At 40.3% G+C, this 68,145-nt stretch overlaps 3 protein-coding genes, 1 long non-coding RNA gene and 1 pseudogene across 6 annotated transcripts; 1 reads left to right on the top strand and 4 right to left on the bottom strand.

Annotated features, from left to right (window-relative positions):
• Window positions 1-10,436: 10,436 nt before the first annotated feature.
• LOC126606243 (beta-amylase 1, chloroplastic-like) lies at window positions 10,437-14,153 on the bottom strand. Its single transcript, XM_050273604.1, has 4 exons — window positions 13,350-14,153; window positions 12,157-12,367; window positions 11,773-11,883; window positions 10,437-11,691 (listed from the first exon to the last, which is right to left on the bottom strand). The coding sequence occupies exons 1-4, from the start codon at window positions 13,937-13,939 to the stop codon at window positions 10,888-10,890; spliced, it is 1,716 nt and encodes a 571-aa protein (XP_050129561.1). The 5' UTR covers window positions 13,940-14,153; the 3' UTR covers window positions 10,437-10,887.
• A 23,480-nt stretch (window positions 14,154-37,633) lies between these two features.
• LOC126606248 (uncharacterized) lies at window positions 37,634-39,034 on the bottom strand. Its single transcript, XR_007617165.1, has 2 exons — window positions 38,601-39,034; window positions 37,634-37,786 (listed from the first exon to the last, which is right to left on the bottom strand). It is a non-coding gene; the product is annotated as an uncharacterized LOC126606248 (long non-coding RNA).
• A 1,762-nt stretch (window positions 39,035-40,796) lies between these two features.
• LOC126606242 (uncharacterized) lies at window positions 40,797-51,329 on the top strand. Of its 3 annotated transcripts, XR_007617161.1 has the most exons (16): window positions 40,797-41,301; window positions 41,695-41,853; window positions 42,002-42,118; window positions 42,274-42,358; window positions 42,785-42,893; window positions 42,999-43,066; window positions 43,146-43,271; window positions 43,371-44,314; window positions 44,647-44,850; window positions 44,959-45,019; window positions 46,227-46,340; window positions 46,802-46,915; window positions 47,008-47,094; window positions 47,277-47,352; window positions 47,428-47,594; window positions 47,709-48,117. XR_007617161.1 is itself a non-coding variant. In XM_050273603.1 (15 exons), the coding sequence occupies exons 1-14, from the start codon at window positions 41,219-41,221 to the stop codon at window positions 47,301-47,303; spliced, it is 2,298 nt and encodes a 765-aa protein (XP_050129560.1). In that variant the 5' UTR covers window positions 40,797-41,218; the 3' UTR covers window positions 47,304-47,352; window positions 50,810-51,329. The 3 variants fall into 3 exon arrangements, 2 of the variants coding, with proteins under 2 accessions (XP_050129560.1, XP_050129558.1); XM_050273603.1 differs by lacking the exons at window positions 47,428-47,594; window positions 47,709-48,117 and adding an exon at window positions 50,810-51,329; XM_050273601.1 differs by lacking the exon at window positions 47,428-47,594 and having other exon boundaries at window positions 40,798-41,301.
• Window positions 51,330-58,005: 6,676 nt separating this feature from the next.
• Window positions 58,006-60,066, bottom strand: LOC126606245 (7-deoxyloganetin glucosyltransferase-like; annotated as a pseudogene).
• Window positions 60,067-64,310: 4,244 nt separating this feature from the next.
• On the bottom strand, window positions 64,311-66,296 carry LOC126606244 (7-deoxyloganetin glucosyltransferase-like). The gene is made up of 2 exons (XM_050273605.1): window positions 65,719-66,296; window positions 64,311-65,437 (listed from the first exon to the last, which is right to left on the bottom strand). Exons 1-2 carry the CDS (start codon window positions 66,269-66,271, stop codon window positions 64,512-64,514), a joined length of 1,479 nt encoding a protein of 492 aa, XP_050129562.1. The 5' UTR covers window positions 66,272-66,296; the 3' UTR covers window positions 64,311-64,511.
• Window positions 66,297-68,145: the final 1,849 nt, after the last annotated feature.

The following is a 68,145-nucleotide window of genomic DNA, read 5'->3' as shown; positions in this document are numbered from 1 at the left end:
AATGATATTAGAGTACGGGTTGTACATTTCATCACCTGGTTGGTGAGAATAAGGGCAAGGTGTCGAGGCACATTGTAGCAAGTGTCGAATGACATAAAGTATGTTGAACCCTTTTGAAGCACAGTTGGCTTATGTATGAATGTGTTGGAATGTATGATTGAACGAATATACTATGAAGTTGTTCATTTATTTGTATAGTCTTATTAATATATACTTAGACTTTGTTTCATGTTGGAAGCATTCATGTTGAAGTTTTGAACCCGAGTGTTTCATTACTAGGAACGTAAGAGGATTAGGATCGAGTTGTCTAAATCACCTCTTTATTGAATTCATGCCAAATAGTCTTCGTTACATAGGATGCCGAACGGCTGAAGCTTAACACTTGTACAATGTGAGTTTACTTGTAATAGTACTTCAAGTGATCAGCGTTCCATGGATGGCTAAGGGTTTTGCCATCGGAGCTTCTAAGCTTGTAGGAGCCATGGCGACTGATGCCAACAACTTCAAATGGTCCATCCTAATTTGGACTAAGTGTTCCTTCACTCGAGACTTTGTCGCAGAGTAATTTTTTCTTCAATACCCAGTCCCCCACTTTGAAAGAACGAGGTTTGACCCTTGAGTCATAGTATTTGGAGATGCGCTGTTTGTAGGCGACATTCCTTAAGTGAGCCTGGTTTCTGTGTTCCTCGACTAGATCTAAGTTGAGGGTAAGTTGTTTGGCATTTTCGCTTTGCACGTAGTTTTGGACTTGGAACGTTGCTTGCTCAAGCTCAACTGGGACAATTGCCTCTATACCAAAGGCAAGTGAGAATGGGGTTTCTCCTGTTGATGTCCAATACGAAGTGCGATATGACCAAAGAACTTGGGGTACAAATTCTGGCCAACAACCTTTAGCCTTGTCCAAGCTGGTTTTCAAAGTTCGCTTGATTATTTTGTTGATGGCTTCGACTTGTCCATTAGACTAGGGATGAGCTGGGGAGGCAAAACATAAATTGATGTTGAACTTAGAGCAAAACATCCTGAACTTATTGTTGTCGAACTGTAGCCCGTTGTCAGTGACTATCGCATTGGGAATGCCGAATCTACAAATGATGTTATTCCATACGAAGTCTTCTATTTTTGCCTCAGTACTGGTTGCCAAGGGTTCTACTTCAGCCCACTTTGTGAATTAGTCAACTACAACGATTGCATAACAGACCATGCTCTTCCCTACAGGCATTGGGCCGATCAAATCAAGTCCCCATTAGGCGAAGGGCCAAGGGCTGATCATAGAAGTGAGCGGCTCGGGAGGGGAGTGAGGAATAGTTGCGTAGCGTTGACACTTATCACATAAGCGAGATATTTTGATGGCATCTTGGTGGAGTGTTGGCCAGTAATATCCTTAGTGAAAAGCCTTATGTGTTAGAGATTGAGATCCAGCATGATCTTTGTAGACTCCTTCATGTATTTCCCAAAGGACAATTTCCGCCTCCGCGGGCGTAAGGCATCTTAGGTATGGTAGGTTAAAACCCCGTTTGTAGAGTTGGTCATTAATGATCAAGTAACGGGTAGCCTTGTATCGAATCTGCTTAGCTTGGACTTTATCGTTTGGGAGGGTACCATGCACAAGGAATTTATAAATCGGGGTAATCCAATTATCCCCCTGTTATAAGTTGCACACTTTTGCGGCCATGGTTCTTGGTGCTGCAACAATTCGACCTGAATTTTTCTCCCAATTTTGTCTTCCACTGCTGAGGCGAGGCAAGCCAAAGCGTTTGCATGACTGTTTACCGCTCGAGGAATTTGGGTGATCTGGTAGTGGAAGTGCTCGAGTAACAATTGTGTTTGTGCCAGATATGCTGCCATGGAGCTATCCTTAGCGTCAAAGTTGTTGGTGACCTGGTTAACCACCAATTAGGAGTCACTAAAGATATCAATTCGTTTAACCCTAAGGTGTTTGGCCAAACGTAAGCCTGCTAGAAGGGCTTTATATTCGGCCTCATTATTCGATGCCTTAAATTTGAAACGAAAAGCATACTCCATTGCCACTTTGTCAAGGGTCATAATGACTAGTCCTACTCTATAACCTTGACGAGCCATCAACATATAGACTCCATGTTGGGGCTGTTGGTTCTATTTTCTGAGTTTTCGAGGGTAATGAAACCACTTTTTTAGGCATAGAAACAATGTCAACAAGATATGTGAAGTTGGCGATGAAGTCTGCCACTGTTTGGCCCTTCTCAGCTAGCTTTGATTGGTAGGAGATGTCAAACTCACCCAATGCTATTGCCCATTTGATCATTCTCCTCAAAGTGTCAGGACTTTGAAGTATCTGTCGAAGATGATGATTGGTAAGCACGATGATAGAGTGTGCTTGGAAGTAAAGGTGAAGTTTTCGAGCAGACATAACCAATGCTAGAGCCAATTTCTCAATGTTAGAGTATCGTGTCTTATAAGGCCTTGCGAGCGTAGTAGATAGGTCGTTCGACATTACCATCATTTCAAATGAGAACCGAACTTATTGGTGAAGCCGATACCGATAGATAGATAATGAGAGTGTCACCAACCTCAGGTTTGGAGAGCAGAGGGGCTTTACTCATGTAGTCCTTGAGGTTCTTGAATGCCTCGGCACATTCATCAGTCCATATAATGTACTTTTTACTTCCCTTAAGTGCTTTGAAGAAATGAGCACATCTATTTGTGGCCTTAGGGATGAACCTAGTTAAGGCTGTCACCTTGCCAGTAAGGCTCTGGATGTCTTTTGAAGTTACCGGTTCCTTCATGTCGATGATTGCTTTGATCTTCTCGGGATTAGCCTCAATGCCTCGTTGGCTTATCATGAAGCCTATGAATTTGCCAGAGCCTACGCCGAAGGCACATTTGTTGGGGTTCAACCTCTTTCGATACCTCTTCAGAATGGTGAAAGTTTCAGATAGGTTAGTGATGTATTGGTCAGCATGTTTACTCTTGACTAGCATATCATCCACGTAAACTTCCATGCTCTTCCCAATTTGTTCGGCGAACATTGAATTGACATATGATATCGGGAGATATGCCTAACATGTCCTCATATGACCAAGCGAAGACCTCAGTGTTCTCTTGCAAAAAAGAGATCAATGTCAACCGAATGGGTGGTGACAAGGTGGTGATAATCTTCACCATGCTATTTGGATAATCTTTTGAGATAGAAACCTTCTTCAACTTTTCAGCGGGTTGTGCTTGCTGGGTGAAAGAGTCATCTCTAGGATCGTCGGGTTGACTATTGCCACCATAAAGATCCAAGTTGGCTTCGTTTGGGCGGGTCTTTATGACTTGGTCATGTATAGAAAGGGTTTCCTTGGGCACATGCAGGTGATGTTGCTTGACCAAAATGTTGTAACATGATCATGCACTAAGTTGATCTCATCGGATGTAACCATTGCTATAGGGGGTTTGAAATTTCATCAACAACGTATGTGTGGATACCATGGCCTTGAGATCATTGATGCATGTGCATCCGAAGATGACATTGTATGTCGTTGGGCAATCAACCACCAGGAAGTTAGTGGTAATGGTAGCTGTGTAAGAGCATGTACCAATGGTGAAAGGTAAGTATATGCTCCCTCAAGGTTGCACGATATCACCGGAGAAGCTTATCAAAGGAGAAATCGAGCGATCGAGCAAGTGTTCAGCTACATTAAGTGCCCTGAAAGCTTCAGCAAACATGATATTGACCGAAACCCCTGTGTCTACCAGGATTCGTCGTACTTCAAAGTTAGCTATGTGAGCTTCCACGATCAGTGGATCGTTGTGAAGGTAGATGATACCTCTTTCTTCCTCAAGGTAGAAACATATTGGATCCCAGTTAGGCTTTTGATATTTACCTCCCCTGATGTCTTCCACGTGAAACACTAGGTGGCCAGGGCTTAAAGCTCATTCGTTGTTTTTCATAGCCTTGTTGGAAAATTTAGATATGGGTGTGCCGCCACTTATGGAATATAGCATATTCACCTGGCGTTGGTTACGGTTACCCCTTGGATGGTGAAGGAGGAATTGATCAATTTTTCTTTCACGTGTCAAAGCTTCAATATGATCACAAAGGGTGATGCACTTCTCGCTGTCATGACCGTTATGTTCGTGGTAGCAGCAAAATGTGCCCGTGTTCTTCGTGGGCTTGTAATCTGGCTGCCTCGGCTTTGGCTTCGGTATCAGGTATGCTATGCTGGGGTAAATGGTCACGCATGTGGCATTTAAAGGTGTGTATACCTCATACCTCGGGGTAGGGCCTGTCCTGACACATGCTTGACCCACTGTGTTGACTGCTTGGGGTCGGGGATTATCGTGGCGATACGCTTGGTTATCGCGGTAGTGTCGCTTACTCCTTTTACTAAAGTGAGACTAGTGAGGATGGAAATATTTCCTTTTACCCTAAGATTGATATGTCTGTTGACTTGGCAAAGTATTAAGTATGGCAGGGGGAGACACCGCTGCCATTTGGAAGGTTGAGGTCTTCTCATTTTGGTGGGCCTGGCTTCTATTTCCTACTTGCTGATAGGGGATGGTTGTTGGGGGTTTCTCTTGGTATGTTCTTACCTCGGCGGAGGCATGGTTATAAGCATGCGCCATCACCTCAGAGTAAGTCTTCCAAGTGTTGGCATTGATCATGCACTTAAAGAAACAGTCACGTAGGCCTGCCGTGAAGGCTTTAAGGGTAGTCTTGTCGTCTGCCTCGGCACAACGGGAATACTCATGGCTGAAGTGACCAGCATACATACGTAATGACTCGTCTGGCTTTTGGCGAATAGTGTACAAGTCATCCGCATAGTGAAAGCGATCGATCTGGAAAATGGGTTGAGAAACAAACAGTTTCCTCAATTCCTCAAATGAGTCTACCGTCTTAGGTGGAAGACTGCAATACTAGTTTAGAGCTCTGCCAGAGAGGGTGGAAGGGAAGAGAAGACATCGTTCTTCGTCGGTGTGCATTCGATATGCCATAGTGGACTCAAAGAGGTTAAAGTGTTCAATCGGGTCCTCCTTTCCAGTATAGAGTTGCAAGCCAAGCTTCTGCTTTATCTTTGCTTGGAGGGGGGTGTCAAGGATCCTCCTTGTAAGAGGGCCAGGCCTAGGTTGGTTCCAAACAGGTATCTCAGCTTGTTGTTCGGCCTTCAACTTGTTTACTTCCTTAAGGAGCTGTAGGACAAGAGGGTCCTGAGTGGAGTCATGTACTACTGGAGCTTTCTTTAGTAAATCTCCATCTCCTCTTGGAAGTAGAAAGGTTTGATCAAGAGCATGTGATTTTTCCCTGGACTCGCCGTACTGACTTCTAAGGTATGTCTGTCGGAACATCTCTGAGTCCCCTATACCTTCGTGTTTCTCTAGGACTTGTTGCCCTTTCCCCAAATTGGTAGCCAGCCTAGGACATGGGAGAGGACCGAGTCTTTCAGAAACCCTTGGATCATTGATCTTCGAGCTTACTTGGATGGGATTGTCTCGACGTTGCTTTAGGAAGTCTCGACAGTTGCGAAAGACGGCTTTCGATCCTTCCACTCCTTCTGTAAGGAGGTGCCTTCATCCACTCCTCCTGCTTCTAGTCGAAGTAGCTGGGTTGAGAGAAGTCTCATGTTGGTCACCATTTCGATGAGTAGCTTGCTCCTCAACAGGAATACCCATGTCGAGGGCAAACGACCCTCCGTGTTGGAGGGCACCCAGTTGATGGTTGACTTCCATAGGGGTGATAAGCTCATGTGTTTTTGTATATCTAGCCTTGTGGAGCATCTCGAAGACCTTCTCATACTGCTCTTGGAGGATTTCATTCTTCATCGCTATCTTGTTGTTATGAGCCTTCAGCTCATCGACTTAAGCCCGAAGAGCAAACTTCTTTTGTTCTTTCTTTTGTTACTTCGCACCAAGTGCAAGAGGGGTGTCATTCTGTGTGTTGTGGCTTCCTTCACTCCTCATGTTGGAAAAGGATGCCTGGTCAAAAGAGAGTGTAAGAATGGTGGAAACCAGCTTAACAAAGCTGAAGAGAATGGGAATAAGTGTCGTTCCCATAGACGGTGCCAAATGTTGATGCACAAAATCAATGAGGACTTTGGTATAACAGAAAGTGTTAAGTTTGTGACTTTCGCTAGATTGCTCCAGTCACTAATGTGGATAAGTATGTAAATGGATAAGGATAGGGAAGCAAACACAAGATGTACATGGTTCACCCAGATTGGCTACGTCCACGGAGTAGAGAAGTTCTCATTAATTGTGAAGGGTTTACACAAGTACATAGGTTTAAGCTCTTCTTTAGTGAGTACTAGTGAATGATTTAGTACAAATGACATTAGGCAATATTGTGGGAGAATGATCTCCTTTTATAGAAGAGAGTTTCTAGCTTTGTTCTGACATTGACACGTGTTGTGTTGTGATTGGCTTCTGATGTTGACACGTGTCGCGCTATGATTGGCTTCTGATGTCAACACGTGTCGCACTGTGATTGGTCTCCTGGTTGGAGGGAAACTCTTCTGGGTCCTTGACGGTATAACGTTGATCGATGCTCAGTAGTTTTGGGATTGGTCAAGTATGGTACAAATATCTTTAATAAATAACATGTCAACCTCTACATGTTTAGTTTTATCATGTTGCACTGGATTATGAGCAATATCGCGAGCAAACCTTATTATCACAAAACAACTTTATCTGTTGACTATGTTTGACACCCAAATCTTGTAGTAGTTGTTTAAGCCATAAAATCTCACAAATACCAAGGGCCATACTTTTGTATTTCGTTTCTGCAATCGACCTTGCTACTACTCATTGCTTCTTGCTTCTCCAAGGAACCAGATTTCCATCAACCCAGGTGAAGTAACTTGATGTTGAGCGCCTATCATCACTCGAACCGGCCCAATCAACATTTGTATAACCTTCAATACTAAAATGACCATTCTTCTTACTTTGTACTTCACCGTATAAACCCATTTGCATCCCACAGGTTTCTTGCCAGCTGGCAAGTCTGTGATCTCCCAGGTAGCATTCTTCTTCAAAGATTTCAACTCTTCATTCATTGCTGCTTGCCAACGTGGATCAGCTAAAGCCTCCTCCACACTGTTAGGAATAGATACAGTAGATAATTGATGTACAAATGACTTATTTGATTCTGACAGGTGATTGGTAGACATATAATTACTTAACGGGTATAATACATTAAACTCAGGGTTGGGCTTACTCACCGGATACCTAGTTTTGCATTTAGGGTCGACCTCATAAGTAAGTTTAAGAATATCTTGGTTGACGCGATTAGGGAGACGACGTGGTGGTGGTGCATCCGGGATTGAAGACGATTGATTATGGTTATTAGGACTCAAGATCGACTGTGAGGTAGTTGGCGACACAAGACTGTCCGGTGGTGAGGAAATTGGCAGTGAGTTATCTGGCGATGTCAACTAGTCATTTTCAAGGTTTTTAACATTGTTTCCATGTGAATGATCAACACTTGTCTCCAAGTTGTCTCCAAGACATTACCACTTAGTTCTAATTCATTTACATCATTGTTTTCGTGTGAATGATCACCACTTATTTCCAAGGCATCACCACTTAAATCCAAATCATTCACACTATTTATATATGGAGTAGTATAATCAAGAGTTTGAACTTTTATCTCATTCTCCCCCTAAAGTGAAGACTCGAGATTGACAAAGTACATATGATTTTCATGAAACACAACATCCACAGTGACAAAAAGAATTTTGTCGGAGGCTGATAACAACGATACCCCTTTTGATTTAAGGCATACCCCACAAACACACATCGTAAGGCCCGAGGTTCAAGCTTACTTCTCTGCTGTTTATGAAGATGAACGACAGCCACATAGCCAAACACGTGAGGTGGAAGATTAGGAATTGTATGAGCATCAACATATGAAGAGAGAGTCTGGAGCGGTGTTTGAAAGTCGACTAATCGGGATGGAATACGATTCACGAGATATGCAGCTGAGTTGAGAGCTTCTCCCCAAACGGGAGATGCGCCTCGAGCAAATAAGCACGAACAACCTCTAGAAGTTGACGATTCTTGCGTTCTGCAACACCATTTTGTTATGGAATATATGGACATGTAGTTTGATGAACAATACCATGATGATCAGCAAAGGCACAAAGTTCAAAGTTTACATATTTGCCGCCATTGTCACTCATAAGAACCTGTATTTGTGACTTATATTGTACTTATGCCATTTTGTAAAACTGCTGAAACAAAGAAGTAACTTCACTTTTGGACTTCGTCAAACAAACTCAAGTCATACCTATGCAGTCATCAATATATGTAACAAACCAATGAGCACCACCAAGTGTAGCAGTTTTAGATGGTCCCCAAACATCAGAATGAATTATCATAAACGAGATTGAATTTTTATTCAAACTAGGCGGAAACGAAGTACGATGACTTTTAACCATTTCACAAACACCACATTTAAAGTTAGAAATATCATGCTTAACAAATAGGCTAGGAAACAACCTCCACAGATAGCTGAACGAAGCATGTCCAAGTCGATGATGCTACAACCAAATCTTCAAAGCTTTATTCCTATCCCCTTAATCTCCTTCCACTGCAAGAGCTTGAGTCAAAATTCAGGAATTGTTTGATGTCAGCTCCAAGTAGTAGAGCTTCCCCTTCCTAATACCATAGCCAATCGTCTTGCAAGTTCGAATGTCCTTAAAAACACAAAAAGAAGACCAAAAAATCACAAGACAATGTAGGGCGACAATTATTTGAGTAACAAATAATAAATTATAGTCAAGGGAAGGAACATCAAGTACAGAATCAAGATTCAAGGTATCAGAAAGTGAGACATTGCCTTCTCCGATAATGGGGACAACATCACCATTGGCAACACTCACGACAATTTTGGGGGATGGTTTTAGAGTTTGTACTTGTCTAAAATCACAAGTCATATGTTCAGTAGCATCAAAATTAATTATCCATATATTATTCATAACAGATGCAGAAACCTTTAAAGTCTTACCATCATTACATGTATCATTAAGAAAGGCCGACATTTTCTCGGCTATATGTTCAGAATCTACCTTCACTTCTACCAATCACGATTGATCCTACTCTCCTACCTGATTCGATCATATCGATTTGGAGCGGTACAACCCCAGACTGCCATATTCCCAAGCAACTTCAATTAGTACTTTAATTGGTGATGGATAAAGCCCAAATTTTGCCCAAGCAGCTTCAATTAGCAAGAAAGAAGCCCAACAACCACAAACAACCAATTAACAAATAATAAAAAACTGAAAAACCAATCAATTTGTTCTTGCCCATGTGGGCCAATGCCAAAAAACCAATTTCTTTTTCTTTTTTTCCTTTTTCCTCTTTTGTTTTTGTTTTTCTCTCTTTTTTCTTTTATTCTGTCTTCTATTCTTGGGTTATCTCCAGAACGCACAAAGTGCGAACTTAGCAGCGACAAAGGTGTGCCGGCCGGTGCAGTTGTTGCAGGTTCGTCAAGAAGGAATCTGTGTGGGTCGTGATGGACACACGAATCTGGGCTAGGACTTCAAATTGGCAAGACGCAATTGATGCGATGTGTTGTAGAATTATGGGGTTTGTCAGGTAGTAGCAGCAGGTACGGTTTGATACGGGCTCTGGGTTCGTGTGCACGTGATGCAGCAGCGGATCTTGGTGGGTGGATGATGGGATCGTTGGTGAATTCGGGTCAGCAACGACGGCGTCGCTCGCTGTTCGGAGACGGAACTGCATAACTGGTTGCGCGGTTGGTGATTCTCGATGGATCCTGAGTCAGCAACAATAGTGTCGCTCGCTGGTCCGACGGTGCGGGGCACAACTGGCTGTGCAGTTGCAGGTTCCGGATTCTGCGCACAGCGTGGTTTTTTTTTTTTTCTAACCTAGGCTCTGAAGATAATGCTTTGAATGATATGTTTATTCTCTTCATATCATGAAGAGGTATAATATACAAATCTTAATCCTAACCAAGAAGGGAAGAATAATTACAGAAGATTACAAAGAAATTTCTCCCATATTACACGGGATCTATCCTAAACTAGGAAATCCTAAATTATAGGAAACTATACAAGTCAACTGTAGGTTTATGGGGTCAATAGTTGAGAGAAGAGCAAGATCACTGTTGGGATTTATGGCCGATACAGATTTGAAAGGTGAAATCGGAGAACTGTAAATTCGAGAATGCAAATTTGAAGAATTGGAATTTGGTGGGATGGGGTTCCAAGAATGAGGTCGAGAGAGGGGATTCGATGATGGGGTTCGAAGGTGCCAAAATCAGTGTGCGAGTGAGAGAGTTGTCTAGGAGAGGGTCTGAATAGAGACCACAAATGTCGATAGATTGTCATACAAGTTATTTTCATGACAGTGACACACCACACATGACAATATGGAAGACCATATTGAGTTGAGAAGTATCTGCTCGAGACCAATACACGTGATTTGTCACGTGATATAGCAGATTTGCAAGGTGAGCATTCTAGAATTTGAATTATAAATTAAAGCAGGTTTCTAAAGTGGAACCATTGAACCTGCCACATGAATATAGGATACCTTTTACATGAGTCCCAATTAGGTTTATTAATTTGCTCTCGATAATATAACTTGAAAGAGGTTATCTATACACCCCTACGCATTTTCCATAACCACAGCTTAATAAAGAGGATAGAAATGGTATTTTACGGGGGTATTGATACAAACAATCCCAACATTTACCCCCAAAATCCTATATATACTACACACACGCCCCTACTCGTTTTCCATAGCCACAGCTTAAATAAATCAGCTATTGAGAAATTATGCAGGGAATGGAGAAGCAACTGTCTTGCCATTATGTTTTCACCTTCGTATACCACCGTGCGATTTACCACTCATCACTAGATTCGACTGCGGTAGAAGCAAGCTAGCTAAAAGCCTAGTCCTGCATTCTTAGTGCATAAGAGAAACGGCAGCCTCCTGCACCGAAGGTGTTGAAACGTGCACAAAATGCTCCGCTTCCCTCTCCACCTCTTCCCGGCACTTGTGGCTACCCTTTTCCTTCATTTTCTTTACAAACCCCACAAAACGCCTCCAGTTATCGGGCTGGAACAAATGCGGGTTCATCCTCAAGTATGTGAACGCACACATTTGGTTGCCTTCAGTGTTGCCCTCAACTTTCAGAGATGATGCTTCCAATATCTGCTTATGTGCATAGTCGTCGTACCTTGGCAGTGCATTTTCACCCGCAAGTGGTACGTTTGTTTTCTGTGTGGCCATAGCCACTTGCCTAACAAGCTTCTCTGGTAAACATTGAGCATCCTGTGGCTGCTCGTGGTCGTGCATCTCAACACAAGTGAAATTGAAGATGGCACCATGGCGTGCTAGCATTTGCGCAATAGGAACATAACCATCTCTGAATCGTGTGTTGTAATACCCTGCTGTGAGCTCGGGGGCATGGGACCGGGTCCCGTAATGCCAGTGGATGCCTGCAACCTTTACTGAGATCTTTACACCGGCCTCCTCGAAGATAGACTTAGCTGAGGTAAGTATCCTCTCACCATGGTCCAAGAGCATTTGGGAGTACCAGCCGAGGAAGAATTCACCGTAAGTGCTGTTCCACCCTCCACCGTCTTTTCTGAAAAAAGGGGTATCTTCCGGCCAGTTGTTATAGTGGCCGGCATCAGTGGGACCTGTGCTACCCCATTCTGGTTTACCCGCAGCTTCAGCAGCAGCTTTCAAGCCACCGAGTATGTACTGCATCATGGTACATTATATATTAGCCGCGGTGTACAAAACTAAAAGCTACTGGCAGAGACAGAGAGGGGCAATAGATACCTTGTCAAAACATTGGAAGGCGCCAATTCCTGGAAATTTCCATGTCCCATTGGATTCGGGATACGAAGGGTAACGCAGCTCACCTGCGGGACCCATTCCAACTTGGATTTCCTGAGAAGAATTTTGAAACAATTTAGCTTAACAAGCAAGGCATGTATCTGCAGTTTCTAACTAAAGATTCAACACCATTGCAGACACATGTATTTGTCTTGTAAAAAAGAGAGAATACATTCATTATCGATTAAGTTTCACTTATTTTCTTTCTTGGCATTCCTTTTTCGTTGGATTTACAGCGACTACATGTGCCATGATCGTGCCACATTTACCGCCTAAGTATCTTCTCTAGACAAACAAACAAGTATACAAAAAAGAGGGAAGTATTACCACAATGGTGTCACCAAGAAGGTGTTTGAAGTTGTCCCGGAAGGCACGCATGAAGTCGGCGTAGCACTGGACCGGCGTGCGGCCCTTGAGGACTGGGAGGGTATCAGCGCCAAGCGATAAATACTCGCAATTCTTCCTTCCCCACTGATCAGTGTATGCAAGGTCTGGATCTTTCTCAACCTCTTCCACAACCCACTTGGGTAAAGGAATGCTGTATTCAACAAATATAGACCAATATTCAGCACATCGCCACAAATTTCCAAAATTCCTTGTCACAACGTAATTTCAAGTTCAATGTCAATAAAAATGGAAAATACGACATTATTTTTTAGCTAGTTTTATTTTTGTAACACGTCCAATCCAACGAATGCATTCATAAATTTTAAAATCCACATATACATTATTATGTATATATTAATTATTATGAATGCTTGAAAGTATCTTAAATTTTAAAATCCACATATACATTATCATTATCTATATATTTTAATCACAGTATCTTTGAATAGGAATTTTACAGTTTAAAATTTCTTGAGCAAAAAATCCCAACTTTTCAAGTGACACGATCTTTCTAGTATATTTTTATTTTTTGGTGAACAATCTTGCTAAACATTTTTAGTTTTTGATAGACAATCTTTTTAGTACATATCAAAACTACCAATTAATAGAATGTTCTTTGTCAATAAAAAAAGAGTGAAAAAACTATTTAGTCTTGTATCACTCAAAGAACTGATATATAATAATGTAATTTAATAGATCTAATTTATTAATGGCCAATAATGTTAAGATATATCTAATATCAAAGAAAACAAAAACCTGCCAAAAATAAAAACGTCCATATAGAGACATAAGCTAGCCTTTTTTTTATTTTATTTTTTTAATGTAGAGACATGTTGACAAGTCACGATTATCCATATTTTTCTTAACCAGAGAAGTTAGGGGGAATTTTACCACGCCCGATAGTACAACAAACCCACCAGCCCATGATATCAATTCAGAACCTTTCACATTTTTTATTTATTTATTTATTAGGAGCTGCAACTTCTTGTGGTTGTAGGCATAAGCTAGTTTGTTCTAAAGAATCTTTGTAGCGCATTTCACTATCGCACGTGAAAGTAAAAATTAAAACCAACCAAATAAAACGTGAAAACAATAAAAAATTGGAATGAAGTGAGAGAGAGAGAGATACTCACGTAACGGAGTCACCGACGTTCCCGCCGCACCGATGAAACGACATCACAGCCTGTACTTTGAGGCCGTGCTTCTTCGCCATCTCGAGAAGCTCAGCGTACCCGCCCCAATTGTACGCGCCGGGCACTTCCCTCTCCACCAACCCCCACCACACGTCCATCATCACACCCTCCGCCCCCGCGCTCTTCAGCGCCTGAAGACTCGCGTTCATCGCCTTCTTCCGGTTCACCGAGTTGTTCATCGTCACGCTGTCCAACGGCATCATCACATAAACCGGCACTCCCGTGCCCTTATCGCGCGCACCCCTCACCTGGTGCTCCAGAACCGGCGATTCCACCTCCGTCGCGAACGCCCTGCACGCCATCGACAGATCCGCCCGGCTCGACCCGAGACCCGGCGATCTGCACGGGCTTAACGGCGGCGACAACCCGTCCATCCCCTCCGGCTTCTGAATTTTGCAAGTCAGACTAGCCGCCGGAGACTTCCACATCGGCGACGTGCTGACCGATTCAACGGATGATGAGCTGGCTTCGGTCGCCGTAACCGGAGTCCCGGAGCGTGCGCCGATCTGATGTGTCATGCTCAACGCCATTTTCTTCGTAGCCAAACAGAAATTAACCCCAGAAAGCGAGAGAAAAGTAAATTGATTTTAAAAATTCAAACTTTTAAAAAAAAATTTGAATTTTCGCCTCTGCCTTTTCCTTTTGGAGATTCGGATTCTCCTTTCAGTCAGTAACTTCTTTGAATTTTGTTTTTTTCAGATCGTTTTTTTTGTTCCGATTTGAAGTATTTGTGTAAGAAATAGGTAGACGGTGAAACTCCTGAATTTATAGTAGAGGTATTTATCAATTTAGCCCCTAAACTTGTGAACATTGACCCATTTTTCCATTAACTTTAATTTTGGCTAATTATCCCCTCAACTCTCATAATTAGTCAATTTCTCACTCCCTAACTTTAATTTTGATCAAATTCTCCTCTCAACTCTCATAATTAGTCAATTTCCCACTCCCTAACTTTAATTTTGATCAAATTCTCCTCTCAACTCTCATAATTAGTCAATTTGCACCCTATTGTTAATTTTTTTTTTTAATTTTTCATCTATTCTTCCGTTAAGTAGGTATCCACATGATTGCCTTTGAAGGGTGAAAAAAATTAATTTGCATCCTATTGTCATTTTTTCAATTTGCATCCTACTGTCTTGTTAATTTTTTTAATTTTTCATCTATTCTTCCGTTAAGTATGTATCAACATGACTGCATTTGAAGGGTAAAAAAAATCAATTTGCACCCTATTGTCATTTTTTTCAATTTGCATCCTACTGTCATTTTTCGTTAAGTAGGTTTCCCTACACCTTACTAAAGGTAGACGAGGCCGAGGGAGGAGGCGATGGAATGTGAACAGCTGCAAACTACAAAAGCAGCATATCAAATGGATTGGGCTGCAAACAGTGAAGGAGGGAGGCGTTGACGGCAGTCACGAGCTCAACTTGGAGAAAAAGGAAGAACAAGAAAGTTCGAAGAAAATGAAGAAGATAGAAGATGTAGGAAAAATGATTTTTTGGCTCTTTAAAGGCAGTCATGCGAATTCCTACTTAACAGAAGAATAGATGGAAAATTAAAAAAATTAACATTATGGTGCAAATTGACTAATTATGAAGGTTGAAGGGGAAATTGGCCAAAATTAAAGTTGAGGGGAGGGAATTGGCCAATCCTTACAAGTTCAAGAGGGTAAATTGATGAATACCTCTTTATAGAACGCATGAGCTTTGCTTCGTAGCACTGGAATAGGATTTTGTCTTGATACTCTTTGTGAAGATCTGAGATTCAATCAATCGTGTTCGTTCATCATATATCATGTGGTTAAAAATCATTTTAAATTTAAAATTGAATATAAATAGTATCTAATAAAAATTAACTACACGATATACAATAAACAAGCATAATTGATTAATTTCCCGGATTCTCACAAAAAAAATCCAGAGAGAGGATCCTTGTCCCGTAGCTCCTTCGGAATAAGATCTTTTACTAGCCGATACCTTTCAGACACGTGTCCTCATCTCCACGTGGCAGCGGGCCGAGCGGCTGAGAATGCTACGGCTACGATCGCTCAATCGACGCACGTGAGGACGGACGGTGCGATGCCTGCTTGTTCCCGCGAAGGTTCCTAGCTTCGCGCAGACACGTGGTGGGGAGGGAACGGGGGAGTCTCCTGTCCTTTAGGCTTACGACATGTAGTTGAGGGATGGAGGTGGCTTGCTACTTTCGGTTGTCGTTTTGTGTTCTGAGCGTGGTTTGACGGCTACTGTACAGGAGGAGGGGAAGAGGGGCAAGTGGACACGTGGCGGACTCTGTAGCGGTGACGGTGAGTGTTCCGACACGTAAGGGCTTGACCATTTTCGGTACGCGTCGAAGTTTAGGTGACGGTGAGATATAGCAGCTTTGATTGGGTGGGTGGGCCACCACACCCCGCTGAATGAGGAGGCTTTTGGAAGGACGGCCGACGTTTATGATCTGTTTTAAAATGAAGGTTTGAACCAACTATATTATCTATATTAAGAGGTGGAGAGGTGGTTAATTTTTATAATAAACTAATAATAATGTGATTTCAATTAGTTTTTAGCGAAAATTAAATTAAGAATCTCTCACTTACAAATAAAGATAAATATTATTATACCGTAATACTAAGTGTTGAATTCTTACCAGATTAGGGAAGCCATCATATTCCAGGCAGGATATTTACCATATATAGTATTAATCAATCTGTGTACATGGCTTTAGTAATGTAGAGATTACAATGGTGGACAAGAGTAGAAACCAAACAAATCGTGAAAATGTTTGGAGCAAAATAGGATTTGCTATCATTTGTCACTCTTCTAACTAAATTAGGATAAATTATATTTCACACTCAAATTTAATTATTATTGTGCTCTCATATTTCATCTTCACATCATTACAATATCAGACATAGCTATTATTTGATTAAACATGAAAAAAAATTGCTTAAATCGGAAAGGAAAAAAAGAACCCTAAATCAAATCTCTCTTCACCAACAATCGTCATCTTCTCAATCACGTATATAAATTATATAAATACCATCCAGAAATTTCCTAACATCCTTGTCCTTCACATGGCAATTCTGGTATATCAGTAAGTTGTTTCTTTAATTATTCAAATCTAGGCAATTCGATCTACAAAACTTAGCCCTCTCGTCAGGCAATGTCCATGAAAAAACAAAGAGGGAAAATGAGGGATAAAGGATGAAGGCGGTGTCGATGGAGGGAGGGGGAAGATTTCTTTAATTAAAAACAAATCTTAAAGGAGTAACAAAAAATTTCTTGTTATATCACGAAGTTTGATATTGCTTTTTCACTTTCTTTTTAGTACATTGATATTTTTACATTAAAGGGGGGAGGAGTTATGTTAAGCCACACAATGAGCATCCTAATTTGGTATCAAATTCGTCATCCACGAGATTCGAACCTAAGACCTCTCACTTCTAAGTGAAGATGAATACCATCAGACCGTAATACTAAGTAGCTATGCTGCTTTACTATTTAATTTTAGTATTTTTTTATATGCTTTATTAAACATTATTTATTTATTTATTATCCTCGTGGCTCCTATCCTTTATCGAGCGCACACCTTTTTGTTTCTTTAATATTTTTTGACACACATGTGGATGCAAATTTTTGCCTTTCTTTGATTGACGAATATGCACCTGCAAAATAATAACACCTAAAATTAAGGCCAAAAGTCTTACGCACTCACAATGAATAAGGGGCTTTGACCGAAAAATCTCTGATGTCAAAGTTAGAATTCTAAAAATAATGTGTTTGAGTGTTTGTGGATAGCAAAAAGCCTCTTTAGGGGTAGTTAAAGTTTACTGAATTTTGGAGATAAATTGAGTATTTATAGGAGAGATGGAGGAGATGGGCCAGCCCTCTAGGGTTTAAGGGTGGTCGGCCCTAAGCTTGTGTTTAAGTGAGAATCAAGGTTCTAAAAAACGTTAGGCACTAATTGAGCGGCAGGTAGGGGCTTAGCGCATAGGCAGCTAGACGGGGCCTAGGCAAGCGCTTAGGCGGATTTCTGTAAATTTATTATATATCTTGTAAATAAGTGTCAATTTATAATTAAAAAAATTGTAAAAAAAAAACTATACTTGTATGGATAATAGAAGAATAATAAAATGCAAAAATAGAAGTAGAAGAATACACAAAGTACATCCATCCAACAAGTTCAAGTTCAATATTCAAAAAACAGTAAGCATATAATCATAATGAGGAGTATTCTTGGATGATAGACTAATTCTTCTTGTTTATGATCCTTGCATTAGATTGGACATAGACTAAATTATATTAACGTTGTTGTATCTAGTTTATTTCTTCTTTTTTTTTTGTATGTATCCCCTCAAAAGTTCTCCAATTCATTTCACAATTGGATGAACTTGTAGTCAATCCATCCTTTGCAAATTAGGTACACCATTTTCCATAAGTATACCACTATGAAACTAAAAAAAATAAAAAAGCACACAATTCATTAAAAAAAATCAAATCTACCTAGTGTCACGGGATGACTCTTTAAGCCTTCCGCCCGTGCGGCACTTAGACTTGAATACCTCGACGAACAAGCTAAGTAAGCCTTCGAAGCCTCGCTTCCCCGGATCGAATCACGAAGAAAGCTAAGATAGCTTGGAGAATGCTAAGATCACTTAGAAGATGGGAGAAAGGAAGTTTTGTATTGAAAGTTAAGAGAACTTTACAATTGCTTAAAATTCTTGGATTCTTGGATGGTTTGGCCAAATGGCCTTACCTCCTATTTATAGGCCTAAGTCACCTCCTCAATGGAGGGTTCTAGAATCCCCTACTTACATCCAAAAATATCTAGCATAGTTCTAGATACAACTTGCCTAATCTAGATTATTCTAGGTGAGGCTTAAATATGTACACTTGTGTGGAATGTTCCGGAATGCCCTAGATTATCTTGAATGCTCCGCCACGTTCTTGATTTCTCCGGGACGTTCCAGAAGCTTCCATGAAGACATGGCTTCATGGGCTTAGATATATGATGTCTTGGGCATTTTCTTTGTTTTTAACATGCGGCCCGTGACATCCTCCCCCACTTAAGCCGTCGACGTCCTCGTCGACTCTTGCCTCTCGAATGTCTGAATCAAGTCCTTATATTGCCATAAGGACGTCTCCTTCTCCCAGGTTGCTTCAGAGTATGGTAGCCCCTTCCATTTGACAAAGTACTCCACATGCTTTGGTTGTCTTGGTCGCACCACGACACGCTTGGCTTCAATGCTCTCCACTTCTTTGTCAAATGCCTCCGTCATCAAAGGGGGTGCTCGATGAGACTCACCTCGACTTGGTTCTTCATCGTCCGCATGATAAGGCTTCAAGTTGCTCACATGGAACACCGGGTGAAACTTGAGGCGGGGTGGGAGTTCCACAACATACGCGGCTTTGCCAACCTTCTTGATGATAGGGAATGGTCCCTCATATTTCCGCAACAAACTCTTGTGCAAGCCACGAGTACTCTTGTGCTGAGACGCATTGAGCTTCACAAAGACTTGGTCGCCAGTTTGGAACTCCACATTCCTTCGCTTGCGATCCACCCATTTCTTCATCTTCTTTGAAGCCTTCTCCAAATGAGCTCGAGCAAGTTCGTGGGCTAATTGCCACTCCTTCGCGGTTTTGAAAGCGGCTGGACTATTCCCCGTGTAGCCAATCACGACCGTGTTCGGGGTCAAGGGTTGTTGCCCTATAGCCAACTCGAACGGACTTTTCCCCGTCGACTCCGAACGTTGCAAGTTATAAGAGAATTGGGCAACATCAAGTAACTTAGCCCAATCTCGTTGATTGGCACTAACATAGTGCCGCAAATAAGTCTCCAACAATGCATTAACCCGCTCCGTTTGTCCATCAGTTTGGGGATGAAAAGCTGTGGAGAAGTCTAACTTCGAGCCAAGTAGTTTGAAGAGCTCCTTCCAAAATATACCCGTGAAGCGAGCATCTCGATCACTGACTATGCTTCTCGGAACTCCCCAATACTTCACCACGTGCTTTAAAAACAAGCGTGCAGCTCCATATCTGGTCACCATCGCCGTCTTCGATTCGTCTCCAGGGGCTATCCTCACTTGGTAGTATCCCGATCGAAGATCTAATTTTGTGAAGTACCTTGCTTCACCAAGTTGATCGAATAAGTCGGCGATCAACGGAAGTGGGTACTTGTTCTTGATGGTAATCTTGTTCAATGCTCTATAGTCGATGCACAACCTTAGGCTACCTTCTTTCTTGCGTTGGAACAAGACAGGTGCACCATATGGGGACTTGGAGGGTTGGATGTAGCCAGCATCAAGCAGCTCGTTGAGTTGCTTCCTCAATTCCTCCAACTCGGGTGGCGACATCCTATAAGGTGATTTGGAGGGAGGCTTAGCACCAGGCTCCAACTCAATTGCATGGTCGACCTCTCTCCTTGGTGGCAACTTCTTTGGCAGTTCCTTAGGCATCACGTCCGCAAACTCCACAAGGACGTCTTCCACTTGTTTCGGCAAAGGCCTGTGCTTCTCCTCCCCTTCATTCAACATTAGGGTTGCAAGAAATGTGGCCTCGCCTTTCTTCCAAGACTTGGCAAATTGAATTGCCGACAAGTGCTGGGTACACTTCTTGGCTTGCCTTTCCAATGGCACCAGGCAAGGTTGTCTTCCGTCGGCCAGGATACAGAAAATATTGTAGAAGGGAATGGGAAAGGCTCGTACCTTGTCCATGAACTCTAACCCAATGACTACGCCATAGTCGTCCATCTTAACTACGGTGAAGTCGATTGTTCCCTTCCATGTGCCAATGTCTACGTGTACATTGCGCGCAACTCCAACAATGGGGGTGGCAGCGGAATTTACCGTCTTCACGCTACCAGGCTCCTTTGTGACTCGGAGGCCAAGCCTTGTAGCTTCCTCCGACGTCATGAAGTTGTGTGTTGCTCCCGTGTCCACCAACACACGCGTCGTCTTGTCACCAGTCTTGACGTCGACGAACAATGATCCTCCCCCAACTTGAGCCTTAGGTTGTGGGAGGGTTGTCTGGATGGCATTCAGTAGACGGATGCATCCCATCGTTGCATCGTTACTCTCCTCGGCCTTGTCCTCCTTGAAGGCCATGGCCTTAAGGGCCTTCTTTTGTGGGCAATCTCGCATCATGTGAGGGCCGTCGCATAGGTAACAAGTGGGTTGCCAAGACTTACCTTTGCCTTTGTCATGCTTATCGGCTTTCTTCTCCTTTGGTTTGCTTGTCTCGGCCTTGTCATTCGGCTTGTGTTCTCCCCCACTTCTCTCATGGTTACCCCTCTTCCCCGTGGACTTGGAATCACCTTGGTGGCTTGATTTAAACTCAATCAAGGATTCAGCGGCGGCAATGGCATCAGACAATGTTTGCACGTGCCTCCTTTGTAGTTCGAGTTTTGCCCAATTTTGCAGTCCACTCATGAAGTACATGAGCTTGTCTTCCTCTAACATGTTGGGCACCTCGAATAACAAGCTCACGAAGGCGTTGACATAGTCTTTGACGCTCCCCGTTTGCTTGAGCCACCTTAGTTTCTCCTTGGCTTCGTACTTGGCATTTTGGGGATAGAAGTGCAACATAAGATCTTTCTTAAATTCATCCCAAGTGGTGAGAGAAAACGTACCTTGCTCAATCTCCATGCTCCGACGACGCCACCACATAAGGGCATTGTCAGCTAAGAACATGGTTGCCGTTGAGATTTTGGACTCGTCATCTTCAAGCTTTAGGTACTTGAAGTATCGCTCCACGTTCCACACGAATGTGTCGAGCTCCTTTGCTTCCCTCTTCCCATTATAGGATTTGGGTTTAAAGGAGTCGATTACCTTGGAGTCCAACGCCTTGATTTCCCTCGACCCTTGCACGAATTGCTTCACGACTGCTTCTTTACAAAACGCCACATCTCCCTTAAGTTCCCTTGTGTCCTTTATCTCTTCTTGAAGCGCCACAAACCTTGCCTCTATATTGTCAAGGTGAACCTGGACTTCCCTCCGCATCTTGTCTGCCATGGTGTTGAGAGCGCCAAGGAGCTCATCTCGTAGCCCTTCCACCAAGCCACGCAATTCATCCTTACCATTGTCCACCATGGTTTGGATTTCCTCCTTGTCGACAACATCCTCATCAAGTCGAGTATCGAACTCGAGTATGGTTCGTTCCACCTTCTCGAGTCGCTCTTCCATGGTCTCCATCGATGCTTGCAAGTCCTTTAACTTTGGCTTGCTCTTGGCAACGTCTTGGACCTCGGCAGTACGCTCCCTTAGATCGGAGACTCCGGACACCATCTCTCCACTTGCCATATCCTACTTTCCTTCAAGTGATTCACGAGCTTGGCTCTGATACCAGCTGTCACGGGATGACTCTTTAAGCCTTCCGCCCGTGCGGCACTTAGACTTGAATACCTCGACGAACAAGCTAAGTAAGCCTTCGAAGCCTCGCTTCCCCGGATCGAATCACGAAGAAAGCTAAGATAGCTTGGAGAATGCTAAGATCACTTAGAAGATGGGAGAAAGGAAGTTTTGTATTGAAAGTTAAGAGAACTTTACAATTGCTTAAAATTCTTGGATTCTTGGATGGTTTGGCCAAATGGCCTTACCTCCTATTTATAGGCCTAAGTCACCTCCTCAATGGAGGGTTCTAGAATCCCCTACTTACATCCAAAAATATCTAGCATAGTTCTAGATACAACTTGCCTAATCTAGATTATTCTAGGTGAGGCTTAAATATGTACACTTGTGTGGAATGTTCCGGAATGCCCTAGATTATCTTGAATGCTCCGCCACGTTCTTGATTTCTCCGGGACGTTCCAGAAGCTTCCATGAAGACATGGCTTCATGGGCTTAGATATATGATGTCTTGGGCATTTTCTTTGTTTTTAACATGCGGCCCGTGACACTAGGACCGCCTAGGGTGCCGCCTAGCCCGCCTCTTAGGACTGCCTAGCCTAGGAGGCCTAAACCGTAGCTCTAGACCAATTTTTCGAAACGATTTGCCCTAAATCGAGGCAGGTCTTCACCACCTAGCGCCTAGGCCCTCCTAGGCCGATTTTTAGAACACTGGTGAGAATATTCCAAGATATTTGTGTAAATAAATATCTTGGAATAATTAGGTAAATATCCTAAATAAATGGAATTAGGAGTACTTACTTGAAATATGTTTTCTCTAATTAGGAATGTATTTATGATAAGAATAAGGGATAATTCTATCATAAATATCTTTGACTTTTCCTACGAGCAGGGGTGCCTTGAGCAGTCGTTCATCCTCTGTTTGCTTTCTCAGCTACACGTGGTGAATGAGGCTGCTCTTTGCTCAATTAATATGATCAATCTTGTCTCTCTTAGGAAATAATTCATGTGTCAGCTCTATGATTTTTGGGATTATTTTTTGCTCCACAACAACACTTACACTTGATAGAAAAATATTAAAAAATTAAAAAGGTGTGAGAGAAGTAATTTGGGATATGTGAATATAATTTCTCTTCTTATAAATATGTGGGACCTTCATTTGTCATGTCATCAACTAACATCTAATTTAATTAAATATATAACAAATGTATAATGTTGTAACAAAATGATAAGTTTAGGTATGACATTATAATATTTTTAAAAAAGTATGATAGTGAAATTATGTCCTGACTTAAGGCCAAAATGTAATTTACTCCTAAATATATAAGGTAGCAACTGAGTTAATTGCAAAAGTAATAATTGACTTTATCTTTATATAAGGTCAGTTGCTACTTTATCAATTTCGCAAATTGGACCTTATAATGTATTTAATACAATTATTATCTTTATGTGATTATGATATAATACATTTGTTATAAAAATATATTTAATATAGATACCATCTGACCATTGAAATGCTGATATACATATAAAGTCATGTCCCCAAATTGTAAAATTTGGGCTACACCGAATATAATAAACTTAAGATAATAATATTTTTATTATTACAAAAAAAAAATTAAAAAAAAAAAGTTTTCGCGATGAAACATATCATCTCCATTTTACCATGCATTTGATTTGACACCTCCTGTACCATTGAGCAAGCTGAGTCACGCAGCCTTAGTGACTAAGCTTATTAAGATGTCCACCTATTTTATTAGGTGTAGTCCAACCCTTACACATTCACACCAATTAAGCCACAATGCAGCAGCTTAACTGATATGCATTACTTTACTTGGGCATTAAGTCTTTAGCTTCAAACTTGACGTGGCATGATTTGGTTCATGCCTATCTCTCTTGTATTCATATTAAGCTGCTTGCAAGCACTAATTGTGCATATGGAGGTGGCAAGGTTCCATCCTATCAAACTATTGACACTTGTTTCCAGAGGACTTAGCCATTAAGTTTCAGATTCATTCTTTTATCTTCTTCTTTTTTTGCCGCTTCCACCAACCAATCCTAGGCTAGTTGTTGCCGCCATTCCCTAGTATAAATAGGACAGTTCCTATTGTTTTAGAGGGAATCGCAGGGTAAGGATCTAGTTAGATTAACTTTGTGAGGATCTCGGAAATCCTCAAATCACATTCGTTAATCAAATATCATACAGTCAGAAATCATCATAAATTTTTTTATTTAAAATTGAATATAAACAGTATCTGACGAAAATTGACCGTTTGATATACGATGAACGGATGTGATTGGAGGATTCTCCGGATCATCACAATGAGGATTCAGCGAGGATCCTCTCTTGAACCGCATCATGCAATGTAGGCAGGGATAGATGCTACAAGTGGGCACGGTTCGATTCGATACAACTGTAAACACGGAAAATTCCTGAAACGAAAGAGACAAGAACGACGCGCACAAACAAATATTTGTATTTGATGATTTTGGGTTACAATCTCTCTCTAATTTGATCATCTGATTCGATCTCCGTAAGGTATTGATTTGTGGATGTTTCGTTGATCCAAGGGCCGTCGAGGCTTGATCTTGGATGAACTGTTGGAAGTTTCTTCAAAGGGCCGTGGGCTTGATCTTTGAAGGTGGATTTGAGCGGATTTTCAAAGGGGCTTTTGGGCTTGATCTTTGAAGAACAGTGATGAATGGATCTCCAAGGGCTTTTGGGCTTGATCTTGAAGAACAGTTGGATGTGTGGATTTGTCGACGTTGTTGATCCAAAGGGCCGTTGGGGCTTGATCTTGGATGAACGGATGATGAACGATGGTGCTTTCTTCAAGGGCCGTCGGGGCTTGATCTTGAATTGGTGGATGGTTGATCTAAGGGCCGTCGGGGCTTGATCTTGGAAGAACGAAGAACGAAGAACACTTTCTTCAAGGGCCGTCGGGGCTTGATCTTGAATTGGTGGATGATTGTTGATCCAAAGGGCCGTTGGGGCTTGATCTTGGAAGAACGATGAACGAATAACACTTTCTTCAAGGGCCGTCGGGGCTTGATTTTGAATTGGTGGATGATTGTTGATCCAAAGGGCCGTTGGGGCTTGATCTTGGAAGAACGATGAACGAAGAATGAAGAAGGTTTTCTTGATTCTTCGGGAACCTGGATGCTTGAGAGCTTCAGAGTTTCAGAGCTTCAGAGCTTCAAGGTGTCATATGAATTGGTTCCTCCCCAATGAATGAAATGGGCTTGTATTTATAGAAATTTCCAAGGCCTAATTTTGAATATAATATTCCAGATGAAATAAGTCGTTTCTGCCAGGTGTTGACACGTGTCCTATTTGATGACTTTTCCAACTCATTTCAATTTTCGTTGAGTCACACGCTACGTGTAAAATTTATGTAATACATGAGCGTTGAAACTTTGATTTATCGGTCAACATTTATTTACCGAAATTTCGATGTCTACAACAACTTTGAAGCCAAAAACTGAAATAAAAATAAACCATTTGGATCGATTTGGTGCGTTTTCAAACAGTTTTGGTTCGGTTTTTACAAAAAAAATATACAATTAAAATACTAAGCAGCCAGTTATCTTAAGCTTTACATGAATGCAATCAACAAAGAACTTTAAAAAAAAATTATCTTGAAGAAAAGTAGTTTCTAGTAAGATCATAAATAAGAACATGAAATGAAAGACATCATACATTAGAACAAATTATTAAGCATTTCTCAATCTGAACATCACAGAGAGTGCTCCTAAATGGTACAAATTGAACATAAGCAATAGCTAATCACATCACTACAAAATGTCATAATCCGTATATAAATGAAACTAATCCTTCATTAAAAACCAATAAAAAGTCCTCATAGAGCAACCATATTAGCTAGCTAGGTACCAATTGCCAAGCAATTAAGGCTTGGGAGGAAGAAATGAATGAACATTTTGCAACTTTACATGCATACTATGTGCAATAGATAACATGTATCAATGATCTAATGTCATAGGCTCATGGCAAATGTATATTATAATTGCCCAGCAAATAGACTTGCATGGTTGCACCCTTAAATCTAGGAGGAAGCTATGCATTATTTCCCTTGAAATTTCGATTTCTCAACGTCCTTTGTGTGGAACATTTACCTGTTGATCACATATTCAGAATAGGACAATGGATTCAAGTGCCCACCCTAGCTGATGAGTGATGATATTATGTCGAAGACTAAAGAAAGGAAGTGAGGAATGATGATATTCTAGTGTTGTTGAGTTCATACTAAATGTATAGACTCTAACAAACAACCAATTAAAACATGACATCTAATATGGACATTTTATTAAATGCTTATTAATCTTTACGGTGCAATTTTCAAAAGCCAAAATTGAAACCAAATTGTTTCCTACATTGCGGTTCGATTTCAAAACCAATTAATTATGTGCGATCCAATCTGATTTGGTTCGTGTTTCGGTTTTGATTTTCAATTTTAAGTGCCTACTCCTAATAGATATAGAATGAAATGGAAAATATGAGGAATTGTGGTGCATGCAATAAGAGTTAATGTAGGCATCATATATACTTATCTATAGAGAGAGAGAGAGAGAGAGAGAGAGAGAGAGAGAGAGAGAGATAAGAAAAGAAAAGATAGTGGAAGAAATAGATGGTGATCAATGAGCTTACTCAAGTTTTTAGCTTTAGAATTTAGGAACGAGAATATGGCAAACCTTAATGGAAATTGATTTATTAAATTTCGTGAAGTGTTATAATGTTCTTGATCTTTTTGTTTGATTAATGTGGTTGGATATTCGAAATGATCTTTTGTGTAGTTGAATCTATTTATTGTGAAACCAATTCTCAGGTGAGCTTGGTGTGCACATTAGAATAGGATATTGGTAGGATAAATTGTCGATTTGGGCTGGAAATCAATGAATTAGATAAGATGACTAGCAAAAGGGGTTATGAACTTGGGATATTTTATGGGGGTTAGTTTGTATAATAGAACATTCGAACACCACTGCAGTGGTAAAATGCACGGTACGGGATGTGCATGACACATCTCGACCCGGAATGTCCATTTGCATTCCGAATTGAGCTGTGCTAGCCGACACCCGGAGGGTGACGAAGCCAAAAAGTGTAGTGATGTGGAAAATGTGAGTAAATTTAAACCTAAAAGTGCCTAAATATAAGAGTACGCGTATGAGCGAGATTGAACCCAATTCACACATGATGTTAGAGCATAAGTAAAGTGAAGTAGCAGTAGAATAAGAATTATACCATCGAAGGTAACCACCTATACTGAAATTTGCCAAGAATCCTCATTGATGCGAAAGCTCAACACTAAAACCTGGAGGGGAGAAAAACAAAGATAAGTGGGCCTAAAAATAAAGTATTGTAAAACCTTTTCGAAAACATAATAACCCTTCGTCGTAAAACAAGTATAGTTTCCATAATATACATACTATGTATAGTATGAAAATACTTACCAGAGCCAGTAGTATCTCAAGAATGAAATACGTCACAAACTTTCATAAATAAACACATGACGTCCGTAATCACATATTCTTGCATAAACAAACATACAATATTGAGTGCTCATCGACATGTGTTGACACACGAGTTCATGCAGAGGTATTCTGACATGAATATGACTGGGTGAAAAAATAATTTACGCTTTAGTACTACAATCATGTGAAGACTGACATTATGCGCATCACATACGAGTACTACTTCCCTATAGCAATCTAGGATAGGACTGGCACGTACAATGGATCCAAAATGAGTGTACGGGTGATGTAAATATACACTTGAAAGACTGGCGCTGGTCCATATGAGTACCAACACCGGTATAGCAAACGATGAGCAGATAACATAAATATAGTCATGCCACAATGATTCGATAATTCTAGTCAACATAATATTATTCATAGTCGTAAATTTAATTAAGGCACCCCATAAGGTTTATAATGATTTCCTAATTCTCACCGTTATGTCATTTCCTAATATTGTTAATTTAATCACGGCAGTCATACAAAAAATTCATTATTAGATGTATATATGGAAACTAAACAAATATATGTATATATCAAAGAAAATACCTACTCACAAATCATGTCGTTGAGTCGAACCCGCCTCGTGGGCATCAAAGATCCTTGCGATGCGTTTTACCTAAAAACGAAACCACTTATGTAAATATAACGTAATTACGCGTTTTCGTACAAAGTACGGCTAATAAAAGAACTATTTTAAAACAGTTGAATTTGGAAAACGGATGGCAGATTCAGATTCGGCATGTCAAGAAACCTAAAGAGGGACCTTGGGTTCCTCCACATGCCGCAACATGCGTCGCCATGAGGTGGCTGCACTGGCAGCCACGAGTTGGACGCGCCACCTCGCTGTGGCTTCCCATGTGCGTCTACGCGCTTACGAGTACCACGGTACTCACCTTTTTTGTTTTACCTAGAAAATGGTTAGTAGTGGTCCAGTTTTCCAAAGCCATTTTCTAGCTCAAATCTCAACCAAATGCAATGATTCAAAAGCCAACTAGAAGCTAGGAATGTGGGGAATAGATCTATACCCATTTGAGGTCGTGTCATGGTTGGAATTCGCTGGAAAAGTGGTTTGAAAGTGGCTTGACAACCATGGTTGGTTCCTTCCAAAAATCTGGGGAAGTTTTCCCCGACTTGTTTTCTGCACTAAATCACCCTCAATCATAATTTTAAGGTTAAAACAATGTTAGGGGTTCAAAATAAGAAAGGTTTGAGGTTAATGGTGGTTCCAAGGCTCATCGTGGTGGAGTTGTTGCAAGCTCGTAGAAAAATACACACTGGTGCTGGTTCCTAGACTCGGGGAAAGCAAACTGAGATGAATGAGGAAAAAGAAGACCTATAAATGGTGGTGTCATCGTCTAGGTTGCTGTTGTGTAGTGAGCAGAGTTTAGAATCTCTAGGATTTAGGATGGGAAGGAGAAGGACGGGAAAGTGTAAGGTAAGGGAGCTCGGCGATGGTAGGTGGTCACCATTCATGTTTATGTGCAATGGGGACAGAGTTGAAAGAGACCAGAAAAGAATGGGTGGTGGTGCTCTGGTATGGTTAACTTCAATGGGAATGGCAACTTCATTGTTGATCGTTCCTACATTTATAGATAAGACAGGTTGGAGGGCTGGGAGAGATGATGGGAAAAAGAGAGTGCAGAGTTTGAAAGTCAAAGTGGGAAAGAGAGAGAGAGAGAGAGTGACAAATGAGAGAATGGGAAAGAGAGAGATAGTGATAAATGAGAGAATAACCGGGAAGGTGGGAGACACGGAAGATAGGGAGAAGTATGGGGTGTGGGCCCCACGTGGTACATAGCCCAATGAAAAAAAAACAAATCAAACTATCTCCCTCAAACGTGAAATTACTAAAACGCATTTTACAATCGTAGTTTGTAAAATCTCCATTGTAGATCCAAATTCGATTCCACTTGTGCCCACGCGTTCGTATCGTTGAGTACTCCACAAATATGCAAAAAGAATAAGTCCTACATCTCTCTAAATGATGGTCAACGGAAGTCAAAATCCCTGCCTCTAGGGCATTTTTGTCAGTTCACTCCTTTAAAATTAATAAAATCGTAAAATTAGGGAAAGTTGTCACAATGCAAGTCTGCCTGTTTTATTATATTAATTAACGGGTGTAGCCGAAAAGGTTGCATTGCATTCATGCATTGTTATCAATAATGATTTGATATTTGATTATGGATGATGCCATAACACTTAATTTAATATTGTTAATTTACTGTAGTAAGGTTATGTCCCTACTGAGCTATTGAAGCTCATCTCTCTATTGTTATACAGGTTTATGAACTAGACATTCAAAAGGGTAGGCAGGATGAGATCGGGTGTGAGAATATAATGTTTATTCATCTATTTATTGTAGGATTGTAAAGAATTCTTGATTTGTTTAAGAATCATGAGTTATTTTTATAAGAAGAATCTAATTTCTAGCCTGTTTCAATGTCCTTTTATTTATCTAGATTTTAACTCATGTTTCAGGTTCAGGGTTCCAATTTTTCTACTGACCCTGGGTTCAAGGCGTGACAAAAACAAATGGAGTTTTGAATGAAACTCTTCTTTGCTGCAAACATGCCTTCATGAACAATTTTTTGTGAATCATTATGTTCCAAATCAATCTTCATGTTTTTGTCAAACTTTCAAAATTTACTAGTTTAATTTATCATGAGCATTGGTATGCATTTCATCTTCCAAAAGTTTCTTTATGCACCAAAAGTTACGGAGGCAAAGCTACACCATATGCACCTACAAAATAAAAGTAGCAATGGACTTTTTTCTCTCCTTGGTGAGAGTCTTTACTCCTCTGTGAGAGTCCGTCGTTGTGCGTGTGGGTTTACGTTGAGGTATTTCTGCTTCTCGTTTTGTACTATTGGTTGGTTGCTCTTTCTGTCTCTGTCTTAGTTGCTGTGGGGTCTCCTTGGGTGGTTGGGTTGGAGTTATTTCTTTACAGTTTGTATGGTCTTGTGCGTTGTTCCTTCTGTTGCTTTGGGGGCTCTGATTTGTTGTGGAGTGAGCAAAATATTTATTTCTCCTGCTCTGTTTGTTAGTGGTTGGGGTTGGGGTTGTACTTTTGAGTTCTATTTGGGGATTTTGTGCCTCTGGTCATATTTTCTTTGTTGGGGAAACCCTATTTTCGGTTGGGAGAGTAAATGGCTTTCTTGGTGGTCTTGGGCGTTGATCCTTTTGTCGCTTTGGGGGCTTTGATTTGATGTGGATTGGGCAGAATATTTACCTCCCCTGCTATGTTTGTGGGAGGTTGGTGCCTCTGGTCATCATTACTTTTGCTGGGGAATTCCTATTTTTGGCTGAGGGAGAAAAGGGCTTTCTTGGTACTATGCCTATGGGTCATTTCAGGCTTATAAGGATGGAGCTAAGGAAAGGCATTTATTGGTTTTGGGTGGTTGGGGTAGGCAGCATTAATGATCCTCACTCAATTTTACTATCCAGTTTTTGGCACTTTAAGATTGGTGTGCTTAGTGTGACTGCGATTGTTATTCACCTGTCAACCTGTGGGGGTTTGTGGCAAATACGTGCTAGCAAAGTTTTCACTTGTTTTTTTTTCCAAAGGTAGCAACTGGGAATCTGGTTCTTTCTGAGGTGCCTCTTGATCTACCCTCGGATCATAACCGGAATAGTATGGCGAATCATGGTATGGATGAGCTTGTGGTTCACCTGGAACAATCCATGGATCTGTCAGCTATGGAGAATGGAGTGAAGCTAGTGGGTATGGCTTTGACGAATAAACCCTTGAACAGGTGGGGTATCAGGAACATTCTTAGCTCAACTTGGAAAGGTTTTGGGGAAGTTAATATTAAGTGGGTAAAGGACAACATGTTCATTATTACCGTTCAGGATGAGAGCATGGCATCCAAAATTATTGATCAAGTGCCTTGGGCAGTGATGAAGAAGAACTTTGTTGTCAAGAAGTGGAATCCGGCCCTAGCTTTGGAGGAGATAGAAATGGGGACTGTTCCTTTTTGGATTCAAATTAGAAGAGTTCCTTTGTGTTTGGTCACTAAGGAAAATGTTAATGGCTCACTACGGATGCTGGGGTGTTCTTGGCGATGGAAGACCCGGCCAAAGCTCATGGGTTTTTGAGGGTTAGAGTTTTAGTAAATACGAACAACCCGCTTGTTAATAGTTGTTGGCCTAAGAAGGAAACCAACCGAGAGACTTGGGTGGAGTTTAGATATGAGAGGCTCCAAGACTTCTGCTATTGGTGTGGGCGCATTGGGCATGCTAATAATGAATGTACCATTGAGGCTAACTCAGAAGGGGCAGCGGGTTATGGGGAATGGACTAAAGCTCATCCGGTTAGAGAGTTTCTGGAACCTGTGAAACCTTTGACGTTGGGGGTGGGAGAAAGGCGAATGGCGGAGATGGTAAGAGGTAGTGCCCTTCAAGCATCTTTGAATCAGGGGCAGGTTCTAAGACCAACTTAATATGGGGGGAATGATACTAGGAGTCAATGCTTTGAGGTGGAGGAGACTTCTTCAGGTCGTGGTAAAAAGAAATAGAGAAGATTACAGAGATCGCAGGTCTCTTCCAATCAGTTTCAATGGGTGGTTCCGCAAGGGTGGGAATATCCAATGTGGGAACTAGGAGCCGGGGGTATCCCGAAAGTGACAAATTTAGCGTTGCAATAGTTAGGGACATGAAGGCCGTCGATTATAATCCGAGACCTAAATGAGGAGGTATCCCATCATTCCGGAGTTGATGATTAAGGCGGGCTTTCAGGGGGTGTTAACCGGCATTGGATGCCCCCCAGCTTGCTACTCAATGTGGCTATTAATCTGAAAAGAGGAGTGGCCCCTCAAAATATGGAAATGACACAATCTCCGCAGAAGAAGGTTAGAGGCACTGAAAGCGAATAGCCTACCAAAGGAAAGATGGTTGAAAATTCGATGCGACTGAGTATGAAAGACAGTTATGGCGTGGTGGAACGTACTACTTTTACGGAGGATGAGTTGCATACAGTTCCGCTTGAGCTTTGTGAGAAGTGGGATTCTGTGAAGGAGAACGCGGAAGCTAAGAAGTAGGAGATATTGGTTACGAATTCGGGTAAACAAGTTCAAGGTGGTGGCGGCTGGCCTTCAACAGCCGTACGATCACCATGAATTTTATCTTCTAGAACTGCTGTGGTCTTGGGTCAGACATGGTAGTTCGGGCCCTTCATGGGCTAATTCGAAATAAGAGACCCTCTATGATCTTTTTATCTGAAACCAAGATGAAAGATCATAGGTTAGATGGGGTGAGGAGACGTATGGGGTTTGTGAATGGTTTTAATGTTCCTCCTATTGGTATGGCAGGAGGTATTAGCTTATGGTGGGATGACTTTGTTGAGGTTAACGTTATTTTCTCATCGAAGAATGTCATTGATGCTATCATGCACCGTGTTGGGGATCAGCGCTGGATGCGTTTTACTGGGGTCTATGGTACCTCGTACAGAGGGGAAAAATATGTTTTTTGGAGTTGGATGAATACCAAGTTCACTCATTCTGATATTCCTTGGTTGTGTGGCGGCGACTTCAATGAGTTTCTCTGGGATCATGAGAAGTCAGGTGGTATGAAAGTTCTTTATAATCGGCCCAGGTATTTGGAGGATTTTATGCATGCAACTCAGTTGATGGATTTGGAGTTTAATGGCCATTTTTTCAGGTGGAGAGGTAAAAGAAATGGGGAACTGGTGAATGAGAGGCTTGACCGGGCTTTGATCAATGGGCTGTGGCAAGATATGTGGCCCAACTCTATGGTTACGCATGGGATAGTTTTGGGGTCTGACCATTGTCCTATTATCATTCAATCTGATGTGGATAGGTTGAGAGGAAGGAAGATTTTCCGGTTTGAGGCGTTTTGGGCCAATGAAGAGGAATGCCAATAGGTGGTACGGAACTGTTGGACTCGTTGAGATCCTGGTGGGGTTTAATGAGGTGGGTGAAGAAGATAAATGACTGTCGTTTCTGTCTAAGCCGGTGGAGCCGAAACAAGTTTCATAAGAGAGGACAACAGATTCAGATGCTTCTTGATCAGCTGGGAGATCTGCAAAAGAATTGGGATCAGAATTTAGATGATATAAGAGAAAAAACTAGAATTGTTGATGATCTGTGGGCTTAGGAGGAAAGTTATTGGTTGCAGAGGTTTAAGGTTGCATGGCTGCGAGAGGGGGATGGGAATACAAAGTTCTTTCATCAATCAACGTTGCATCGAAGACGAAGGAATAAGGTTTTAAAAATTCAGGATGTTGATGGGATTTGGGTGGAGCAACCTGATCGGATTTGTAAGATTGTAGATGACCATTTCATTCATACATTTAGCTCTGGGGGGGTCCTAGAATTGGGGATCACTGCTGGATTGCCTGAGTCCTGCTGTTACTGAAGATATGAATGCGGCGCTTGTTATGCGGGTTTCTGATCTTGAAATCAAGAATGCGGCTTTGAAAATGAGGGGTATGAAATCTCCAGGCCTGGACGGGTTCCTAGGGTTATTCTACCATTCTTTCTGGGATATCGTTAAGGATGATGTTAGTGCCTTGGTGAGGGACTTGATGCAGGGCATTGTTAGCCCATGCAATCTTAATGCAACACACATTGTTTTGATACTTAAGGTTCCTCACCCCGAGTCGGTTTCGCAGTTTAGACCTATTAGTCTCTGCAACTACTCGTACAAGGTTCTGTTAAAAGTTTTGGCTAACAAACTGAAAGTTCTTCTGCCGCAGATTATCTCGCCTTCTCAGAATGCTTTTGTGGCGGGTAGGCACATTCAGGACAATATTGGGATTGCCCATGAGATGTTTCATTTTCTGAAAGAGAAGACAGCTAAGCGGAAGTTTGAATTGGGCATTAAGCTTGACATGCAGAAAGCCTATGATCGTGTTGAATGGGACTTTCTTGATGCGGTTATGGAGCGGTTGGGTTTTTGTTGCTTGTGGAGACAGATTATTATGGGTTATGTTTCTTCTGTGAAGTTCGAAGTCATCCTAAATGGTCAGCCTGGTAATAAGTTTGCTCCGTCTAGAGGTCTCAGGCAGGGAGATCTGTTATCTCCTTATCTCTTTATTTTGGTTGGGGAAGTTCTCTCGCGGTTGATTCATGAGGCGGCTGCTACTAATTTGCTAGATGGGGTACGGATTGGTCTCTTGGGGCCGAGCATTTCCCTTTTTTTTTTTACGGATGATACTCTTCTTTTTCTGCGGGCGGATGAGAAAAATTGTAGGAATCTAATCAATATTCTTGGGCAGTATTGTGATGCTTCTGGGCAGCGTGTGAATGTGCAAAAATCTAGTGTGTATTTCGGGGCAAATGTCTCTAAAGAGGTGGCTATTGAATTGGGGTCCATTCTTGGTATGTCAATGGTTGACAATCTGGGCACTTATTTGGGTGTTCCTGCTATTTGGGGTCGTTCGAAGAAACGGGGCCTTACTTATGTGAAGGGAAGAGTGTTGGGGAAAATCCAAGGCTTTTTGTCTTGCGCAGGTAAAGAGGTTTTGATTAAGGCAGTAGTCCAAGCGATTCCGTCTTACCTTATGAGCATTTTTAAATTTCCTGCAATTGTTTGTTAGGAATTAGATGCTTTGCTTGCCGGGTTTTGGTGGGGAAGTCAGGAGGACACGCGGAAAGTGCATTGGGTGTCTAAAGAGGTTTTGGGTCTTCCTAAGGATTTGGGAGGTCTGGGGTTCAGAAAATTTCAAGAGTTTAATGATGCTTTACTTGCCAAATAGAGTTGGAGGTTAATTTCTGATCCGGATTAGTTGTGGACTCGGGTTTTTAAGGCCCGCTATTTTCTGCATTGTTCGTTTTGGGAGGCAAAAAAAAAGGGTAAGACGTCGTGGGCGTGAAGCAGCATCCTCGTGGGTAGGGATTTGATTTATAGTGGATCCCACTGGCAGATTATAGGGGTGAGGGTGTGCGTGTTTGGGTGGATAGGTGGCTGCCTTCTTTACCTCTAGGGCATCTTGAGCCGCTGTGAGAGGTTTCGGTTACTCCCAATCTGTGTGTTAGCTCTTTAATTGCCCCCTCTTCCCGGGAATGGGATGTTGGTTTTTTGCAGCCTGTCATCTCTTTAGCAGATCAAGAGGCTATTCTTGCTACGCCTATCGGTGATCCTAGGAAGAACGATCGTTTTGTTTGGGCTGCTAATAAGAATGGCAGGTATTCGGTTAAGTCGGGTTACATGTGGCTTTAATCAAGGTCTTTAGCTGTGCGGGATCATCGTCTTCCTGGTGCTCGGTCGGTCCCGAGGGAAGTTTGGAGAGGTATCTGGCAGTTGGAGGTGCCTCCAAAGATTCGGTTATTTTTCTGGCTTTCGGTGCATAATGGTCTTCCTACGCGTGGTGCTTTGTTTAAAAGACGGGTTTCCCTTTCCCCTCTCTGCCCTATTTACCGATGCAACGATGAAACTATTGAGCATTTATTTCTTCGTTGTTCATGGGTGCATGCTATTTGGTTTGGTGGTGCTCTGACTTATAGAGTTGATGGTCCTAGTATTCAGTCTTGGGTGCTGTGGTTACAGGCAGTCCTGTCTTCTAACTTGGGGTCTGATCATGATAAGACTTGGGTTCAGTCTTATATCGCCTTAACTTGCTGGTGTATTTGGAAGGCCAGGTGTGAGTTTGTGTTCAATCAAGTTTCTCTTAACCCCTCGAAAATGCTTTTTGCTATCTCTTCTGCTTTGGATTCTTTTTTGTGTGCGGTGATGGTTTTGGAGGTTCATAGGCAGGTGGTGGGTGCGAGGGAGGTTCTGGTTGAGAGGTGGAGCCCCCCTCCCTCTCATTTCTCAAAGATTAACGTCGATGTTAGTTGGTCAAAGGTGTCTCGATTAGGCTTTACTGGGGTGATTATCAGGGATGAAGGAGGTCATTTCTTGGCTGCTGCTAGGTACCCTCTTTTGGCTCATAATGCCACAGCTGCTGAGGCTTTGGCTCTAATTCGTGGGTGTGAGCTGGGTATTTCGATGGGTGTGAGCTCTGCTACGATTGAGTCCGATTATCTTGAAGCGATTTCTTGTCTTCGTGGTTCTCTTGATAATGGCAGTTGGGAGGCTTATCCATTCTTGGCTAGGGCGCTTAGGTTGAGTGAGTCTTTCCAGAATTGTCGCTGCTCTTGGGTTCCAAGATCAGCCAACATGGCGGCGGATGCTCTCATGTCAGCTGGTTTTACGGAGATGTGTGATTTTGTGTGGGTCGATAGGCCCCCATCTTCGTTAGTGTATGTCTTATGTAATGATGGTCTTCCATGTCCTCATTAGTGGTTGCTTTGGTGGTGCTTGGGGTGACACTTTTACTTGGTTGAAGTGTTTGTTGGTTTTAGCCCCTTTCACTGCTTATTTTTTCTTGGTTGGTCTTCCTTGGTGTTCGCCCTGGAGTTGGCTTTCTTGTCTCTGTTTGGCTTCTTAGCCTTGGAATATGATTTCCTAGCTTTCAAAAAAAAATAATAATAATAAAAAAAATAAAAAATTAAAGTAGCAATGAAAATTTCAACTAAAATATCATTTATAATGTCTTCTTCTAGTACTTTTAGGCAATTCCATTTTCTATATATTTCGAGATATCATTTTCAATGCATAAAATTGTTAGTCCATTTAGCCAAATTCTTATTATATGTTCAATTTGACTTAGAAAGGAGTATACCCCAGTCACTGAAATAGATTGGAAGGCTGAGCAAAAAAATGGGGATCGCACAGAGGTTTCTCTTGAATCCTTGATTTATTTTTCTTCTTTATAAGTTTTCTAGAGAAATGGGTTCAAGGAATTGAGATTGTTGGTTTTTCTAGTTCTCATTTTCTGAAGAATGGATTTTGTCTTGACGAGATCTTCATGCCTTTCATGCTACTTACTTTTAATTCTTTATCTTCTTGGTAAGTCAACAAATTTTCTAATCTGAATCCCACAAATGCTTAAACCTCTCGAATCATGAGTAGTTTTTATTCAAGTCGTATGATGTTCTATAGTCATTTGCTTGGCCATAATTAGTAGAACCAAGTCTAAATCTAATTTGACGGGCGACACCGATCCACTATGTTACAATGGGAGTTCATACTTTCATACTGACCCATTAATGTGAGTCTTGTAGAGTAAACTTGAGTTTTACTTATCTATTTTTTTTTATAGTCTCGCAATAGGTGAATTTGGTCTTTTTGAGCTTGATTTGTTTTTTTAACCATAGCACTAGAGCTGACCTGATTGTTTTGTTGGATATACTGTACATATTGCTTTGGGTCCTAAGGTGATCATGTAGTGCTTATTCACTTGAATCACTTCTATTTCAAATTTTTGTTTGCAAGTATTGTCACACCCTAATTCCGAAAAACGCCTTGGTCGACATGTGGTAGTAAAAAGTAGCAGTACCATAATACATAAAGTCAACTGGAACTCATACGCAATATACATCAGATAATCATCGAAAACAAAATTACAATAAAGGCTGACAAACCATACTTTTGAGTGCACAACACACACCAGCTACACCCTTTGGAATCTTCTTCACTAAACACTACCTGTACTTTGCAAGAAACAACCCTATAACCATCAAAATAATGCACCGGACAAAGATAAAACTCTCATTAGCTGCGGATTGTGTGAGTGATAGTAATATAACATATGTGATTTTAAAAGTCAGTCAATCTAAGTTATAAAACATTTCAAACAAGCATTCAATCGACTTTTCATGATTGATCCATACAGGCATTCAATCATTCTTTCATATATATAATGAAATAATAGAGCTACGCCGACATCATAGAATTGGCAAAAACTATGCACATGGTTTTTGAACCTCTCAAGAACTAGAGTATTACTCCAGAAACTCTCATGGAATCCGATATGATGTAGGGTTCCAAAACCTCTCATGAAACCGAACATAAGTAGCTTCCAAAACCACTCATGGAACCTACTGAAAGTAAACCAAGACTCCAGAACCTCTCATGGAATCAAAAAGGAATTTAACAAACTAGGGACTTCATATCCACATATGAAACGAGAAAGGAAATATACAAGGTATTAATCCTTTGCATAGCCTTCTCAATTCGCAATCATATCAATTATACGTAAATATATCATTTCAAACAAAAGATTATCGATTGGCAATAAACATATTTATAAATCCATGCTATATCCACAAAGTATATAACCTCTTTCATATGCATAGTAGTTTATCACATAATATTAAAATCACTCGCCTAGAGTCCAACGCACTTTAGAATAACTACAATAAGCTTCACACAAAACGATCTGCACATCATTAATGACTGCAATGCTCATATTATCATACACAACACTCCATTTAGGAATTTTATCAAAACGGACATGCAAAATGAGACATAGTGCTACTTACACATATAGAGAGACGGACGTCAACCGGGAACAACACATTATTGTGATGAGCCCAGTGTTCTAAAAATCGGCCTAGGTAGTGCCTAGGCGCTTGATGGCTGGCCATTGCTGCGATTTCACTAAAATTGTTGAACAAGTCGGCTAGAATATTAGGTAGCGCCTATACGGCCACTTGGGAGGGCTAGGTGGTCTAGGCGGCCTTGACGACCTCTGGGCAATTCTGTAACTTCAAACACTATCGCTGCAAAGATTGTGAATCTCTGGCGTCTCACTGCAATTTCATCGCGTTGATGAGCCTTGTCCCCTGTCTGCGTGCGTAGAAGAAGAGTCAACATCAAAGATTTGACGAGAGAGGAAGAGAGAGGGGGAGACAGAGCTCTATAAATATGCAATTGCAGAGAAGAAGAAATGCGACGATGCTATGTTGGCTAGGGTTAGAATTAGGGATTTTAAAGTTGGCTGATAGTTCTTTTAAAATTAGGGAATAAGTTATTTATTTACTTTATTTTATTTAATGTGAAAACAAAGGCCCAATCATTTTTAATGAAAACTGAAAAGTAAGGCGCAACAATGATTAAACCATATTAGGCTTAGAAAAAACGTTACAAAACCAAGAGTATCCTTAAACTTTTGCGCACAAGTCATATTATATATATATATATATAATAAATTTACTTAAAATAATTTATGTGTCATTTTATTTTGCAATTTATGTATTTAAGTACAATTATGTATTTTTTAAGTATAAATAGACACTTATTTATACGATTTTACATAAATCCGCCTAGTCCGCCTAAGCCCCGCCTAGCATTGTAACATCCCACATCGCCCAGGGGAGTGATCCTTATATGTATATTCCCATCCCTACCTAGCATGAGGCCTTTTGGGAGCTCATTGGCTTCGGGTTCCGTCGGAACTCCGAAGTTAAGCGAAAAGGTGGCCAGAGCACTCCTATGATGGGTGACCCACTGGGAAGTTGCTCGTGAGTTCCTAGAAACAAAACCATGAGGGCGTGGATATGACAAGCAGCATAGGCACTAGGCCCCAGTTCGTCGCCCGACTAGCGCCTAACGTTTTTAGAACCTTGAATCAGCCAACTAAGTTCCATCGAGCCTCACAACATCTTATTCAAATTTCACGATGATCCAAATGTTAGATTGTCGTTAATTGCAAAAATCGAGCGACAATACAATTAACTCAAAAATTGAATAACCAAATCATCACATCAAATCTCAACAACAAATCTTAGATATAGGCTCAGGATATTGAGAACATTTTTCTATCCAAAATCCATGTCATTGTGCTAGGCGCAGTGGTTCTTGGTGAACCAAAACTCAATCTTCCGACCAACTTCAAATTTTCGCAGGCATGTATATCTTAACACGAAGAACAACTATTATAGTTGCCACGAAGTCCAAAGTGGACGGAAGACAAGCAATTTCTCAAGTAAAGGCCGTGGGTGCCGTAAACTTCACGGTGTAGATTTGCCGCATACTGTGATTCAATGAGTTCAGGGTTGGTTGGGTTTACTCTTGGGATGATGAGCTACATAACTTAGGTGGTGGTGTCGGTCGCAGTTTAGCCGATTTGCCGGTAAAAGAATAAGACATTCAAATCCCTAGAACTTTGCGGCCTCACAATGATGCGTACATCAGTTATTGGGGTGGTTCTTGGGTGAGTTTTGTTGATGAAATTAAGAGCTTCAGTTTGGTGTGAGATCGACCAATTTCGCTGGGGACGGTCAAAATTAGCGTTAGAAAATCGCGAAGGTCGCAGGTCATGTGTATGTTCTACCTGGGTTCTGGGTGGGTGAGTTGGGTTGGCTTTGCACTTCTGTCTAGTTGTATTGGGAATCTTACTATTTATAGTAAGTAGCAAAAGACTAAAATACCCCTCACTTTCAATGCTCATAACTTCTTTGTTTTAACTCTGATTCACGAACGATTTCACTTATATGCATGTGGAATAGAGCTCTATCCATCTATTCTAAACCCGTATCCAAACAAATTTAAAATGACTAAAATATTCCTGAAACCGCTTTTTCCTAAAATTGTAAAACAAGCAAATAATAAATTTCTGAACATAATATTACAAATACGCTTTTATTGGGATCATGTTGGTCATTTACATTAAATCTTGTATTTGCCCCTTTTGGATCAAAACGCGTGCGTTGAGACTCCACGACACAACAGATGAGGGCACAACAACAAGGGCATTGTCGTCCAAAGAACAACTCCCTAGGGTCCTGAAGCCACCTAGCGCCCCCCTCCTCTCCCCCCCCCATCTGTCCAATGCCCACAAAAAACCCAAGACGGAATTTTCCAAATCCAAATTCCACGGCCACACGCGCAGCCACTCGGACGCTTTCCCCTCCCAATTTTCCCTCCCCGCCGACTGGAGATCTCGCCGCCTCCCTCCCCAACCGTACCCCACGCCGCGCTCTCCGACACCAAATCCGCACCCCAGCTCAATTCAATTAAAACCCCACTTCTATTCAATTTACTCTTTCCACTGCGTGATGATTTTCATGTAAAGTTCGATTGGATTTTCAAGTTATCAATTTGAAATTTCCCTAGAATGCCGGAAAAGCTGAGATTATGACATTTTCCCGTGAAAATTATGAGGGCAGGTTCTTCCGACGAGCCCAATTCTCCTTCCACCTCTGTGCCGCGCGTTCCTCAGCCCAATCCGTGCAAGCACAGGTGAATCTTGGACTTTTTTATTGAATTTTGGTAGGAATTCAAGAGTTTTTGTGTAATTCAATTACCAAATTGCTGTATTGTGGATTAATGCTTTTGCAAATTATATCTATTCATGCTTTAATTTTGTGGTTTTGCATGGTGATCGTAACTGAATTAGTTTCAATCCGAATTTGGTTTTTCGATTGATTAGCTTTTATCGAAATTGGTTAGAATTTAGGAAGACAATTTTGGAGATTGAGGAGGTACCGAGTTTTTGTTTTTGTTGTTATTTCAAGTACTTTCCGTGCTTGAGAAATGGTTTCGGTGTTGATTTTGTAAAATCGGTTTGGAATATTAATTGGCACTAATTCTTGATTTCAAACTGATTTGCACGTATCTGATGTTAACTGGCAGTGTTAGCAATGTCCTTAGATTGTTAGCACGGAGAGAGGTTTCTCCGCAAACGAAACATTGGTCAAAGAAGTTATGGGGGGAACCTCTGAAGTCTAATTCCGATTCTGTTGGCCCAAAGTTTGAAACAGCTAGAGATGCTAGGCACAGCCTTGTCTCATGGTAAACTGCCAATTCATTTAGTCGCTCTCTCATAATTTTCTTGCAACAAAAAAAGCATACTGCTTTGTTTTTTCTAGTTGTCTGAATTATTTTGCATTTAGTTTGATCTTTCAATTCATGGTCTGTCTTGAAATTGGATTGACTTCAGGGTGGAGGCAGAGTCACTCCAGCATTTGTCTTCCAAATATTGTCCGCTTGTGCCTCCTCCACGGTCAACTATTGCAGCAGCCTTCAGCCCCGATGGAAAGACACTAGCTTCAACTCAGTAAGTCCTGCTATGCATATATATATATATATATATATATATATATATATATATCTCTTGGCCTGGTATGGGGTTTGCCTAAAGCTTAGTGTTGAGTTATATTTATTCTAAGAAGTGTATCATTTATTAAGTTTCAATTGCAACTGTAATTGCAGCGGAGACCATACTGTAAAGATTATTGATTGCCGAACTGGGATCTGCTTAAAGGTCTTGAGTGGTCACCGTAGGACACCATGGGTGGTAAGTCTACAACACTGGATGTTTGATTCTGAATTTCTTTTTTTTTTGTTCAAGTACTTGAAGTTGAATGTTAGCTTCTTGGTTCAGCTTGCTGCAAGATGTTGTGAACAATTTTTTAAACAGAACAGCGAGAGATTTGGTGAAACATTAAAGCTTCTTTTTCATCCATATTCTTTTGCTAAGAAATATAGGATACCATCTATGCTTATAATGCTAAAATTCTCTCTGCAAGAAGTTTTATGCTCTCATCAAAAGTCTTTGGGTTGCTTTATCCTAATCTTTTTTTATTGGATGTTGCCACTTTAATCTAGTTGTTTTATTCATCAACAAAATTACTGGTTACCAGATCTGACACTTCAGCATAGCTACTCGGTACATCTCATTAGCTTGCTGTGCATTTCTCACTAGCTGGTTGTGCTTTTGCAGGTTAGATTTCATCCTTTGTATCCAGACATATTGGCTAGTGGAAGTTTGGATCATGAAGTTCGCCTGTGGGATGCAAACACGGCAGAGTGTATAGGATCTCGTGATTTTTGTAAGTTTTTGCGTTGATTATCAATCATTAAAACAAACAATTTATTCTTTTTTTCATTAAGTTTGTGTCATGGATATGATTGTTAGTGCTTTTTTCTCCACACAGTGCGTCCCATTGCATCCATAGCTTTCCATGCCCAAGGTGAGCTGCTCGCTGTTGCGTCAGGTCATAAGGTAAGATTTTTTATTTGGAAATTTTAACTAATCATACTTATCTCTTATTAATGGCCTTAACCTTTAAATCTTGCATTAGTTGTACATATGGCACTACAATGGGAGAGGGGAGACATCCTCACCAAGCATAGTACTGAAGACACGACGTTCGCTCCGGGCTGTGCATTTTCACCCGCATGGAGCTCCTTTCCTTTTAACTGCTGAGGTAAATTTTTGGTTAGTAATTTTTTTGTTTGTTTGGTAGAAATATTAATCGTTTTCTTTTATTAAATATATTTGAATCATGTATTTTTCTTATTTGTAGGTCAATGACATGGACTCCTCAGATTCCTCGATGACACTTGCAACTTCTCCGGGTTATTTGCGCTATCCTCCACCTACTGTATATTTGGCAGATGGTCAATCTAGTGATCGTTCCAGTTTGGAAGATGGACTACCTCTTATGTCTTTACCATTTCTGATATGGCCTTCATTTGCTAGAGATAATGGGAGAATATCTATGCAGCGTAGTGACGCAGACATTGGTTCAAGTAGTGTGCAACAGAGAGTTGATCCTTCTGCTTCAGTGCGGTTGCTAACATATTCAACTCCTTCAGGGCAGTATGAACTTCTGCTGTCCCCAATTGAACCTAGTAGCTCTTCTCCAGCACCAGAAGAGACAGAAACTAATACTTTCTTGAGTGAAATGGAAACTGAAGTTTCTCAACCTGCAATGGACAGTTTAGAGGCTTTGGAAGTGCAACCTGAAGGGAGGAGCAATCATATTTTCCCATTTGGTGACTCAACATATTGGGAACTTCCTTTTTTGCAAGGGTGGTTAATTGGTCAGACCCAAGCTAGCCAACGGAATATGCGGCTGGTAGGTGATGCTACACAAGATAATCCATCTGCACGTGGTGAGATGGATAATCCAGCCATAACTTCCTCGGTAATACCAACCAGTGTGAGCCAATCCAGGCTTACTGGAAGATCTAGTTCCCGGCATCGTACTTCACGAACTCATATGGTGTCGACAATTGGATCTAATGAAGTTGCTGGATTCTATAGTTTTGCGCATGCTGAAAGTGAGCCTCAACCAGTTGTGAGTAGAATCCAGTCTGAACTTGCCAACTCACTTGCTGCAGCAGCAGCTGCAGAGTTGCCTTGCACTGTAAAGCTCAGAATTTGGCCACATGATTTGAAAAGTCCTTGTTCTCCCCTTGATGCAGAAAGATGTCGCTTAACCATTCCACATGCTGTACTTTGTAGGTAATTTTCTTTCTGTTTTCAACGTTCATGGTACTTTGTTGTTCTATAAATTTTGACATTGCCTTTAGCTTATTCGTAAGTCTTGCAAAACCAGTACATTGATAAAGGATGCAACATCAGTTGGTAGTTTGTTTTTACATTTGTTTTTTTTTGTCGAAGGTAGTATGTTTTTACTGGATTTACACCTTTTGCAAAGAAATATTTGATTAGTAGATGATCATGAAATGTTGGCTTTTGTTCTTTTATTCTCTTTCAGTATTGCATGATTGTTTGAACTTTAATAGTATTACTGGCTGTATCTTTTTGGATTTTTACTTGATAATTTGTTGCAGTGAGATGGGTGCCCATTTTTCCCCTTGCGGAAGGTTTTTAGCTGCTTGTGTTGCATGTATGTTGCCCCATATGGAAGCTGATCCTGGATTGCAGAGCCAGGTCAACCATGACGCGACAGGGGCATCAACGTCCCCAACTCGACATCCAATTTCAGCACACCATGTTGTGTATGAGCTCCGGATATATTCCCTTGAGGAAGCAACGTAAAGCTTTAACTCCCTATAATCTGTGTTGCATTTTCATACCTCTCTTTTAGCTTTCCATTTGCATTTTCCTTCTTTCTACAACCTGATTTTCTTTTATCTATCTAGATTTGGAATGGTTCTTGCATCCCGGGCAATAAGAGCTGCCCACTGCTTAACATCTATTCAGGTCAGCTTAATTTTGAAGATGTATGACTTATTGGGTCACCTTGATCATTAGTTTCTCATTGATTTTCAGACAATTCTTTACTTATTTAACTTTTTTCCCTAAGACTAAAGCAAATCTTTAACGGAAAATGTTTCATTTTAACTGAAAACTATGATTAGCAGCCCTGTATGGAGTGCATCCCTTGAAATCTCATCATAAGAGCTCAACGACTCATGTCAATGCTCAGCCTAGCTTTAGTTTGAGTTAGATACTCTGGAGTTATGATAAGGAGATATCTATTATGTTCGTAGAATGTAATGAATTACATTTACGTATATTTTTTATTAGGCATTTGCCATCAGAAAATCTAAAGTTGAAGCATAGTCTTGTTATGTAGCAGTATATAAACACATACATATATAGGTATGTTTTATGTAGGGAGAATCTGTTAGGATTGCCTTATATTGTTGATGTGTGATCGTGTTGTTTCAATATTCAATCCAACAGGTGATTGGTATATGACCTAGATGTGCAATGCAATGCCGTTATGATTAAAACAAATAATCAATAAATTGATATAGAAGAAGGTATATAAATGAGTGAAGACTTGGACACTGTATGCACTATCATTATGGCAGCGGTCTATGGGTGGACTTAGTGGCAGATCATAAAGACATTAGGTTTTTATTATTTAGATAATATTTTAAGTTATGTATCCTCAGCACATACCCACCTGACTGCTCAACTACACAAATTAAAAGATGTGTATATTGTATTTTAGCGGGCTTCTGGTACTTAGCTTTGTTCTATTCCACATGAATCTCTGGGGTTCTGTAGTTGTGTTTACCTGTTTGTAACAGTAACTCTCACACAGAGACACACACATACGTCTGAGTTACATACAGTCCCTTATATGTAACTTTTTCATGCATGCCATCTGGTTACATACAGTCCCTTATATGTAACTTTTTCATGCATGCCATCTGGTTATGGACATTCTATTAAGTGACTGCCTTTGTTGCCTAAGTATTCTCAGTTTCACCTGTCAATGGTCCTTAGGTTGAATAGATCTCCGAACTCTAATAGTTGTCTCATTTATAAGCAAAAGATTCGTGACCTAATAATTTGAAGTTCTATTTTTTCCTTTATATTTCTTTTAGATCAAGCAAAGAATTTGTACTTTCGTCACACTTATTCCATTTTGTTATTCCTTGATTTACTGTGGCAGTTCTCTCCTACGTCAGAGCATATATTACTTGCCTATGGCCGTCGTCACAGTTCACTTCTTAAGAGTGTTGTCATTGATGGAGAGACAACAGTGCCTATTTACACCATTCTGGAGGTAAGATTTTTTAGTTCTCTTCCGTCCCTCCCTCTTCATTTTAGTTTTAAGTTTTAAATATTAAAGTATCTTTTATTTTTGTTTCAAATCTGTGTCTTATTAACATTGGGTGTTTCAATCAATCTATAAAGTAACATCTAGAAACTTATGTAATATTTAATCTGCTTCTAATAAGTAATGACAAGGATATGAATTTTTTATGAATTTTGGTTGCGACTAATGTATGCAACCTAAGTTGGATCACACTAATCTTAGAGTGGAATAATTGAATTTGGTGCAAACTAAGTCATTTGCAGCTGAACACGTGTATGAAGTAGATTTTATATCAACTTTCTTATAAATTTGACCATAGTTGTGCCTTGTGGTTCAACTGTGCATGATATAAACTTTCATGTGTTACCAGTTGCTTTTGGTTGTCCACTATTATGAGCGTTCATGTAACATTTTTAGTTGTTATTCAGGTCTACAGAGTTTCTGATATGGAACTTGTGAGAGTTCTTCCTAGTGCAGAGGATGAGGTCAACGTAGCTTCCTTTCATCCTTCAGTTGGAGGTGGCCTTGTCTATGGAACCAAGGTAATCAATTCCGTTTCCGTAAGCTTCTTTTGCTTGTTTGGTTCCTCCCCCAGTTTCCACAACTCATAGTGTTTTCATGTTGTGAAATGCAGGAAGGGAAGTTAAGGATCCTCCAATATGATAGTTCTCATTGCATGAATCAGACAACATCTGCTTTTCTTGATGAAAACATGCTTGAGGTACAACATGACCCAATTGGAGGGTTTATTTGTTTGTTGTTCTTTATTTTTGGATGCAATTATGCCTTTCCTTCATGTTTGGTTTTTAAATTGCTGCAAAATCAAAGTGTTCATCCTTTACATGTTTAATTACTTTTCTTAGCTGTTCATTCTCCTGATCTTACCAGTGTCCATTTTTGTAGGTCCCGACATATGCCTTGGAATGCTAGGAACTAGCCATCATTTTCCACTTGTGGGACGAACCACTCAGCTTAGCAGGTCTGTTTCTCTTTTTGAAGATCTATTGCTTTTAGATTTCGTCAAATTAATTTTACTTCCAGCACCAATGTGTAGGATGGACAACGTTCAGAGTATGACGCCTTTAATATTACACTTATTTTCTAGAGGTTTTGGTGGTGGGTTGAGGTTTTTCTTGAGTATGGATTCCTCCTTTTTAGTTGTAAATAAAAATTATAGGAGGCGCATGGATTGAATAGGACGGGCATAGATTGAATACACTTGTAGGTTTATACGCTATGGCTTTAAGAAATAAGGTCTAGGATGTTAGTTTACATTCTGATGGCTCCGGTTTCTTGGGGGAAGAAACTTATAATGGCCCTATGTTTTGCTTTCAGGATGAAATCACGGTGTATCCGTGAAGCTGAACATTGGGCCTGAATTACGCAGAATTTGTTTACGTATAACAGTTAACCCTGTACCTGACTGTTGCTTCTTCAGTCAAATGCCTGTGAAATTCTCCATTCAGAATCGAAAAATACAGCTTTGTAATTTTTCTTTATTGTATTTTTAGAGTATATGTTGTTCAAATTACTAGGGAATTTAATTTAACAAGGGAACAGATAAGTTGGGAGCGAAAAACCGTGTTGTTGTATACGCGTGTTTGGTTCCGTTGGACGTTGTTAGGAATGTAATTGATTCTCTTTTTCTCTGTCTTGAACAAGGCATTGTGTTTTTAGGCCCTTGTATGTTGGCCTTAACTGTAAAAATAAGGAAAAAAAAAAAGCAGAGCAAAGTTTTTCTAAATTATTGTTTTCCATTCCTTTCGTTTTATTTTTACTTGATGTTTTCCATTCCATTCCTGTTTTCGCGTTTTGCACTTGCCGGAAAGGAGAAAATGGGTGTAGGTGAATCACTTCCCTTTACTGTTTTACCAGCTTTACCCACCGTTGGAAGAGCACAAACTTGTTCCGCTCGTTTGCTTGTCAAACTATGCGCACCTAAATGAAGAAGAAAATGGCGCTGTCGGAAGTCTTTCTTCTTCCGGACATGGAAGCCGATCTCCGTGAAGTAAATTGAGTTCCCATCCAGGAGAGAGCACTTTACTCTGGACTGACTCGCACCCAAAAGAGAGCGAGATTTCCCATCAATTTCCCCTTTATCCATCCGCATCTACCATCTTCTGTCGAATAATGGAGCTTATAAACACGGCAAATGTTGCAATAAGAAATCCTTGCGACAAGGAATAGATCTTCCCTTGTTTTGATTATGTAAGCTCCGTACATGTCATACATGCCAAGTAGGGACGATGCATCACGTTGGATGTCCATCTCTTTAACAGGGAACGAAGAATTTGTGGTCCCGTAACTCAACAGTACAATCTTAACTCATCGTACCGGAAAATTTCCATTAGATTTTCGGTGCTTCTGCGATTGTTCTTGGGTTGATTTTTCTGTGATTGTTGGGATCGCAATTGTTACGATTGTTGGGTTGATTTTTCTGGTTTGAAGATTTCTTCCTCTGTGAAGAGCTTCGTATTGGGCAAGCTCTAATTTTGAGCTGCCTTGCTCTCGGGCAGTTCTGTTCTTCTCTTGTGTGCCAAATCTTTCATCCGGGTATCCGCCATCCATCTTATGGAGTTCACAAAATCTTGTGCTGCTTCGTCGGTAAAATTGTCCTCAGGAATTGATGTTTTGTCAAAATCCGTCTTCTGGGTTGTCGTCTTTGTGGAGACCAATGGGTGCCTGACCAGACTATCTTCGTGGGTCCTCGAGGGAATCCAAACTGCGGCGTTTTGAGACAAACCCACCGCCATTTCTCACTCGGGTTATGCCCAGTCTTGGATTTCTCAGTGTGTGTGAGCAAGAAAGAAAAGCCATGGTTGCTGCTAGTCGGTAGATTGATTTGCCAAGGTTTCTGGTTTGCTTCCTCTGTGTTCTTTGGCTCAAGATTGAAGTTCTCATCAGGTTCTTGATTTCTAGTTTTCACAATGCACATAATATGTTTGATTAAATGTTTCAGTAAGAAAATGTTTGCTATTTTGTCAATTAGTAAGGCCGATAGCCAAAGAGTGGTATATTGAATTTACACTCTGCTTGTTCATCTTTGTTGTGAGTCTTTTCTGGGATATTAGTGTGATATTTGGATTTAAGATTGGTCATTGCTTCAAGATCAGTGTTTGTGATATTTGGGATATTTAGCTTGGAGCTGTGATTGCACCTGCTTCGCTTGCTGTTGTAATTGCTTCTGTTGTAATTGCTGCTGAAATTGTATATGTTGATACTGAAACTAGTGGTACATTTGATTTGAACTCAAATTACTAGGGTCACATATAATCAACACATCTCCTACTTCAATGCATGTTGGCTCTACTGATGGTTATTCTTTCCCATATGCGTTGTGTATATTTGCACAGCTCAAGTTGTTTTGTGAAGTTGGTGAAGACATATGATTCGTGTTCTAGTCTCTGGTGTGGAGTGATCTTGCCAATTTGGGTTTATGTTGAAAATTGGGTTTTTTATTTTGTTGTTTTTTGGATGAATTGTCTAAGATAAACTACTATTTCATTCAGTGATTTGGTTGGATTACGAGATTTCAAGAAAGTGTCATTCTTTCTTGATGGTTAAGTAAGTATCATTCTTTCTTTGATTCCATAGAATTTGCCAAGAGTATCATTCTCTTGTTGCCTTAGAATTTGTCAAGAGTGTCATTCTCTTGTTGCCTTAGCATTTGTGTCAAGAGTGTCATTCTCTTACTGCCTAGAAGAATTCATTTGTTTTGATTTCTGGATTGTACTTGTGTCTTTCATCATGGCTTCACCAATAGCTAAAGTTGTAGTCTTGTGTGATGATAATAGAGTTAGTAGAGGTTTTGGTTTGTGTCTCAACTCTTCAAGAAGCTACAAAAGCTCTCAGTAATCTGTTGGTCAGCAGTTACAAAGGTGTCATGGGGTGCACTTGTTTGATTCAGGGCTTTGGGAAAGCTAGACGATTTGGTGATAGGTTTTGTGGATGCTTTCTTGTTTACAGCATCAGCATCCATGTCTTTTCCACCAAGATTGATGATAATTGTCAGCAGCACCTTTAGTTAGTTCAAGATATTTTTGCTCAAACTTCTCTGTAGATGATAAAGACTTCAACATATTAGGATTAGAAACTGTAGTGTGCAGAGCATATTTAGCAGCAACATAAATTTCAGCAAGCCTCATGGGTTAATCAATTGAGCTCTAAAAAATTCCTGGTGAAGAGTTACTACGTGACATAACACTTGCTTGCACTTTTTGTAATGATGGCATCTTAAATGATGCATCTGAACCTGAACCGTCACTAAAATTTTGGCGGCCATCAAACATTTCAACCATATTCCCAGCAGAAAGGGAAGCTCACATCCGATTAGCCTCGTGTAATAGTAAAGAAGGTTCAAAAGGCAATGGTTTTTTCTTAATACCAAAGTGCTTTACTGATAGAGTTGATTGTAGAATTATCTTTTGTTTTGCCAGCACCTCAGATGAACCATCTAGTGGAACTGAGGGCCAAATTGCAAGTTTCGGCCAAGGAAGCATGCTGAGTGAAGCACTATTTCCTGCTCATTAATGTCAACAACTCCAGACTATCATACACTGCTCCAAACTGCAAGAGACAGGGGTTTAGGGGTTTCTACAGTGTTTAGCTTCATAACAATAATTGCAAATGTATTTACAAAAGGATTGCACAGTCCAATGTTCTTGAAGCATTGTAGACATCTTAGTCTCGTAGTTCCAGATCAGTCTTAAATACCTGGCGAGTTCAAACTTCACTTAGATACTCCAAGTTTAATTTGAGGGGGGAGTAATAGCTGATATAACAGAAATGCCACCACATGGCATTATTCTAGTGATTGAGTTTGTTAATATAGTTAGAAGGGTATTATTGTAATTGGGAAATATGGCTATATAAGGGATTGTATAACTATCATTTTCTTAAGTTCAATTGTATACATTTTCTCCAATCAATCAATATAATCTATCTTGTTTCTCTCTATTATCTTCATGTGTACCAATTCTTCATCTTTTATAATGTGGTTAACACCCTCTTGAGTGTGTAAATACTCAAGTAGATTCGGCATCATGTAGAGGTTGAGGAAGTCAACTCATCGACACTGATTGTGGGAACACGCTATTCTCAATAAGGTAGGAACTTGCATAAGGAAATAAGTCTCACAAAAAACCCTAAGGCTATGGTAAAAACCCGAGTAGGGACATAATCCATAGTCTAAGGAAAAATGTGTGAGTAATGCAAAGTCAAATGAAATGTCTACGGGACGTCATCAGGGATATGATCAACCTAAGGTGGGTGCCTCATTAAAACCTAGTTAGGTAGCAAAAATCATGTGGGAAAAATGCTCCTAATCGTAGGGAAAAATAGTACATTAAGATCAAGCAAGTATATTTTAGGATACTCCCCTTGAGTTTGACAAAATTCCAAAGAGAACTAGCAATGTTACAATCAAAAAGTTTATGCATACCAATTCCTTGAACAAACTTCTTAAACGTCGCCTCGATAATGATTTGGTGAAGAGGTCGACCAGATTGTCTTGTGAACGGATTTACGTGACTTCAGTCTTCTGATGCTGTTGTTATTGATATGAGAAGAAGAACTTCGGCGCAATGTGCTTGATGTTGTCTCATTTGATGTAACCCTTCTTGAGCTGTTCAATGTATTATGCATTGTCTTCATAGATTGTCATCGGGATATCAACGACGGGGTAAAGATCGTAGGAGGTTTGAATATGGCGCACAACTGCTCTCAACCAAAAGCATTCCTGAGTTGCTTCATGTAAGGCAAGAATTTCAGCATGGTTAGATGAAATGGAAACTAAGTTCTGTTTAGTTGACCTCCAAGAGATTGCGGTGTGTCCAATGGTAAAGACATAACCCATTTGAGAGTGTGCCTTATGCGGATCAGATAAGTATCCTGCGTCAGCATAACCAACAAGGTGAGAATCGACTCGAGATAAGGGGGTGCGACATCACTCGAGGATTCGTAGGGGTAGAACAAACCCAAATTTGTAGTACCCTTAAAGTAATGGAAAATGTCTTTAACACTAGTCTAATGTCTGCGTATTGGTGCATTACTATATCTTAGGGAAAAAGATGTTGAGTCTAGTACATTGAGCTAAGTACAATAAAGCGCCTATCGCACTTAGATAAGGAACTTCAGGCTCCAAAATCTCTTCATCATCCTCCTTCGGATGGAAGGAATCTCGTTTTGCATCTAACGATCGAATGACCATATAACTACTTGAAGGCTTCGCTTTATCCTCGTTAAAGCGGCACAACACCTTATGGGTGTAGTTCGTTGGATGTACTAAGATTCCATCCGAACGGTGCTCTTTCTCAAGACCGAGACAATATCGAGTCTTTCCTAGTTCTTTCATCTCAAATTCCTACTTCAGGTGCACAACAGTTCTCGCGAGCTCTTTAGGAGTCCAATGAGGTTCATGTCATCGACATATATTGCAACAATCGCAAAACCAGAATGTGACTTCTTAATGAACACACAAGAGCATAGTTCATTGTCCACATATCCTTGACTAGTCAAATACTCACTCAGGCAGTTATACCACATTCTTCCGGATTGCTTCAAACCATAGAGTGAACGCCTTAGCCGGATTGAGAGCGTGTTCCAGGGTTTGGAAATATTTGATCCAGTCAATGTAAGTTCTTCAGAAACTTTCATATAAATTTCGGTATCAAGATCCCTATATAGATACGCAGTTACTATGTCCATCAGCTAGATACTTAGTTTTTTTGAAAACTACCAAACTGATAAGGTAGCGAAAAGTAATCACATCCATAAATTGTGAATAAGTTTTGTCATACTCAATCCTAAGGCATTGTGAGAAGCCTTGCGCAACAAAAGGAGCTTTGTAACGTACAATTTCGTTCTTCTCATTACGCTTCTAAACGAAAACCCACTTGTAGCCAACGAGCTTCACACGTGGAAGAGTAGGAGCTACAGGTCCATGCACCTTACGTTTCGTAAGCGAATCGAGTTCGACTTGGATTACTTATTTCCAGTTTGACCAATCGGTTCTACGTCGACATTCATCAACGAAACGGGGTTTAATGTCATCACTCAACATGATTTCAGTAGCTACTGCATATGCTAATGCATCGTCGACGATCATCTCATTTCTACATTAAACATCATCTAAGCTAGTATTATAGACCAAAATCTCATGATTCTCAAGAGGTGTATTCCTCTATTCAAGGACACTTCCGTAATCTAGAATTTCCTTATGAGTTGGATAGAATGAGTAAGCAATAGTCGGATTCATGGTAGGCTTTTCAGGTGCCTGTGCTATGGGTTTCCTCTTCCGAGGGTGTGAATCCTTTGAATCAAGAAGTTTGCCACATTTTTGTGTAGGGACAGATGTTGGCTAGCCGTTAATTTACATGGATTGCCAAAGTTGGCATCCCAGGCCTCCAGGAGGGAAGTCCATTGTACATTTGGTACATCTATCTTTGTATGCACATTCGTAGATGGAATATGTGGTCTTATCACTTGCGCTAGATCGGTGAAAGCATCTGGCATGCTTTGAGCTATGCTCTGAAGATCTAATATGTGCTGCATTTCAATTTTAGATTGAGCATTGTGAGGATCTAAATGAGACAAAGTGGGAGTCGTCCACGTTAATTCGCGTCGTTCTTCAGGAACGTTAACGTTCTTATCTCCCCCTAATGACGAGAAGACTATCTCATATAAGTGACAATTTGCAAAACGAGCGGTAAATAAATCATCTGTCAAAGGTTTTAAATAACGAATAATCGAAAGAGAATCACATTCAACATAAATTTCCATCATTCTCTGAGGCCCCATTTTGTACGTAAGGGCGATGAAATCGGCACATAGACGGCACAACAAAAATCGTGCATATGCGATATGTTGGGTTCATATCTGGTAGCCAACTGAATAGGCTATATGGTTGGGTTACAACAGGCCTCAGGCGGACCAACATGGCTGCATGCAATATTGCATGGCCTCAAGCAGTGATCGAGAACTTGGTACGTATGACCAATGATCGAGCAATCATTTGAAAGCACTTAATGAATGCCTCTGCCAGGCCATTCTGGGTGTGAACATGGGGTACTAGATGTTTAACTTTAACCCCAATCAACATGTAATAATTGTCAAAAGTTTTAGATGTGAATTCTCCAGCATTATCCAATCGAATAGATTTGATCAGATAATCAAGGTGGTGAGCCCTAAGCTTGATAACCTGAGGCAATAGTTTAGAGAATGCAGCGTTCCTTGTGGACAACAAGCACACGTGTGACCAACGTGTGGAAACATCAACCAAAACCATAAAATATCTAAATGGTCTGTATAGAAGGTGAATCGGTTCACAAATGTCCCCCTAAATCCTTTGTAGAAAAAATAAGAGGATTCAAACGAATATTGTCATAAGTAGGCTTAATAATAAGCTTTCCTATATAACAGATTTGACATGCGATTCCTTGAATCGAACCTAAACTTTGGGTTAGTGGATGCCCGTGTGATGATTTGAGGATATGACGTATCGTTGTTCATCTAGGGTGTCCTAAACGATCATGTGAAAGTGTAATTTCGTGCGCAGTCCTAGAGGTAAGGCCAGCCACATAGTGGCTTTCTATAGGGCGTATAGTCGTAGTATACAGATCACTCAGGATACGCTCTATCTTCTTTAGAATATGCTTCTAGCCATATTCATTGGAAATTATGCACATAAATTCAACTCCATTTTGTACAGGTTTCAGCGTGGTAATTATAATCTCTAATGTCCTTAAAACTCAACAACATTCTTCTGGAACGCGGAGAATAAAGTGCCTCATCAATGGTCAAAATTGTACCATTGGACAACATTATACGTGCCTTACAGTATCATTCGATCAGGTTGGATGGGCATGAGAGGGTTGTCAGAGGTGCATTCTTAGGTATGAAGTTAGTGAAATAGATGCGTTCATACAAAACGGTGTGCGTTGTTGCTCTATTTGCCAGACAACTAGCTTTCCCATTAGTCATACCTAGAATGAAAATTAATTTGAATCGGCCACATGCATAAAAGTTCTAAAAACAAATATCCATTCAAAATAATTTTAAGTATTCAAGGATGGTAATTTATTAAAACTTAATATCCAAAAAACAAATCACCAACAAATAATCCAAACATAAAAGAAAATTGTTCAAAATTAAACAAAAAACACAAGGGGGTTTGGCCACTAGGTGGAATTCGGCCCCAATGTCTACATTTCAACTAGAAAAATAGTTTATGTCTAAGATTATAATCTTCCATAGGGTAATAGCCTCTTGAAAGTCAGAAACCTCCATTTTGGTACTCTTCGGTTCATCCACTTGCAGAAAGTTTGATTCAAACTTCTTATGACGAGAATGATATTCAGCTACAACTTTCTGGGGAGCTTAGCAAACATGGGACCAATGGTCCTTTGAACCACAATGATAGCACATATTCGCATCCATGGTTTCATGTGTTTTTCCCTTATTCTTGAAGTTTGGGGCCTTGGGAGTGAGGTTAGGGCATGTCTGGGCTTTGTTTCCTCCATTAGATGGGCTTTGGCTCTGTTGACCTTGACGGGGTTGTTTCTGGCCGCCCCTACCACGTCTATTTTGACATTTTGGGCTTTTCAGGCATAGTAGTTGCCCCAGTAGGTTGAGCTTTTCAGTGAGAAGTAAAACATAGATTAAATCCGAGAACGTAATGAACTTCTGAGCCCTATATTGTTGATGCAGGACAATATTAGTAGTAGAGATGGTCGAATAGGTCTTCTTCAGGAGATCCTCTTTGGTCAAGGTCTCGTTACAGAACTTGAGAAGTGATCAAATTCAACAAACTTCAGAATTATACTCATTCTTGGAAGCGCAAATGTTGCCAATCACTTTTGGTGATCAAAACAATCAACCAAAGTGACCCATAGTGCTTGTGGATCCTCATCAGCAAGGTACTCGGTTTGCAGTGCATCATGAATATGTCTTCGGATGAAGATTATGGCAGTGGCTTTCTCAGCTTCGCCAACTAGATTGTCCGTCTCATCTTCAATGGTGGGATGTAAATTCTTTGCAGTGAGGTGGAGCTTCACATCTTGGACCCTCTTGAGGTAGTTCATTCCAAGGACCTCTAAGTGGTGAAGTCGAGTTTGTTCAAATTCAACATGTTCCCATCACAAAATAAATGGACAAGATGCGATTGGTGTATTGGAGAAGAATATCAATCCATTCACATAGGGGTAGAACATTTAGGTTCTAATAGACATTTATTGGTTTAAATTTACATGAAAAAAACTTTGGGTTTTCATGGGTGATGTTTTTAAGGAAAACTTCAGGTTTTCAAACAAGGCATGTTTCTAGAAACGTCATGTTTCAAAATAATTATGAACTTCAGTGGGTGCAACGACAACTCATAAAATTGAATGGAGAGTGAAAAACTCTCAACGTTGTACAACCCTAGAAATTTGTGATTTGAATTTCAAAGAAAAACATCAAATTTCAAGCAAAGACTTGTCGGTGACGATTGCATGTTGTCGAGGAGGTAGCCGGAGGTGGCTGAGCATGGTTGAAAGCCATGCTACTTGACTGTTCAAGGGAGACAACGTCGTCTAGGCATCAGGTTTAGGGTTTGGGCCTGGAGCTGTGGCTCCAGGTTCGGGTTCTTGGCTCGGGGGAAAAGAAGCCCAACGACATGGATATGTTTTCAACGAAACCCTAAAAGAAAACTTTATAATAATTTTTTTTTCAATTCCATATTAATTCAATGCATATTCATTAAATAATTTGATGCTTGAGCAGAAGAAGGCTTCCATGTTAGATTCTTAAGCGCAGTAGTAGGAGCGTGCTGATAACATGTTGTAGTCTATATTTAACTGACAGGGGAAGGGGGCCCGCAGCACAGAGAGAATAGAGAGAGATGTGTTTGTAGGGCTGTGTAAAGGAATGTGTGTTATTCCCCCTACGCAATGCCTTTATTTATAATAATAAGAGAGAGAAGAAATCCTTCTCCTCCTTGGAATACAAGTCCATATAGAAGAATTATTAGAATCAAATCTAATCTAGGATTTACACAATCACACTTAAACTAGAAGTTTATAACAGAAAGAATATTAAGTTGTTTTCATTTTTCAAGTTTTAGTTGCAATACGACCTACTGGCTTTTAGGGTACGTTTAAGACTGCTATGTAATGACCAAAACACCAAACAAAATAAATCGTTTTTTACTTCATTTAGCTGAAAAACATTGAATACTTCCAACTCTTGTTAGCGTCTTCTAATTAGGTGCTTTTTTTTTTGTTGCATCAAGTTTTGAACTTTGTACCTAGTTTACTCTTACTTATCACTCTACCCACATTTACCACCGGGCTAATCCCAAATGCTTCTTTATTGTGTTTATAAAAAAAGCACTGTGCTTATCAACATAAGTGTCTTTTTTGGAGAAGCAATTCGAAACGAGACCTAACGGAGCTACCACGTGTGCCATTCAACCACGCAAGGGCAAGTACGAACATACTCAAGCACTTCTAGAGTTCTTCAATAAGATGTGGAAATTTCCTATGTATACGATAACAAGTGCATGCAGATCGTTCCTCTTCATGCTCCCATGGCTTTTGCTCAAGGACATTTCACAAAAGCCCATATTCAGTTCAAAATAATCTAACTCAAGCTTGGAGATCGAAACAGAAGAATTTCTATTTAAAAGAGGACACAGATTTTACGTACCCTACAAATATAACATTACTTTCTGTACGTTTTTCTTTTGATCTTTATTGCGTTTACACTTATAAGAAGAAAAACAATGTAGCATCCACTAGAGACTTGACAAAACTATCATAGACATATGACATCTTAGCTTTTTCTTCGAAGCACTTGATTCACAAAATTGTCCAAGTTTGTGGATGATGAACCATGTGGAGTAGTGGCTTCTTCCGCCAGTTTCTTCCACTCCATGCCCTTAATTTTCAGTTGCTTGCCTTTCTCTCCTTCCATTAATTCTATAACAAGCTTCTCTACTTCATCTCTCTTGGCACCATTACTTATCTCCATGCCGATACCCCATTTATTACAAATACAATAACAGTTGGTTTGCTGGTCAGTCAAGCATGGAAAACATAGCATAGGCACACCTGCAGATAGACTCTCGATCGTTGAATTCAAACCGCAATGCGTTAAAAACCCTCCGACCGATGGGTGCTCAAGCACTTGCTCTTGTGGACCAACTTGCTATTAGACCTCTTTCCTTCGTCTCCACGAAAAACTCAAGTTGAAAAATTGTCGATTCACCAGCAACAAGATCGGGTCTAATTACCCAAAAGAAGGGAAGCTTACTATTTGCTAGTCCCCAACCAAACTCAACAAGTTGTTCAGTTGTCACGACTGCTAAACTTCCAAAATTCACATAAATGACGGAACTTGGTGCCTTGGAGTTTAGCCATTGGAGGCACTCCGTTTCTTCTTTCCATAGACTATATCCCATGGCCTTCAGAGGGTGCTCCGGTATCTGATTAAGAAGTAACTGTTGAGGACCAATTACATAAACACGTGGAAACATGGATGAGAGATCATCCAAAACTTCTTGCTCCAATTCATCAAAAGTATGAAGAACAATTGCTGATCCTTTACCAAGTCTTTCAATTACCTCCAAGAAGAAGTCTAGTGATTCATTAGGATTTGTTGTGATAAAGTTGTTTGGGAGATCCCTTAACCTTATACCTTTAAATCCTGGAACCCAATCTATGACCTGGTCCAGAAAGCCATTTGTTAGCCAGCTCTCATCTGCATATGCACATGAAAAGATTAAATTGATTTTGTGTGTCAATGAAGTACCAAATAGAATTATTGTTTTTATCCAAGCGATAGTTTACACTGTACTTATACAATACGAAAGATCAATTCAAACTTAGAGGCATAGCGGGTGGCACATGCCTCTAGCCAACTTGACAAATCTATGTATTTGTTTCTTTCAGAAATACAAGATAAAAAATGAAAACCATTCGATCAGAAACGATAAATTAAAATTAGAAAAAAGGACTAAACAATTAATTACTTCAATGCAAAATATTTATTTCTTTCACCTTTGAGAGGGGTAAGTCCCTTCTCCACCAAAGCAGGAAATTGATTGAAATCCATCAAGCTGCTTGAGAAATAGTGAAGAAGAGTACAACAGGGATTCCCATTTCTTCAGCCGCCGTGATGGTGAAAGCTATCCAACCATCCGAAACAATGTGACTCGCTGGAGGAATATCATTGTGGGAAGTTGATGATTGTGTCAGTTTTTTTAGGAGGCCACGAAATGGAGCTAAGAAATTTGTTCTGACGGCCTCACCAAGCAAAGCCACATTTTGAGTGGTATCTTCATCTGAACTTTGAAGACCATCTGGTATGGTTTCAAACTGAAAATCGGGCAAGCCGTGGAGGGAGTTGGGTCCTAGAGACTTGAGGAAACGGTTGTGATTGAACTCAGTGTTGACAAAGGTTATGTGAACGCCTCTATGGTGGAGGAGTTTAGCAAATTTGAGCATTCCCTTTATGTGGCTTTGAACTGGAAGGGGAATGCAAGCGATATGAGGCTTATCATTGGCTACTTCCTTGGAACCCATCTTATCTTTCAATATTTCTGCGTATGTATGTGTATGCAGAGGTCGCACTTGGTGTGATGGCAAGTGCCTTCGCTCATGAGCGGTAGGTCTCGGGTTCGAGACTTGGGAGCAACCTCTCCATAAATGGGGGTAAGGCTAGCCGACATTCACCTCTCCCAGACCCTGCGTAAAGCGGAAGCCTTGTGCACTGGGTACGACCTTTTTTTATGTATGTGTATGCACCACTCTCACAAATGATGTGTTTTATATGTTGGCAAATCAAAATCTTTTGCCAGGATCTCATTGTCCTGATATATAAAACAAAAAAATTGGAATTTTCTAGTACGCATCAAACAAATAAAATGTTGGGATATGCGGTTAAAAATTCAATGGACCAGGATTCTGATGTACACTTTCTGCCGATCAAGGAAGAAAATATCGGTAATATCGGAAATATCGGTAGTCTAAAAACACGGAAATATCGATGGAAATATCGAGATAATATCGATATCGATAAAAATTACATGAAAACCACGGAAATTGTAAGAAAAACTTGGAAATTTTTATTGAAACTTTGCAGGATGTTTATTTAGTCAATTATCTATTAGTTTATCACAAAAAATTGGAAGGAAATGCATTGCATGATGGATTTAACATTATCAAGTTGATTATATAGCGAGCTGACAAACATTGTGAGTGTAGAAAATATGTAGTAATTAATGAAAGAAGTTTAAACACACCATAATCATTTATATATAATGCAAATTTTCAAAGTATAATTCGTGAATTAATGTTTAATTGACGATAAATAGAAAAGACTTTAATATGGAATTAACCTTCACCTTGTCCATTTATATATCGATAATATCGCGATATTTCCGAAATTATCGCGATATTTTGGAACTGTGCTACTTGGAGAAGAACGCCGGAGCTTCTACAGCTCCGGCCGACTGTAAAACAGGACCCTAGACTCCGATCTAGGTATCAAAATGAAATAGAAGACGAGATGAAACACACAAAATTTGAAGCAGGTGCGATGGTGTGCGTGTGTGTATGTGGGTCTCGGACCCTCGGTGCAGAGAGAAAGGAGAGAGACGGCGCCGACGAGGTGAAGTTTAAAAACCTAAAATTTCTTATTTCCCACCCTTAAACGTAAATCACACATTGTCCTCAAGGTGTGGAAAAGAAAGAACAAACTAAAAAAAAAAACTGGAACTAAGATAAACTAAACTATGTAAAACATGAAAATAAAAATGAAAGAAAATAACTAAACAGAGAATGAATTAACAGAAAAATAAAATAAAAATTAAAAAAAAAATTGAAAAAGGCTTCTTTATGTCAGCCCAGTGCAGCTCACATGCATCCATCTGCCTCGAGCCCAGAGCCAACTACGTCCTTCGGTTGTATGTGGGGTGTGCCAACTCGTCGGCTGAGCTCGGCCGAGGAGTGAAATATGTTGATGTTGCGTTGAGCGCGCGGCTGACTTCTCGATCTTGCGACTGCGGCTGAGGAAGGAACACTCTCGGCCTTCGGGTTCTAGAGATTGAAGACAAAGCTACTAGTTCAGCGAAGTTCACAAATTGTCGGCACCAGATTCGGTCACAGTGATTATATTCGTTAAAGTATAAGCACGCCAAATCGACACCAGACTACATGGGCATAAGTACTCAAAACAAATGTACGTCTTGATTGTGAAAGTGGTTCGGCCGTCAGAATGCCGAACTCTAAAACCTACTTGTGAATAACCAATCATAAACAACTCGGTGTTCAATCTGCCGAGCCCAGTAATTTGTAACACCTCACTTCGCCGAGAAGGCTAATGAGATGACCTCTGCCAATAAGGACACGAAAATCCTTCTCGACCGAGACTTGGATAGATAACCGGTGGACCTGGACGCAGTGCTGTTTATCCAAACTGAAGGTGCTCCACGGTCGGCTGATTCTATTGTAACAGTGCTGTTTATCCAAACTGAAGATGTTCGCTGGTTGCCTTCATAGTGCTGTTTATCCAAACTGAAGATGTTTCGACGAAAAAAGAAAATAAAAATCTCAAGGTTGTTGAGAGGTTTCGCGAAAGCGAGGGTTTACGCAGGGCAATTTGTGTGTTCAATTAGAGGGGCCCTGAATGGTGTCCTTCTCCCCCTATTTATAGTGGCTAACCTGCTTCCGATCGAATCACAACCATTCTCGGATCAGGACTCCTTTCCTCGATCCCCCTTTATCTCGGCCAATCCTACTCCTACTAAGACTTTGAACTCAACCCGTTATCAAGCCGGATTCAATCCCAAACTCCAACATCCTTATCTTATCGAAACTCCTTCTCGTATCAGGATTCAACTACTCATGGATTCCTAATAGGACACGGTCGGCCTTGGTTATGTGGCCCATAAACTGGATGTCCCCCAATGACTCCTAAGTACGACCTCCGGGTCGAGAACAATTTAGTGCTCTGCCCAAACCAATATTTTGGGCCCAAACAGAGAGAGAGAGAGAGAGAGAGAGAGAGAGAGAGAGAGTGGAGATATCTCAATGGTTGTGGATTGCACATGCTTGCTTATGGCTTTATCACTTTCTTTATACTAATCACATGAGCTTTAATTAGTTGCCCTACAAGTAATACAAGTCATATTGAGATTTGACCTCTCAAATCCTATTGGAATCTACTTCTAGGTTTGCACAATCACATTCCTAAACAGTATTAACTACAACACTCCCCCTTGAGCGCGTAAAGCTTAAGAAGCAGTAGTGTTAGGTCTTCATGAATGATTGTTGAAATCTTCAATTGGCATAGGCAGTACACACACAAATCTAAGTTAGGATTGCATGTAGGGAAACATAAACTAACAAAAACCTACAATGGTAAAACGCAATGGGACAAATCCCAAAGTCTCACAGAAAAAGTTGAGAAGTGCATTATCTATGCTTGTGGTAATCAAGTGGCAGTTAACGCTTACATCAAGGTATGACCTCCCCATTATAAGTGCCTCACAAAAACCTTGTCAGGTTAGAAAAATTCAATGAGAAAAGTGCTCTGGAACTAAGAAAAAAAAGTGTACACTAAGGTCAACTTAGTGTTTACTAAATATTCCCCATGAGTTTGACAAAACTTTGTAATTGACTGCAAGTAGTGTAAATCAGGTAGTTTACGCATTCCAATTCCTCATACAAACTTCTAAAAAGGGGACTTCAGCTATGACTTGGTGAAGAGATCGACGAGGTTGTCTAGGGAACAAATTTGCTTGATTTTGATTTTCTGATGCTCTTGTTGTTGATGAGAGAAGAAGAGCTTTGACGTAATGTGCTTGGTTTGGTCTCCTTTGATGTTTCATTTTCGAATCTGGTCTATACATGTAGAGTTATCTTCAAATATAGTTATTGGGATGTCAAAGATAGAACACAATCCACATGTGCTTCTAATATGCTCGACCACAACTGTCAACCATATACACTCATGAGCGGCCTCATATAGGGTGAGTATCTTGACATGGTTTGAAGATGAAGCAACTAGAGTTTTCTTAGTAGACCTCCAAGATATTGCGGTCCCAAGAACAGTAAAGACATAACCCATTGAGAATCTTGTCATGTGCGGGTTCGATAAGCATTAGCATAACCAACAAGGCAAGATTCAAAACGAGGACCGAAAGGGCAGCGACTTCACTCGAGAATTGCGTAGGGATAGAATAAACTTAAATCCACGATACCTATAAGGTATTGTAGAATTTCTTTAACACCTTTTTAGTGTTTGCATGTCTGCCCGTGGTTGTATTTATCTTGCTAAAGGATTCACAACGATGGAGATCTCTGGCCTTGTGCATTGAGCTATACAACAAAGTGCCAAATGCATTAGCTACTGAACTTCGGATTTCAAAACTTCTTCATCATCTTCCCTTGAATAGAATGAGTTTTGTTGTGCACCAAACGTACAAACGACTATGGGTGTACTTGAAAGTAGCACTTTATCCTCACTAAAACGGCGTAACATCTTAGTGGTGTAGTTCGATTAGTAGACCAAAATGTTGTAAGAACAATTCTCACTCTCAAGAGCAAGGCAATATCAAGTTTTCCCAAGATACTTTATCTCAAATTCTAATTGAGGGTGTGCAACAACCTTTTCAAGCTCCTTAGGAGTTCCAATGAGATTCATGTCATCAACATAGATTGCAACAATTGCAAATTTGAAACTAAACTACTCAACAAGATGTGGAAAATTACTATGTATACGACACACAAGTGCATGCAGATCGTTAGTTTCATCAACTAAAGCCTAAGAAACGTAAGCAACATTACACTCTTCATGCTCCCATGGCTTTTGCTCAAGGTCTAGCCTTGATGACAATTCACAAAAGCCCATATTCAGTTCAAGATAAAGTGTTCGTCGTCATTTGGATATAACTCAAGCTTGGAGATCGAAACAGAAGAATTTCTTTGTAAAGGAGTACACACAGATTTTACGTACCCCACAAATAAACAAATACAACATTACTTTCTATAGGTTTTTCTTTTCATCTTTTTCAGGAAAATCTTATTTACACTTATAAGAAGAAAAACAATCTAGCGTCCACTAGAAGACTTGACAAAATTATCATAGACACATGACATCTTAGCTTTTCCTTCGTAGCATTTGATTCACAAAATTGTCCAAGTCTGTGGATGATGAACCATGTGGACTAGCGGCTTCTTCTGCCAGTTTCTTCCACTCCATGGCCTTAATTTTCAGTTGCTTGCCTTTCTCTCCTTCCATTAGTTCTTTAACAAGCTTCTCTACATCATCTCTTTTGACACCGCTACTTATCTCCATGCCGATACCCCACTTATTACAAACACAATAACAGTTGGTTTGCTGGTCAGTAAAGCATGGAAAGCATAGCATAGGCACACCTGCAGATAGACTCTCGATCGTTGAATTCCAACCGCAATGCGTTAAAAACCCTCCGACTGATGGGTGCTCAAGGACTTGCTCTTGTGGACACCAACTTGCTATTAGACCTCTTTCCTTCGTCTCCACGAAAAACTCAGGTTGAAAAATTGTCGATTCACCGGCAACAAGATCAGGTCTAATTACCCAAAAGAAGGGAAGCTTACTATTTGCTAGTCCCCAACCAAACTCAACAAGTTGTTCAGTTGTCACGACTGCTAAACTTCCAAAATTCACATAAACAATGGAATTTGGTGCCTTAGAGTTTAGCCATTGGAGGCACTCAGTTTCTTCTTTCCATAGACTATATCCCATAGCCTTCAGAGGGTGCTCCGGTATCTGATTAAGAAGTAATTGTTGAGGGCCAATTGCATAAACATGCGGAAACATGGATGAGAGATCATCCAAAACTTCTTGCTCCAATTCATCAAAAGTATGAAGAACAATCGCTGAACCTTTACCAAATCTTTCAATTGCCTCCAAGCAGAAGTTTAGTTTATTAGGGTTTGTTGTGATAAAGTTATTTGGAAGATCCCTTAACCTTATACCTTCAAATCCTGGAACCCAATCTATGACCTGGTCCAGAAAGCCATTTGTTAGCCAGCTCTCATCTGCATATACAATTGAAAAGATTAAATTGATTTTGTGTGTCAATTTACCGAATAGAATTATCGTTTTTATCCAACCGATAGTTTACACTGTACTTAATACGGTACGGAAGATGAATTCAAACTTAGATGTAGAGCGGGGGCACATGTCTTTGGCCAATTTGACGAATCTCATGTATGTATACAAAGTAGAAAATGAAAACCATTTTCAGAAACGAGAAATTAGAATTGAACTAAGGACTAAACAATTAATTACTTCAATGTAAAATATTCATTTCTTTCACCTTTTAGAGGGGTAAGTCCCTTCTCCACCAAAGTAGGAAATTGATTGAAACCCATTAAGCTGCTTGCAGACATAGTGAAGAAGAGTACGACAGGGATTCCCATTTCTTCAGCTGCCGGAACGGTGAAAGCCATCCAACCATCCGAAACAATGTGACTCGCTGGAGGACAATCATTGTTGGAAGTTGATGATTGAGTCAGTTTTTTTAGGAGCTCAAGAAATGGAGCCAAGAAATTTTTTCTGATGGCCTCACCAAGCAAAAACACATTTTGAGTGGTGTCTTCATCTGAACTTTGAAGGCCATCTGGTATGGTTTCAAACCGAAAATCGGGCAAGCCGTGGAGGGAGTTGGGTCCTAGAGACTTGAGGAAACGGTTGTGATTGAACTCAGTGTTGACAAAGGTTATGTGAACGCCTCTATGGTGGAGGAGTTTAGCAAATTTGAGCATTCCCTTTATGTGGCTTTGAACTGGAAAGGGAATGCAAACAACATGAGGCTTATCATTGGCTAATTCCTTGGAACCCATCTTATCTTTGAATATTTCTGCGTACATGCACCACTCTCACAAATGATGTGTTTTATAGGTTGGCAAGTCGAACTCTTTTGCCAGGATATCATTGTCTGATATATAAAACAAAAATAATGGATTTTCTTGCACGCATCAGATTAATAAAAAATTCGGATGTGCAGTTGAAAATTCAATGTACACTTTTTGTGCTGATGCATACTAGAAAATTCCATTTCTTTGTTTTATATATCAGGACAATGAGATCCTGGCAAAAGAGTTTGAGTTGGCAATACGCAATTGCAAAATAAGATTACTAAAAAGGGTTGGTGCAGGTTTATTTGTTTTTTATTTTTTGAGTACTGGTACAGATTTATTTAATTGAATCATTTTTCTTTTTTGGGGCTATGCCGTCTCACATGGCGTGGAGCTTCTCTTGCTGCATGGTCTTATTTTTTATTTTTTGAAGTTTAATGATACTTTTTTTTTTGTTTTTTTTGTCCTATAAGTTCACTAATAATAGGACACCAGTGTTGATACACAAATACGAATTTTGTTTACAATATTTATAGTTATAAACACTCTTATAAAAATTTCTGCTTAACGCCGCCTATGCTTTAGGCAACTGGACGTCATTCCGATTAATTCTTAGGTGTTTGAAAATTAAGAAAGGACGCCCAACCCGCCCAAGCGTCCGACTAGCCTGCCTAGGTTGCCACTTTCATTTGGACAAATGTAAGAGTCTTGTTGAATATTGAGATGAATACTCATTATATGATTGTTTCCAATGTTATGAATATGTTCTAATACTTTATAATCTATATATCATTTTATTTTGCATTTTATATATTCAAACACAATTATGTACTTTTTAAGTGTAATATATAATAAAATTATTTAAATCCGTCTAGTCCGTCTAGGCATCCGTCTAGACTCCGTGTAGGCGCTGGATCCCAACTCGTCATCCGACTAGTACCTAAAGTCTTTTAAAACCTTACTTATAAGTACATAATAATAATGTCACCATTTGACTACTGTGTCAAGTGGCAATAGCACATAGGCAATGCTTGGCCTGAATTATTCTATCTCATCTTTCTACAGATAGCATGAGCCATATAATACTCAAATAACATAATCCACATGCATTCAACAAATCGTTAAATACAAGATCAAATTGCACTAGTAGTCCTTTTAATTACACATTTTTCACTTAAAAAAAAATTCCTGCATTTTTGGGCTCCTATAGTTTCGTTTATTGGTGTTTTGTTCCAAAAACCCAATAACATGAACAGGTTCTTTGAATTGATTTGAATAATTTGAAATAAAGTCTATGTACATGCCTTTCGCACCTCCTATTTTCAAATAGTCACATTTGAACTTCGATTTTTTCTCATTGTATAGTTTATCAATCCTCAGAATATGCATATGATTTCAAATCTATTTTACTAGCTTTGAAATTTATAATTGTGTATGTTAAATTATAGTTAGGAAAGAAAGCCATGTAGACATGTAAATTTCGTTGCATGCAAATAATGTATCACAAAGCTCCACGTGGCATATGACTCATCACAAATGGCCAAGTCATCAATGAAATGTGGCACAAAACAAGCAAAGGAAGCTCAAAAGCATTCCTAAAATGCGGCAAAGGGGAAGAAATCTCCTTAAAATTGGCAAGGGGCCCAAATTGCTTCCAAAACCAGAAAGAAAGCTAAAGCATCTTCACAAAACAAGTAAGAATTGAAGATTGCTCACAAAATAGGCAACAAGCCCTATAGATTTCGGCCAAGTAAGGGAAAGTGGCTAAAAATAAGACACAAAACATGCCTAAATTCTCCCACGGACGAAACAAGACACAAATCACGACCCTTGGATTAACAACTTATGCATCTACATCAAATTTGAAGACTGAAGTAGAGGAAAAT

The sequence above is a fragment of the Malus sylvestris genome, chromosome 16 (genome assembly GCF_916048215.2).
Source record: "Malus sylvestris chromosome 16, drMalSylv7.2, whole genome shotgun sequence".
In the NCBI taxonomy this organism is placed as follows: Eukaryota; Viridiplantae; Streptophyta; class Magnoliopsida; order Rosales; family Rosaceae; genus Malus; species Malus sylvestris.
This window is presented reverse-complemented; position numbering and strand designations above follow the sequence as displayed.

Coding starts and splice junctions, on each gene's coding strand:
- LOC126606244 (XM_050273605.1), bottom strand. CDS start 66,271: ATGTACGCAGAAATATTCAAAGATAAGATGGGTTCCAAGGAATTAGCC. Junction 65,438..65,718: donor GGGACTTACCCCTCTAAAAG/GTGAAAGAAATG, acceptor TTGTATATGCAG/ATGAGAGCTGGCTAACAAAT.
- LOC126606243 (XM_050273604.1), bottom strand. CDS start 13,939: ATGGCGTTGAGCATGACACATCAGATCGGCGCACGCTCCGGGACTCCG. Junction 12,368..13,349: donor AACGTCGGTGACTCCGTTAC/GTGAGTATCTCT, acceptor TGTTGAATACAG/CATTCCTTTACCCAAGTGGG. Junction 11,692..11,772: donor CCTTCCAATGTTTTGACAAG/GTATCTATTGCC, acceptor ACCATGATGCAG/TACATACTCGGTGGCTTGAA.
- LOC126606242 (XM_050273603.1), top strand. CDS start 41,219: ATGAGGGCAGGTTCTTCCGACGAGCCCAATTCTCCTTCCACCTCTGTG. Junction 46,916..47,007: donor GCCTTGTCTATGGAACCAAG/GTAATCAATTCC, acceptor TGTGAAATGCAG/GAAGGGAAGTTAAGGATCCT. Junction 47,095..47,276: donor TTGATGAAAACATGCTTGAG/GTACAACATGAC, acceptor CCATTTTTGTAG/GTCCCGACATATGCCTTGGA.